General features: G+C 42.3%; 2 protein-coding genes and 3 long non-coding RNA genes across 9 annotated transcripts; 4 read left to right on the forward strand and 1 right to left on the reverse strand.

The window, feature by feature from the left end:
* Positions 1–1,433: 1,433 nt before the first annotated feature.
* On the reverse strand, positions 1,434–2,862 carry LOC132383551 (uncharacterized). The gene is made up of 2 exons (XR_009508710.1): positions 2,253–2,862; positions 1,434–1,779 (listed from the first exon to the last, which is right to left on the reverse strand). It is a non-coding gene; the product is annotated as an uncharacterized LOC132383551 (long non-coding RNA).
* A 127-nt stretch (positions 2,863–2,989) lies between these two features.
* gpn2 (GPN-loop GTPase 2) lies at positions 2,990–10,078 on the forward strand. Of its 4 annotated transcripts, none has more exons than XM_059954674.1 (6): positions 2,990–3,062; positions 4,179–4,635; positions 7,001–7,157; positions 7,947–8,107; positions 9,188–9,318; positions 9,722–10,078. In XM_059954674.1, exons 2-6 carry the CDS (start codon positions 4,219–4,221, stop codon positions 9,834–9,836), a joined length of 981 nt encoding a protein of 326 aa, XP_059810657.1. In that variant the 5' UTR covers positions 2,990–3,062; positions 4,179–4,218; the 3' UTR covers positions 9,837–10,078. The 4 variants fall into 4 exon arrangements, with proteins under 4 accessions (XP_059810657.1, XP_059810656.1, XP_059810655.1 ...); XM_059954673.1 differs by having other exon boundaries at positions 2,992–3,056; XM_059954672.1 differs by having other exon boundaries at positions 3,025–3,314.
* A 6,300-nt stretch (positions 10,079–16,378) lies between these two features.
* Positions 16,379–39,410, forward strand: dhdds (dehydrodolichyl diphosphate synthase). 2 transcript variants are annotated; one of them, XM_059954675.1, is made up of 9 exons: positions 16,379–17,202; positions 22,958–23,176; positions 26,017–26,133; positions 26,737–26,879; positions 27,842–27,958; positions 28,073–28,174; positions 28,831–28,945; positions 33,013–33,120; positions 35,821–39,410. In XM_059954675.1, exons 2-9 carry the CDS (start codon positions 23,114–23,116, stop codon positions 36,070–36,072), a joined length of 1,017 nt encoding a protein of 338 aa, XP_059810658.1. In that variant the 5' UTR covers positions 16,379–17,202; positions 22,958–23,113; the 3' UTR covers positions 36,073–39,410. The 2 variants fall into 2 exon arrangements, with proteins under 2 accessions (XP_059810658.1, XP_059810659.1); XM_059954676.1 differs by having other exon boundaries at positions 28,831–28,915.
* A 906-nt stretch (positions 39,411–40,316) lies between these two features.
* On the forward strand, positions 40,317–45,444 carry LOC132383553 (uncharacterized). Its single transcript, XR_009508711.1, has 6 exons — positions 40,317–40,448; positions 42,837–42,857; positions 42,944–42,970; positions 43,293–43,337; positions 44,198–44,302; positions 44,964–45,444. It is a non-coding gene; the product is annotated as an uncharacterized LOC132383553 (long non-coding RNA).
* Positions 45,445–47,021: 1,577 nt separating this feature from the next.
* LOC132383554 (uncharacterized) lies at positions 47,022–57,820 on the forward strand. Its single transcript, XR_009508712.1, has 3 exons — positions 47,022–47,542; positions 50,752–50,868; positions 56,112–57,820. It is a non-coding gene; the product is annotated as an uncharacterized LOC132383554 (long non-coding RNA).
* Positions 57,821–60,948: the final 3,128 nt, after the last annotated feature.

The following is a 60,948-nucleotide window of genomic DNA, read 5'->3' on the forward strand; positions in this document are numbered from 1 at the left end:
AACTTGCTAAAGTCTCTGTTCAGGTGTCCACTGTAAGAAAAATACTGAACAAGAATGGTGTTTGTGGAAGGACACCACAGAGGAAACCACTGCTCCCCAACAACAAAAACATTTTATGACTAATTAATGCAGAAAAACAAGTAAATGCAAAGGGTTCACAAACTTTTTCTTGCAACTACTTGCTCAAAAAAAAATTAAATAAATCACAAATTAAGATCTGCAATTCTGGTAAGTTTTGCAAGACTTAATACATTTCCAGGGTGGTGGGGTGGAGATGCAAATCTACCCAAGGAGGTTTAAGTTTCTCCTTCCCTCCGCTAGCCTGCAGCTCACCCGCGGACAAGGTGCTTAGCCCCTGAGCAGGGTCACGTGAAACCATGAGAGTAGCTGCTGCATATCACAAGCCCTGGATATACGACCACTGACACCAGGCAGACTATCTCTGAAGAGTATTGGTAATGGCTGGGGTCACCTGTCTTGTAAAGACACTGCCCAGAAGAAGGCAACGGCAAACCACTTCTGTAGAAAATACTGCCAAGAACAATTGTGGTCGTGGAAAGACCGTGACTGGCCACATTGTATGACACGACACATAACGAATGAGTCGTTACATTCCCACTCACCTTATTCTCAAAAAAAAACTAATCTTAAAATAAAACATGCACAAAATGCTGGTAGAAAGGGTCTCGGTCCAAAACGTCGACAGTGCTTCTCCTTATAGATGCTGCCTGGCCTGCTGTGTTCCACCAGCATTTTGTGTGTGTTGCTTGAATTTCCAGCATCTGCAGATTTCCTCGTGTTTAATCTTAAAATACATTAGTTTTCAAGCAAAATAAAAGAATACTCAGCTAGTAAAATATACATTATAAATTAAAACTGTATTCTAGAAGTTTACTAAAATTTGTTACCCAAGTTAAAATAATATGGTCAATTAAAAAATGATCAATACATTAAGCCCGTGAAAAGAAGAATAGTTAACTTCTCAGGGCAATAATCTTTAATCAGACTTCAGGTATTTAGTTTGTGCTGCCAGGAACCAGTCAACCTGGTAACCTCAGCCCAGAATTTGGAATAGAATATAGATTCTAAGAGTTAGCAATTGGGATACTTAACTGTAAACCATGTCTTACCGTCACTGTTGTAATGGAAGAACAACAGCCAATTTGCATAATCAGTGACACACAAAGAGTAATGTAACAATGACCAAACAAACTTTTAACCATAGTGGGCAAAAAAAGCCATGAGCAATACCAGAACCAGGGACTAAACAGCTCAGCACAGCCTTCCCTTTATGATTATGGCCAAACTGGAAGATCAACGAGGACGGTAGAAAAAGCACCACGTGCCTAAAAAGGTGAGGTACCTGCCTGGTGAAGATACAAACAGATTTCACACCTGTGCTGAACAGCAAAAATTGCACACAAGGACAGCTATGCAATTCAAAGTACATTTATTGTCAAACTCTGAGATTCGACTTCCCCACAGACAGCCACGACACAAAGAAAACCACAGAACCTGTTAAAAGAAAGACATCAAACCCCACCATGTGCAAAAAAAACCAAATCACAATATAGAACACAAAATCAAAAGAGTCCGGGCATATTCTGCTTGTGTTCCTCAGGCCACCCTGATTCAAAATCACCCAAAATAGCAACCGTCGGAAGCACATCATAACGTGAACTACAGTCTCCAATCCACAAACCGCAGCACCAGGACTTCAGCACTATCCTCCAACAGCATCGAGGGAGAGGGACGCCATTCGAATCCAGGGACCTTCCTCTAGGAGCAGTGAGTGAGAGAGAATATCACACACAGATACCTCAAGGTACCAGCCTGGTGAAGCTACAGCACAAATTTCACACTTGTACTGAACAGCAAAAATTGCACACAACAAAAGCTATTTGTTCCCCTCCTCAAAGGGTCATTATCAAAACTGCAGTCCTTTTGTAGTGATGGACATTACAATAAGATAATCAGTGTATTTCTCAGAAAGCCATTGATGAAGTCCCACTTTATCTCTGTATCAGAACATTATGGATTCAGTACTTGACAAACATTCAGAATCAGGTTTATCAAATGCTGCAAGCATATTGTAATTTCAGACCGATATTCTAGCAGATGTACAGCCCCGGCATTATTCAAGTTTAATTGTCAATCACCACATATGAATACAGCCAAACGAGACAAACACAATACACATAACATGTAGAGGATAGAAAGATACAGCCACTTGATAATGAGATCAAACTCACCAGCCATCCCGAGGAGGGGAGGGGGGGGCAGAACTAACTGCAGGCTGGATGCTGCACCACACTGCCCCCTGGTGCCGACGCCTCCCTCCCAGCAGCTGTGAACAGGCGACACCGCGGCTTGGGGCCTAATCCTCACACATACAAGATTATCAGAGATATAATTATGTAATATATTTATATATTCCCTGAGCCCATTGCTCTGCCGAACAAAGATGGGTGGGGGGACACTGTCCCCAGTGAAGTGCACAGGCTCCAATGATACCCATTATTTACCACCCTACCCTAAACGTCCTTGAGAATGGGGTCGGAACCACCACTTGGACCGCAGCTGTTTCTGGCTGCATCCTGAATTACTGTCTGAAAGGTCCAGCATCCTCGATGCGAACAAGGTAACTGCAAAATAAAGATTTTTAAAGCGGTATAATGTTGTACCATGGATAGAACTAATAACCACTTCTGAGAGAGGAAAAGAATTAACACTTCAGATTAGGAACATTTCATTTGACATGTGGAAGAGTTGGAATCGCCGGTAAAAAGATGCTGCAAGCATATTCTAACTTTTTCCAATGTTAGTTCTGTTTTTCTCTCTCTCTCTCTCCCTCACACACACATACATGATGTACTTATAAACGCTTTGGCCTTGCCTGCTGACCACTCCGGCCATCTCAGTGCAGGTACCACTGTCCCCGGTCAAAACGGCGCATGCTCGGGAGCGCGGCCCGCGCATGCTCAGTCGCGCCGGCACAGCCTGCGGCCTTGGTCCCGGCGGGGGAGAGGGAGCGGTAGACCGGTGGCTTCTGGCCGGTACGGGTGGGTCTGGAAAGCCTTTCGGTAGAAGAGGCTGTCTTTGGGGAAAAGCGGCCGTAAACCGGCTCGCCGGCGCTTTGATTGGTCTCCCGAAGTCCGAGGGACGGCAGCCGGTATCTGTCGGAGCGGCGGTGAGTCGGGACGCCCGCTCCCGGTGCCGAGCTGGGCGGCGAGTAACTCTTGGGAGTCCGTACAGTATCCAGTGATAACACTGCTCCTCAACGATAAAAACAAAATACAGAGCAGCCTCAGCACGTGAGAAACGGAGTGAACTTAACATCACTTTCACACTTCCTTCCCCGTTCTCCCTCTATTCCCCCGTACCGGATTCAGAGGTCTCGGCTGATCTGCCTTGAATATAAATTTAAATCGGTTTATTATTGCCACGTACTGAGATACAGTGGAAATATCGTTCTGTAGGTCATCACGTCGGTACTTTGAGAGGGGAAAAAAAACACGGAATAAAGTTTTGCCGCTTTAGAGAAAAGTGCTTTTGTATCTTCTGCCCGATAGGAGGGGGGAGAAGAGAGTGTCTGGCATGGGTGCTGGCCTTTGTTTATCTTTAAAACTTGGGGACCGTCAAAAGTCATGCTGAATTTCTTTAGCCTCCTGAGGGAGTAGAGGTCCTGCAGCCACGGCGGGCCATCTGAGGAAGGGAATTCCAAAGCTCATGACCCTCTTTCTGAATTGAGAAGTCTGCCTCTTAATATCCTCTTAAATGGCCAATTATTATTGATCTGAAAAGTTGACAGTTTCCCTGTGTCTCATCTGCTAAATACCTGGGAGTTTTGTTTTGCTTTAGTGTTATTCTAGATATTTGTGGAAGAAACATTTGGTCTTGGGGAAAGCTGTAATGCAGTTTTGGAATGCTAGGCATATATTGAGGGCATTTTTCTGTCGTGTCTCTGACAACTGTGTGCAAGACTTATACAGCTAGACCCTGCTTCCATTTACCTTTCAGTCAGTGTATTCCTGATTGTATCAACTGTGATATTGTACCTTCTGGTAAATTGTCACAATAAAATTTGAATGTGCTTTTTATTTCAACTACACAATTTATTGCACTGTCAGCAATGTACACTGGCTGGATAGCTTCTGAATAGCTTCTCCCTGTTCCAGGTCTGTAGAGCTGTAATGAATCCTTGGAGATCCAAGTAGGATGGCAGAAGAAACCAGGAATGCCATGGTGATGTTTGGCCAGGTGGTTATTGGGCCACCTGGTTCGGGGAAGACCACGTACTGTGCAGGGATGCAAGAGTTTCTTTCTAAGCTAGGTCGCAAAGTTGCAGTGGTGAACCTTGACCCCGCCAATGATCTCATTCCTTACCAGTGTTCTGTGGACATTGCGGAACTGGTGAAACTCGACGATGTTATGGATGGGCTTGGGTTGGGCCCCAATGGAGGACTTATTTACTGCATGGAATACTTGGAGGCAAACCTGGATTGGCTGCAGGACAAGTTGGAACAGTTCAAAGACTGTTATTTCCTATTTGACTGTCCTGGTCAGGTGGAACTGTATACGCACAACTGTTCCGTGAAAAACATCCTTGCGCAATTAACCAAATGGAATGTCAGGGTGAGTTAACATTGTATGCAACAGACAGGTAATGCTTCTGTAGAGGAAACACCCAAAGCTTCAGAAATGACCTTGAAATATCTGAAGTGTTGCTGTTTTCCTGTTCTCAGACACTGCCCATTACCACTTCTGCCTCTCAGCACAATGTCAATAGACAATAGATGCAGAAGTAGACCGTTCGGCCCCTCGAGTCCTTCCTTCCCAACCCAGAGGGCTGTTAGATTGCAGCTGGCCTCAAGCAACAGATGTTTAAAGGCCAGAGGCTTGGTTTGTGGTTCCTGGTTCAGTCAAACTTGTTGTATAGGACCCACTGTTTATAGTCAATTTCCTGGGTTCTTATGCAGTCATACCGCACAGAAGCAGGCCGAGAGTCCACCATGCCTATGGCCACTATCACCGACTGATCCATACTAATCACATTTACCAGCACCTAGTCTGTGATCTACTCTGCCTTGGTAATTTAACTGTTTATTGAGTTACTTCTGAGAAGTTGTGAAGCTACTTGCTTCCACCAGCTTTTTAGATAGCAGGCATCCTCTGGGTCGGGGGATCCCAACCTTCTTGTATGCCATGGACCAAGGCATCTGTGGACCCAAGGTTGGGAACACCTGCTCTGTAAATCTCTTACTTTAAACCTAAGCATTTTGGTCTTAGGTGCTTCTACAATGGGGGCAAGTTTCTTATTACCTGTCAGATGAATGCCACACATAGCTTGTGTAACCATCCCCCCCACTCAGCATCCTCCATTCCAAGGAAAACAAGTCCACTTCATAACTGAAACATAACATTCCAGAATCTCCTCTATTCCCTCTCCAGTGCAATCCTGTCTTTCCCGTAGGCTGGTTGACCAGAAATACACAATATTCTAGCTTGGCCTCTGAGGCCATCAACGATCTGAGTTCAATTCTGACGTCGTCTGTAAGGAGTCTGTATGTCCTCACTGTGGATTTCCTCCAGGTGCTCCGGTTTCTTCCCACAGTCCAAAGACACACCTAGGTAGGTTAATTGGTCATTGTGAATTGTCCCGTGATGAAGGCTAAGGTTAAATCGGACTCTGCTGGGCTCGTGGGCTGGAAGGGTCTATTCCGCACTGTATCTCAATAAATAAAGTTATACCAAGACTTCCCTCTATTTATATTCTGTGCTCTGATTGATGAAGGCAACCATCCTATTTGCCCCTTCATCAGTGAGGTTTCGAGGCTAGAGGAAAGGTTGGGGATAAATTTTACAGACTGTTTAACCTATTTCTGGGTAGTAATGGATTTTAGATAATTGCTCATTTTTCATTTTAATTGTGTTCCTACATTGGCCAAGGTCATTAATTTCCAATGTCTCCAAATACTACACATTCAGTATAAATTGGCTTACATGTGAGAGGATGTGTATTTGTGGTGAACTAATCCAAATATAAATGTATTACAATAAGTCCTGATTTGCAAAAGATAGCTGCATGGATCTGAGGGGAAAGCATAAATTACAGATGGCATTAAGACTATTGGCAGTGACAAAAGCTGCACTGACATTCACCAATCTATAACTCCTCCATGTAAGTCCAGATTATACATTGAAACATAGAAGCTGTCAGGACCCTGAATCTGGCCAGAAACCTGTTCCCTAGTCTTCCCAGCCCTGAACCCAGTTGTGTAATAACGATCATATTTCACTACTTAACAGTATTAGACATCAAATGCAATCCACCTCACCAGGCACCAAGAGACATACTCTCAGTAATACACAGCCAGTTTACAAGTAAGCTGGTAGTCAGTAAATAACAAGAAATTAGGTTATTTTTAAACTGTAGAGCAGATACATCATCAGAGATCGCCACCACCCAGATCATGCTGTCTTCTTGCTGCTGCTATCAGGTAGAAGGTACAAGAACTTCAGGACTTGCACCACCAGGTTCATGAACAGTTACTACCCCTCAACCATCAGGCTCTTGAACAAAAGGGGATAACTACACTCACTTGCCCATCCATTGAGATGTTCCCATAACCAATGATCTCACTTTAAGAACTCTATCACGTTATCTCAAGTTTTTGTTATTTAGTGCAATTTATTTGCACAGTTTATTGCTATCTGCACTCTGGTTGATCTTTTATTGATCCTGTTATAGTTACTATTTTATAGATTTGCTGAGTATGCCCACAGGAAAATGAATCTCATTGTACCTGGTGTCATATCTGTACTTTGATAACAACATTTACTTTGAAATTTGCCTTTAACTTTAAGATCCCACAAAACGGGAACAAGGATCAGCCTGGGGAAATGTGCTTTGAGGCCCAGAAGTTAGGAATGCACACTGAGCCCAGTAAGGAAATGGTGTATTAACCTTGTGTAAATATGCTGTGTTGTTGTCTTATAGTTAACAGCTGTTCACTTGGTGGATTCTCATTACTGCACTGATCCAGCAAAGTTTATCTCCGTTCTTTGCACATCCTTGTCCACGATGCTGCACGTGGAGCTGCCTCATGTTAACGTCCTCTCCAAAATGGATCTTATCGAAAAGTTTGGGAAACTAGGTAAGGTTATTTGGCCCCTGAGCCTGCGGTAGGAAGGACCTTGTCTCTGGAGTTAATATCAAACTGTAAAGTGCTCCTTGAGTTTAACTCTGGGTCCAGAGTTCAGCCTTTGATTTCTGAAATTGATTACTGACCATCAGGAATATATTGATTTCTGTTAATTCAATAATTATATATCAATGTGATTCATGACAAATGCATCGCTGTAACATCGAAACAACGAGCTGTTGGTCGCTGTTGCAGGAGCAATATCTCTCTCCCTCACTAGTGAGAGAGAGCCTGTCTGAGTTATCCAAGTGTTGGGATGGACATGGTCTCTGGGGGCAGGGGCTTTGCTGTTGTTTGCATGGCGGGCAGTGGGAGGTTGATGCTTTTGCTGCTGCCTGTGCAGGGGTTGGGGGGGCTGGTTTTGGGGTTCTAACATTTTCTGTTGACCATTCTTTGGGTTTTTTTCTGTTTCATTGATGTCTGTAAAGAGTAAGAATTTCAGTTTGTATCCTGTATACATTCCCTGATATTTGTGGATGTGAAGAGTAAGAATTTCAGGATGTATACTATATACATTCCCTGATATTCGTGGATGACTGTGAAGAGTAAGAATTTCAGGATGTATACTGTTTACATTCTCTGATACTTGAGGATGTGAAGAGTAAGAATTTCATGTTGTATACTGTATACATTCTCTGATATTAAATTGAACCAGTGAACTGTTGTAATAGAGAAGGTGACTTCACAGGAGTAAAAGGTTATCACATACGTGAACATTCACTTTGACTATGTGTTTTTAAGCATTTAACATGGAATATTACACTGAAGTATTGGATCTCTCTTACCTGCTGGATCACTTGGTCAAAGACCCTTTTTTCAAAAACTTTCGACAATTAAACAAGAAGCTTGTAGAAGTGATTCAAGATTACAGCCTGGTCTCCTTTATCCCTCTTAATGTGCAGGTGAGTGCCTGTCCACTAACAGATCGCCAGCAGCACCAAGGAGTTAATTATTATTTGAGGATATTGCAGATGATTGAAGAAACGGGTATTGGGATTATTGGGCACATATTAAGTACTAGGATTTATAGAGTGATGATGGGTATGTATTGTGCAAAAAAGCACATTTTATGATTGTGAGGGATTATGTCATAGGCTTGAGTGTATGTTCAAAGTAAATTTATTATCAATGTACATATATGTCTCCACATACAACCTTGAGATTCATTGTCTTGTGAGCATATTCAATAAATCCATAAAATAATCATAATAGAATCAATGAAACTTAGATGTTCAACCAATGTGCAAAAGACAGTAAATATTGAGAGCATGAGATATATCAAGGAATGTAAGTCTTTGAAAGTGAGTCCATAGGTTGAAGGGAATTGGTGTGAGTTCTGAGGTTCCTGTACCTGCTTCCTGGTGGCAGCAGTGAGAAGAGAGCATGACCTGGATGGTGGGGGCCTCAGTGATGCTTTCCTACAACAATGTTTCGTGTTTGTGCTTAATGGTCAGGTGCCTTTATCCGTGATGGACTGGGCATGTCCACTACTTTTTGTAGGATTTTCTGTTCCAGGGCATTGGGGTTTCCAGGCCAGGCTGTGATGCAGCCTGTTAATATATTCTTCACCATAAGTCTATAGAATTTTGTCAAAGTCTGTGAATGTATTAAGAAGTAAGGAATATGGAAAGTAAATATGGGGTGGGAATAGCTTGCAAAGAAAAATTAAAACTGAAAGATTGAGTATATCATATACACAGTTAATTTTTCAAGTTGATGACCATTGATCAGAATTCCCTGTACTGAAATATCGCCTTACTGTTAAATATTTTTCCTAATCTATAGTTTTATTTTGGATTTAATCCACAGGTTTGATATATGCAAATATATAGCTGTAATGAGAAGCACAGATATGGTAATGAGAAAGTATAATACTGAGCTGAGTGAATTTTTAGGTTTCAGTGTGAGGATATATCAAATGTTTCTTTAAGGCGATTAGCTGCACATTGATATTTGAAAGATTGACCTGATCTCTTCCATAGGATAAAGAAACAATGAAGCAAGTAATGAAAGCTGTTGATAAAGCAAATGGATATTGTTTTGGGAACTCCGAGCAAAGAACTTTGGAGGCTATGATGTCTGCAGCAGTGGGAGCAGACTTCTATTTCAACAAGTATCCTTTTCAAAGACAATTTACTTGGGACTGTTGTGTGTCAGACCAGCAGGGCAATCTGGTCTCTATCCTTTCCCTTTCCCCACTTCCACTTTCTGCTCCTTGCCTCTATATTGCTCCTGTGAGCATTATAATTAATACATTAAATTATTTAAAGTAAAATTATTATCAAAGTACATTTATGTCTCCATATACAATCCCGAGATTCATTTTCTCGCAGTCATTCACAGAAAATAGGAGAAACACAACAGAAGCAACAAACGACCACTCCCAACAGGATGGGAAAAACAACCAATATGCAAAAGACCACAAAATGTGTAAATACACAAAGAAAGGAAAATTAATTGATTAATTAATGTGTATTTGCTGAATTTCCAAAATCTTTTTCCTTAGCTATAAATAGATCCATGGATGCCCAAGAGAAATACACAAGATCCGTTGAAGAGGATATGGAGGAGGAGATGAGGCAGTTTAACACCCGAATGCAAAATTCCAGACAGTGTGATTCCACTCACTGATGGAAGCTACCCCTTTTGTGATGAGAGACTGGCCAAGAGGATAGCTCACAGCATGCTTGCTGCTTCCAGATGTGGGAGGAGTTGCTGTTTTCAGCTTTATTGCAATTGGGGCTTGGGATCACCTACTGATCATTTTTAACCAAGCAGACCAGGCAGCATGTTCTTTTTTAAGTTTTTTTTGTGAATTTGATCTGTTTATTGTCTCCTTTCACTGTATTTAATAAAGATATTTAGTTTCTGTACGTTCTGCTCCTCCAGATCATTAACATGACATCTTTTTAGAGATTCACTAGATCTACAGAATCATTCATGCCAGGTTTACTACTGTTGATTACATGGTTACTTTGCAGCCTCTAGCATCAATCTTTTAAAGGAATCTAGGTTCTTCTATACTGTATGAGATTCCATATTACTATATGCAATTTAATTTTATCCAGTGCACAATAGAATAGACCTTTCTGGCCCTTCATGTTGCACTGTCCAGCAATCATCTGATTTAATCCTGGCCTAATCATGGGACAATTCACAATGACCAGTTAACCTACCAACTGGTGTGTCTTTGGACTGAGGGAGGAAACCAGAGCACCCGGAGGAAACCCACGTGGTCACGCGAGAATGTAGAAATTCCTTAATGACAGCAGCAGGAATTGAACCCAGGGAGCTTGTACTGTAATCATTGAGCTGTACCACTATGCGACTATGCCACTGCTAATGACCAGCACACTTATAACTCTGTGGAGTCAATGGCAATGAAACCCAATTGAAGGAATCAGCGACATAATGTTTCTTTCATTTGTAGGAATTGGCAATCCTAAATGAGACAGGCTGGCTGAGTATTCTACATTTTATATTCCAAATGGCTTGGTTGGTATTGAAGCCATCTGCCTTGTAGAAACATAAATGTAGAAGGTTTTGACTTATTTCCAAGCACTGTGGAGACTCTGGCAACCACGATATTCCAAGGTGTTTAATGTGGTTGGTCCAGTGGTGGAATTCTAGTCACCTTGGTTCAGTCCTGACCTCTGTGTGGAGAAGCACATTTCCATCATAATTACGCGGTTTCCTCCAATATCCTAAATGTGTGTGGCTGGGTAGAAATAATTGGCCGTTGTAAATTGTCACTGTTGTGTGAGTGGTAGAATCTGGCAAGGGAGGGGGTATGATGGAGAACTGGTTATACAGAAAATTAGTAGAGTGAGATTGTTTGTGAATCGGCATGAACTTGATGGACCAAATGGCCTCCTATGTTGTAAGGAAATATGGAAGGTGAAGTGGCTGATAAACTCAAACTGGGTAATTTAAACCTTTAATCACACAGCAGACCTCCAAGAGGGAGAATCTCAGTCTCTTGATACAATGTTATAATTTAACACAAAGATAATAATAAACAATTAACTAGTTTCAATTGCTATAATCCCCTTCTTTAACACTTTAAATATAGTCAGGTAAATTTACAGAATTATATATTTATAATGGTAGTACATCACAACTAGCAGAACTGCTTTGAATATTCAGTATTGGTGTTTTGTTTGAAAAGCCTGTGAGTACAAATTCCAGACACCTAAAATACTTAGACCCTTTTACAGTGTTGAGGGATAGTTTCATGAATATACAACTATACAGAAAGTGAAATAACAAAACAGTCCTGCCTTGGACTGTCACAAACACAGGAGAGTCTGCAGATGCTGAAAATCCAAAGCAACATGCACAAAAATGCTGGAGGAACACAGCAGGTCAGGCAGCATCTACGGAAAAGAGTGAACAATTGACTCTTTGGGCCGAGGCCTTTCTTCAGGTCCTGATGAAGGATCTCGGCCCAAAGTGTTTACTCATTTCCACTGATACTGCCTGGCCTGCTGAGTTCCTCCAGCATTTTGTGTGTGCTGTCTTGAACAGTGCCCTAAGATAAACCTTTAATAATATACTCATAGCAGGAATGAACTTTTTATTTGTATAGCGATACAGTGAAGAGTGGGCCCCTCAAGCCACACTGACCCAGCAACCCCCGATTAACCCTAACCTAATAATGGGACAATTTACAAAGGCCACTTCACCCACCCGGTACGTCTTTGAACTATGGGAGGAAACCAGAGGACCCAGAAAAAACCCAGGCATTGCACTGGGCAGCTATCCAGGGACTCCTTACAGAACGGTGTCAGAATTGAACCACAAACTCCGGGAAGCCACAAGCTGTAATTGTCTTTACTGATGTAGTTTCAATGGGACAAAATGAGAATGTCCCACACCCAATGATTGCTTTCACTGGCCACAAAGTATCAGTTGGAAGTTAAATTTTTATTTACAATTTTTCTGAAAACTGGCTCTTAATTTATCCATGATTATGCTATCCATAATGTCATAACTCCAAACGATCCCTAACAAGGCAGATAACATAATCTGGAGCTGCTGATTGGATACCATACATGTGTATGGTAGAGTTCTGCTGTCACATAAACTGAAAATCTGACCTAGATGCTTAAAATTCTTTCCATACTTGACCTGTCTGCAGATATTTGCAGACGAGAGGGAAAAGATTTGTTTGTGCAGCATAGAGTTATATTTAATTGAGAAGGGAAAACACGTGCCAGTATTAGTTTTCAGATTAAGTACAGAGCCCAACTGCTATGGCACACTTGACTGTCCCAAATCTGAATGAAAGTAAGAAGCAAGCATGAGGCCATTCCTTAAGATCATGATTGATCTTCCGCCTCAACAATATCTTTCTGCCCTGTTTCCTTTCCCCTTGATTCCTATACTATTCAGAAATCTGTAATACACTTAGTAACTGAGATTCCTCGGCACTCAGGGTAGAGAATTTCGAAGATTCACTACCTTTTGTGTGGGAAAAATTCCCTTTGACTTCAGTCCTAAATAATGCATCACTTATTGTTTCTCTAACTCCTTGATTTAGCCTTCTCAGTCAGAAAAATGTTCTCTCTCTGAATTATTACTGAAAAACCCTTTGAAATGAGTTCTATACGGTTTAGAGGTCTAGTCTACCAATCTGTTTCCTGCTAATAGACTAGCCATCCTAGGAATTACTCTCAAAAGCAATAGATCCTTCATTTAAGCACACACAAAATGCTGGAGGAACTCAGTAGGCCAGGCGGCATCTATGGGAATGAATATATAGTTTAGTCTACATTTCAGGCCAAGAGCCTACAGCGCTGATGATCATTCATTGAGTCTGTGCTAATGAGAAAAAGTAGCACTTATTTAAGTTGCCTAACTTAAATCCAACACACATATCTGGATCTTGTGTTCTTTTGTGGTAGCATTTGGTACAATATCTGAGAAGTTACAGGACAGTCACTTGTGCCTTACTTCACATTGAGAATCATGTCCAGTATGACTGGAAAGCTGATGACCCTACCTCGTATATGACCTAAATCACAAGCAGAACTCTGTTGCTCCCAGGAGCTCACAGAGCGTTACCCTGGTACTTCAGGGGACAGCAGGCAAGAGAAAATGGCCTCTTACATTTTACAGCTATTTTTAAATAGTTTCTAACCCAAATTCCTGGATAGCAGATCAAAAAGTGGTAGGAGAGGAAAGAAGATAACCCATTTGGTCTACTTGTTATGTGCCGCACTGTGGGTGATCGTGGTGCTTCAATGATTTACAAGACGGGTGACCCCAGCCGTTATCAATACTCTTCAGAGATTGTCTGCCTGGTGTCAGTGCTCGCATAACCAGGACTTGTGATATGCACCACCTGCGCCCATGGCTTCACATGACCCTAATTTGGGGGCATTTTTGTAAAGTGTTTCAGTAAATCTGAGGAATAGTCTATGTAAGAAGTGTTCACTTTGGATTCCTTGTGGGTCAATAGTGAGTAGGTAATGAACGGTATTAGGATGTGATTGCTGGCAGTTGTGAATAGTAATTTCACTTGGGGCATTCTGAGAGAAGCTATATAACCAAAGGGTTAGATCATCATTGCTGATGGTGGAGAGTGATGATTAGGTCTGTTTGGGTATGGGGGAATTGAATACATCTTCACTAAACAAACTGGGATGCTGCATCCACATCTCAAAGTACATTTGTTATCAAAGTATATACAACCCTGAGATCTGACTCCATTGAGACAGCCACAAAACAAACCCAATAGAACTCATTTTTAAAAAGACCAACAACGCACAGGGAAAAAAGGAACCAAATCATGCAAACAAAAAAAAAGTAAGCAAATCAGAACTGAAGTTCACAAACGTCCACACCCACAAAGTCATTCATCATTAAAGCTGATCCAGGAGCCCATTTGCTGCAGACCAGAACCTCCGTTCAGCCTGTCCCTCACCTCCAGCCCCAACACCCTGACCTTTACAATCCGTCCCAGTGCTTAAATCGTTGAAGCCTTGGGTTGTTCCTCACTCTTGGACATGGGCCCTGCTGCCCCGATATGCTTCAGGCCCAGGTCCTGCCACCTCCATTTGACCCATACCCAACCCCTCCAATTCAGCCCAGGCATAAATCAGTCAAACCTTGGATCTCATCTCACTCTCAACTCTGTATTACCTCCATTCACCTTGATTCTGCCGCATTGAATCGCTTCCAAGACTGCTCCAGCAACAGTCAAACATTGGTTCATTCAGTTAAGAAGTCCAAAAGCACAGTAAGATTGATCTAAACACCATAAATTACCATAATAAACAGTTCAATCCTTTATTCTGTAGCATAACAGGTGATATGAGCAGGGGTTCTCAGGTAAGCCAATGTAGGAACTACAAACTTCAATAGATGCAGCAGAAGCTGCCTAGCAGGTAGGTGGCTTGTGAGGTGGTGCTTTCCTCTCCCTGATCTTCTGCCTGTCCTAATGTATGCACTCAGGAATCTCTAAGCCTTCCCAAATACTCCTGCTCCATTTTAGTGTTCTTAGACCCTAGGACTCTCAAGAATCCATTGGGTTGTTACATTTTTTTCAAGGAGGCTTTGACAAGGTCCTTGAAAATTTTTCTGTCTATCAATTACACTGCATGACAGTTTGGAAAGAAAGTACTGATTAAGTGGGTAACAGATAGATATATATATAAAAAAAAACATTTAGATGAGGGGTGCCAAAATAGGGAGAAAGTGATGGAAGAAGTTGAGAAAGAGGATATGGTCAGAATGTCTTCCTGTGTGTCTGTGTAGATGCATACATGAGAATGTTCTTTATTGATTACAGCTCAGCATTTTACATCATCCCCTTGAAACTAATCAGTAAACTCCAAGACCTGGGCCTCAGTACCCCCTTGTGCAATTGGATCCTGGATTTCCTCATTTGTAGACCCCAGTCAGTTCAGATTGGCAAAAACATCTCCTCCACAATCTTCATCAGCACCGGAGCACTGCAGGCACGTGTACTTAGACCCCATATTCTACTCGCTTTACACCTATCACTGTGTGGCTAAGTACAGCACCAACATCATATACAAGTTTGCTGATGATACCACTGTTGTGGGCTGTATCAAAGGTGGTGATGAATTAGCATACAGGAGGGAGATTGAAAGTTTGGCTGAGTGGTGTAAAATAACAACAACCTCTCACTCAATGTTAGAAAGACTAAGGAACTGACTATAGACTTCAGGAGAGGGAAACCAGAGGTCCATGAGCCAGTAATCATCAGAGGATCAGAGGTGTAGAGGTGTCACTAACTCAGAGGACCCATCATATAAATATAATAGCTAAGAAAGTGTGGTGAACTATGTGCCTGTCGGGACACGCCCCTGCTGACTGCTCCTGTGGCTCCTCCCACAGGCCCCTGTATAAAGGAGACCTGCGGCCTGAAGATCGGCCTCAGTCTCCAAGACCTTGTATGATAGACACTCACTCCTGGTTCCTTCTTCCAATCAATAAAAGCCGATATCTCGCCTACGTCTCAGTGTGAGTTATTGATGGTGCATCAGAAAGTATGGCAGTGCCTCGACTTCCTCAGGAGTCTGCAGAGATTCTGCATGTCATCAAAAACCTTGGCAAACTTTTATAGATGTGTGGTGGAAAGTGTGATGACTGGCTGCATTATGGCCTGGTATGGGAACATCAATGCCCTTGAGCGGAAAATCTGACAAAAGGTTGTGGATTCAGCCCAGCACATCACAGGTAAAACCCTTCGAACCATTGAGCTCATCAACATGAAATGTTGCTGTAGAAAAGCAGCACCCATCATCAAAGATCCTCACCACCCAGCTCTTTCCTTGCTGCTTGTCATCAGGTAGACGGTACAAGAGCCTCAGGACTTTGCACCACCAGGTTTAAGAACAGTTACTACCCCTCAACTGTCAGGCTCTTGAATAAAAGGGGATAACTACACTCATTTAAGGACTCCTTTACCTTGCTATTTCATGCTTGTTACTATTGCTATTTATATCAGCATTTGCATTTTCTTGTTCATTGATCCTGTTTACAGTTACAGTTCTATAGTTTTGCAAAGTAAGTTCACAGAAGAATCTCAGTATTATGTGGTGACATGTATGTATTCTGATAATAAATTTTACTTTGATTTTTTTAAACTTTTAATTAAATCTGTGTAACAGAGCCTTATCTCCAGTCGTCTTCTGTTTGGACCTAATTTTGAGGTAGCTGGCGTGTAGAAGTCATTCCATACTAACAGATTCTATGCATGGTCATCTTCTGTTCCTCAGAAGGGGAATGGAAGTAAATTCTTCGGTCCTGAGGGACATCCTATGAATTCTTAATACCATCTTATGCTTACAATGCCTAATATTGTTTTGATGAACGTTTTGTCCCATCTTCTAAAGAACTTTTCTCCCCCAAAGTTGTACTTCTTGTAAAATGGGACGGGTGCCATCTGAATACCTGCTCCTTACTGATTTTCAACCAATTTCTCAAGGTTGTGAAGGGTCAGAACTGATTTTACATGGCTGCTGCCAGGCCTGTTGAGTTCCTCCAGCATTTTGTCAGTTGCCTGGATTTCCAGCATCTGCCTACTTCCTCTTGTTTGTCTCAAGGTTGTTTTATAGCTTCCACGGAAAATTAAAAGTTCAAATTGTGCGATAAATGGTTCGTTGCTGAAGAGATTTAACCTCCCGACATCTGATTATTCAAATATTGTAAACGGTAGACCGCGAGGCAAAATAGTCTGACGCAAACGCGTCGACTGACGTAATCACGCTCGTCGCTATCGGGACGTGGGCACCGGCGAGTCCACGTCGTGTTCGGGGAAACGGCTGGACTCGGGGACGGGAGGCCGGACAGCACCGGAGTGTGAGGGAAGAGAAGCTCGTGTGGAGACAGGAAGCAGCAGGGTGGACCTCCGGCGGCCTCGGATCTCAGTGGCGAGTGCCTCTTGCTGCTCAGCAGCTCGACGGCCTGAGGGGGCTGGTAGACGTTGCAATTCCCCATTGGATTCCGCAGCAGTCAATCAAAAGTAAGGTCAATACTCGATTGGTTCCTAGCTTGGGATGTGGGCGGGATGAGGAAGGTTTAAAGCCGTGGTAGGTTACGTGCTTCCTGGATTATGCTCTTCTCATTTTTTAATTTCCTTCGATAATTCTCAGCTTTGAATGTGTGATATCTTGGAATCCACAAGGTAGTTATCATTGACACCTTGTTCAAGATCACCAGGTTGCAGAAATTCCAAAGTAATTTTTATACCTGTGTCCGATACAAGGGAGACTTTTCTTCGACTCATTCTTCATTCTCTTCTAATTATGAGTATCATGTCAGATATAATTTATATAATTATGCTCCCCTTTTAACTTTATTGACTCCAACTCTTCATTCCAGTGGCACGTCTGCTCCCGAGTTCTGAAAATGGATGAAACAAGTTCTCAGCATCTATCCTATCAACAATCCCTTTCAGAATCGTGTAGATTTCAATGAGATTACCTCTCACCCTTCCAAATTTCAGTGCACGTCAACCATTCATACTCCATATATCCTGGTTGGGCAGTATCCCTCATCTCTGAGAACCTGAGAAAGCTAAGAGGAAACAGATAGAGATTCTTACTATTTCCAGAAAAAGAAAAGACCTGCAGATATATGGTGCCTTTCAAGATGTCATAAAGATCTTCACCGACAATGAAGCACTATTGAAGTGTAATTAGCATTTTAATGTAGGAACTATGACACCCAAATTATTTGTATATTTATTCATTTATTGAGATACAGCAAGGAACCGGCCCTTGGAACAACTCCTCTGAGTTAACCCGAGCCTAATCAAGGGACAATTTACAATGAGCAATTAACCTACCAATTGGTACATCTTTGGACTGTGGGAGGAAAGCAGAGCACCTGGAGGAAACCCAGGCGAAACCTGGGGGGAACATACAAACTACTTACAGGCAGTGTCAGGAATCAGAGCCAGGACACTGGTACAGTAAAGTGTTGTGCTAACCACCATGCTACTATGCTGGGCACAAAGTCCATAACATTAGCAAAATGATAATGACCAGATAATCAACAAGTTTTTTACAATGTTGTCTGAGTATTAGGCAGGTATAGAAATAATACTTTTATGGAAAATATCAAAAATGCAGACTTCAGGGACCATATTGCTAACTTAGGCTGGACAAGTTTGGGTTGATTTAGAAACATAGAAAAACCTACAGCACAATACTGGCCCTTTGGCCCACAATGCTGTGCCGAACATGTAATTACTTTGGAAATTACCTTGGGTTACCCACAACCCTCTATTTTTCTAAGCTCCAATTTCTTTGGAGTGACGAAGACTGAAGGGGGATCTGATAGAGGTTTATAAGATTTATGAGTACCATAAGTTTTTATCTGCAATTTGAGAAGGATAAGGGCAGCTCGGAGGTGTCAGTGTTGCAGATGAACAGGGGAAACTATGGAGCCATGAGGGAGGAGCTGGCCAAAGTTGACTGGATGGATAGCCTAGCAGAAAAGACAGTGGAGCAGCAATGGCAGGTATTCTTGGGAATAATGCACAAGGTGCAAAATCAGTTCATCCCCCAGAGAAGGAAGGATTCAAAGGGGCGAAAGGGGCCACAGTGCTTGACAAAGGAAGTCAGAGATTGCATAGCATTAAAAAAAAGGAAGTATGACAGAGCTAAGGTGAGTGGGAGGACAGATGATTGGGAAGTTTTTAAGGAACAACAGAACTTAACTAAAAAGGCAATACGGGGAGAAAAAATGAGGTACGAACGCAGGCTAGCCAGGAATATAAAGGAAGATAGCAAAAGCTTTTTTAGGTATGTGAAGAGAAAGAAAATAGTTAAGAACAATGTTGGGCCCTTGAAGAAGGAATTGGGTGAAATTGTTATAGGAAACAGAGAAATGGCAGAAGAATTTAATGAGTACTTTAGATCTGTTTTCACTAAGGAAGACACAAGCAATCTCCCAGATGTATGGATGGGTCAAGGACATAGGGTAACAGAGGAAATGAAACAGATTGACATTAGGAAGGAAACGGTGATGAGTAGACTGATGGGACTGAAGGCTGACAAATCCCCAGGTCCAGATGGTCTGCATCGTAGGGTACTAAAGGAGGTGGCCCTGGAAATTGCGGATGCATTGGTAATCATTTTCCAATGTTCCTTAGATTCAGGATCAGTTCCTGAGGATTGGAGAATGGCTAATGTTATCCCACTTTTTAGGAAAGGAGGGAGGGAGAAAACAGAGAACTATCGACCTGTCAGCCTGACATCGGTGGTGGAGAAGATGCTAGAGTCCATTATTAAGGATGAAATAGTGGCATATCTAGATAGCAGTGATAGGATTGGGCCGAGCCAGCATGGATTTACCAAGGGTAAATCATGCTTGACTAATCTGTTGGAGTTTTTTGAGGATGTAACTAGGAAGTTAGACGGGGGAGATCCAGTGGATGTAGCGTACCTCGATTTTCAGAAGACATTTGATAAGGTCCCACATAGGAGATTGGTGGGTAAAATCAAAGCTCAGGGCATCGGGGGGAAGATATTGACATGGATAGAAAACTGGTTGGCAGATAGAAAGCAAAGGGTAGCGGTGAATGGGTGTTTCTCGGAATGGTAGGTGGTGACCAGTGGGGTGCCACAGGGTTCGGTATTGGGACCACAGCTGTTTACAATTTACGTCAATGATTTAGATGAAGGCATTGAGAATAACATCAGTAAATTTGCTGATGATACTAAGCTGGGTGGCAGTCTGACATGTGATGAGGATATTAGGAGAATTCAGGGTGACTTGGATAGGCTGGGTGAGTGGGCAGATACTTGGCAGATGAAGTTTAATATGAATAAGTGTGAGGTTATCCACTTTGGGAGTAAGAACAGGAAGGCAGATTATTATTGAATGGTGTAGAGTTAGGTAAGGGAGAAATACAAAGAGATCTAGGAGTCCTTGTTCATCAGTCACTGAAGGTGAATGAGCAAGTGCAGCAGGCAGTGAAGAAGGCTAATAGAATGTTGACCTTCATTACAAAGAGAATTGAGTACAAGAGCAAGGAAATCCTCTTGCATTTGTACAGAGCCCTGGTGAGATTCAGCGTAGATTCACGAGGTTAATTCCTGGGATGTCTGGACTGTCTTACGCAGAGAGGTTAAAGAGACTGGGCTTGTACATGCTGGAATTAAGGAGATTGAGAGGGGATCTGATTGAAACATATAAGATTATTAAGGGATTGGACAAGATAGAGGCAGGAAATATGTTCCAGATGCTGGGAGAGTCCAGTACCAGAGGGCATGGTTTGAGAATAAGGGGTAGGTCATTTAGGACAGAGTTAAGGAAAAACTACTTCTCCCAGAGAGTTGTAGGGGTCTGGAATGCACTGCCTCGGAAGACAGTGGAGGCCAGTTCTCTGGATGCTTTCAAGGAGGAGCTAGATAGGTATCTTATGGATAGGGGAATCAAGGGATATGGGGACAAGGCAGGAACCGGATATTGATAGTAGATGATCAGCCATGATCTCAAAATGGCGGTGCAGGCTCGAAGGGCTGAATGGTCTACTTCTGCACCTATTGTCTATTGTCATAGATAGAGTAGGCAGGGAGTATCTGTTTCCCAGGGCTGAAATGTCTGTTTCCTTCGTGTTGATTGAGAGGCCTCTGCGATTACTTTCTGCTGCCACTGCAGTAAGTAGTTCTTGAAGTTTTGTTTCTGATTCAGCTGTTAGTATATCTGCTATTATTTATATTATGGCCTCCAATTGTGAGTCCTTTGATGTCTTTGATACTTCTCAAGATATTTTCATTATTCAGGTTGAATAAGTTTGGTGAAAAGACACAACCTTGCCTGACTCCTCTCATGATATTCAGATACTTAATCACTTCTCCTTCTATTCTGATGGATGCTGTCTGGTCCCAGTATAAATTTCTTAAGAAATGTGTATCTTTCCCATCTATATCAAGAGCCTGAAGCATTTCCAGGAGATCTTGGTATCTGACAGTGTCAAAAGTTTTTGTATAGTCGATGAAACATAGGTAGATGTCTTTTGTATCTGGATGGCTCATTCACAGATCATCCGTAGCATGAAAATTGCATTTCTGGTTCCAGTATTTTCCACAAAGCTGCATTGTTCTTTCAACACACTCAAAATGCTGGTGGAACGCAGCAGGCCAGGCAGAATCTATAGGAAGAAGCACTGTCGACGTTTCGGATCGAGACCCTTCATCAGGACTAACTGTAAGAAGAGATAGTAAGAGATTTGAGAGGTGGAGGGAGAAATCCTAAATGATAGGAAAAGACGGGGGGGGGGGATGAAGCTAAGAGCTGAAGAGTTGATTGGCAAAAGGGATTCAAGCTAGAGAAGGGGCAGTATCATAGGACGGAAGGCTTTGGAAGAAAGAAAGGAGGAGGGGAGCACCAGAGGAAGATGGAGAACAGGCAAGGAGTTATTGTGAGAGGGAAAAAGAGAGAGAAAATATATTATAAATAAATAAATTGGGATGGGGCAAGAAGGGGAGGAGGGGCATTAACGGAATTAGAGAAATCAATGTTCATGCCATCAGGTTGGAGGCTACCCAGCCGGTATATAAGATGTTGTTCCTCCAACCTGAGTGTGGCTTCATCTCGACAGTAAAGGAGGACAGTAAAGCAAGATAAAACCACACTCAGGTTGGAGAAACAACACCTTATATTCCGACTGAGTAGCCTCCAACCTAATAGCATGAACATTCTGTTAATGCCCCTCCTCCCCTTCTTACCGCATCCCTATTTATTTATAATATGTATATTTTTTCTCTGTCTCTTTTCCTCTCACAATAACTCCTTGCCTGTTCTCCATCTTCCTCTGGTGCTCCCCTCCTCCTTTCTTTCTTCCAAGGCCTTCCGTCCTATGATACTGCCCCTTCTCTAGCCTTGTATCCCTTTTGCCAATCAACTTTCCAGCTCTTAGCTTCATCCCTCCCCCTCCTGTCTTCTCCTATCATTTTGGATTTCCCCCTCCCCCATCAAATCTCTTACTATCTCTTCTTTCAGTTAGTCCTGACAAAGGGTCTCGAACCGAAACGTCAACTGTGCTTCTTCCTATAGATGCTGCCTGGCCTGCTGCATTCCATCAGCATTTTGTGTGTGTTGCTTGAACTTCCAGCATCTGCAGATTTCCTCGTGTTTGTGCATTGTGTTTTACTGATTTCTGGTTTTATACAGCGTCTTACTCTCATCATAATTACTCTGAGAATAACTTTTGCCAGGTGGCTCACCAGGCTTCTTGTACGATGTAACTCACCTTCTGCTGCTCCCTCTTTCCTTGGAAGTGTGATGAACACTAATAACACAATTTACCAATTTATTGTGCTTTTCCTGCCCTTTGGAAGAACTGCCAATTTAAATTTTCAGAGTAAGTGTGTGAATTAATCCTTCCTAAACACATTTCAAATTATACTTTGAAAGTTCTTCAGAAACCTGTTTCTCAGTAATTCCAGGCATGGGGAGCGCGGCGCAGAAATGTCCCCACTTTACATTGAGCTCAGGATATTGCTCTATAGAAGAAGGAAACAGCTTCTTATTGCTCATTGCTCAATTTTAAAACTTTAAGCACATACGTTGAAACTTAATCTTCTCTGCCCTCATTGCTTATGACATTATGGCAGAATTCTGCTCTCATGCCTGGCCTCCTCCTTAAAGTGCAATACCTAGAATTGTATTTAACTTGTAGAGAATAATGCAAATCGTTGTGGAGAAAGAGGGAACCGAATTGATTAACGTTTTAGTAATCATGATACCTCTTGTCTTCCCTTTAGGGAAAAATTGACTCCTCTTCTGCCTGAAGGAAGCAGCATTGGGAAGGGGTGGACCATCTGATGCTCTGTGGTGTATCGTAATTAAATCACCCCCCCCCCCCAATATTACAGAATACCACTGGTCCTGTGTCTGCAGTGAAAACCATTCAACACAGAATGGCTTGGATCCAGGAAGCAGAGCTGAACTTTGTAGAAAGGTTGTGTGCATCCGTTTTAAAGGTAAATGTATCAATTTCTTTTCAATGGGATGGACAGACAAGGGATTCCACTCAGCTGAAAAATTAATCATTCGGTTTTTAAATGACTTCATTGTTGTACCTTCAGTTGCCCTGTCAGTTCTCTGCTTGAGTAGCTGGAATTGATGGTTGCCGAGGCATAGCTGCTCTGAGCGTTGGAGGAGTGCGTACATCAGGATAGCTCACAGGAAGCATATCATCTGCATCACTTACTGCATTGTCGATATAGATTTACTGCATCCATAATTGAGAATAAATATGATCTATGGAAATGTAATAGTAATTCAAGAGACAAAACCAGAAAATGATGAAAGAACAGCCTGTCAAACGGTGTCCATACCCATGGAGAGAGAAACCAATTAATTTAAGATCTTGGAGCATTCACTACTGAATCCTGCAAGCTCAACATGCCCAGATGAAAGATGAGGTGTTGTTGCACAAACCTTACATTGGGCTTCTTTGTAACAATGCAGAATGTCACAGTCAATGAGGTTTCAAACCTCCGATCAGTTCTCAGAGCTTTAAGGAGACAGGAACAAAATTAGGCCATTTGGCCCATCGAGTCTGCTCCACCATTTTTTCATGGCTGATTGATTTCCCATTTCTCTCTCAGCCTCATTCTCCTGCCTTTACCCCATCACCTTTGATGTCCTGACTAATCACGAACCTATTAACCTCCCCCTTAAGTACATACAATGACTTGGCCTTCTCAGCCACCTGTGGCAGTGAATTCCACAGAGGCACCACCCTCTGCTGAAGAAATTTCTCCTCAACTCCATTCTAAATGAATGTTCCTCTGTTCTGAGGCTGTTCTCTCTGGTCCTAGATTCCCCTGCCATAGGAAACATCCTCTCCACATTCACATTATCTAGGCCTTTCAACGTTGGATAGGTTTCAATGAGATTTCCCCTCCCCTCATTCTTCTAAATTCCAGTGAGTACAGGCCCAGAGCTATCAGTTGTTCTCGTACAGTAAGCCTTTCATTTTTGGAATCATTCTTGTGAACCTCCTCTGACCCCTCTCCAATGTCAGCACATCCTTTCTAAAATAAGGGGCCCAAAGCTGTTGTCAATACTCCAATTAAGGCCTCACCTGTGCCTTGTAAAGTGTCAGCATTACCTCCTTCCTTTTATATTTTCTTCCCATATAGAAAACAACCTACACCTTTATTCCTTCTACCAAAGTGCATGACCACACTGTTCCATTTGCTACTTGATGCCCAGTCTTCTAATCTGTCTAAGTCCTTCTTCAGTCTGCCTGCCTCCCCAACACTACTTGCCCCTCCATTCACCTTCATATCATCCACAAACTTGACCACAAAGCTGAGATTCAAATCATTGACATACAACATAAAAAGAAGCAGTTCTGATACTGACTCCTGTGGAACACCACTGGTCACCAGCAGCCAATCAGAAAACTTTATTCCCACTCTTTACCTCCTGCCAATCAGCAAATGCGCCATCTGTGCTAATATTTTTCCTGTAATACCATGGACTCTTGTTAAGCAGCCTCATACGTAGCACCTTGTCAAAGGCCTTCTGAAAATCCAAGTACACAGCATCCACCGATTCTCCTTTAACCATCCTTCTTGTTATTTCCTCAAAGAATTCTAACGTTTGTCAGGCAAGATTTTTCCCTTAAGGAAACCATGCTGACTTTGGCCTATTTTATCATGTGCCTTCAAGTATTTTGAAACCACATCTTTAACAATTGACTCCAACATCTTCCCAACCACTGAAATCAGGCTAATTAGCCTATAATTTCCTTTCTTCTACCTCTTTCCCATATTGAAGAGTGGAGTGACATTTGCATTTTTCCAGCCCAGAATCTATTGATTCTTGAAAGATGTCTGCTAATACCTCCACATTCTCTTTAGCTCCCTCTTCCAGAATCCTGGGATGTAGTCCATCTGGTCCAATTAACTAGTCTCCCTTCAGACATTTCAGTTTCCCGAGCTCCTTCTCCCTAGTAAGAGCAATTGACTCTTGAACCTCCAGCATACTGCTAGTGTCTTCTACAGTGAAGACTGATGTAACATTCTTATTCAGTTCACCCGCAAATTCCTTGTCCCCCATTACTACCTCTCCTGCGTCATTTTTCCAGCAGTCCAATATTTACTCTCGCTTCTGTTTAACTCTATATATCTGGGAAAAAAAACTTTTGGTATCCTCTTTGATACTGTTGGCTAGCTTACCTTTGTATTTCATCTTTTCCTACTTATGGCTTTTCTAGCTGCCTTCTGTTAGTTTGTAAGGGTTTCCCAAACTTCTGACTTACCACTTACTTTATATGCCCTCACCTTTTGTTTTATGTTGGCTTTGACTTTCCTTGTCAGCCATGGTCATGTTATCCTGCCTTTAGAATACTTTTTCTTCTTTGGGATGTATCTATCCTGCACCCTTCAAATTGTTCCTAGAAGCGATAGCCATCACTGCTCTGCCATCATCCTTGCTAGTATCCTCTTCCATTCAACTTTGGCTGGCTCCTCTCTCATGCCTCTAATTCCATGCATGCTGTCTGTCTTGCTGAGTATTTCTAGAATTTTCAAATTTTATTTCAGATTTCCAACATCCACAATATCTAGCTTCAGCTCTTTATAATTTTTCTCAGGATGTGGGAGATTAGTTTCTGTTTGCAGGTCAAACTCAAATCCTGCACTTCACAATGATTATTCCCTGTATACTGGGCAAATGCTCCAATTAAGTGTTACGAAGGATTCACTGAATGGTTTCTCACTGCAAGGCACCATACCCTTTATTAAAAGTATCTGAAAACATAGTGATTTCTGAAAGCAAACATACTTTTTTTTTTCCTGTACTGCAGGTTGGTCCCATGCCTAAGCATGTGGCCTTCATCATGGATGGGAACAGACGTTATGCACAGAAGTGTCGAGTAGAACGAGAACAGGGCCACTCTCAGGGATTTGAGAAACTAGCTGAGGTAAAAATTACATCCCATGTGGCGTTCACTTATCAAATACTCTTTTTTGTCATTAAGAATGGCTTATTTTAATCATTGGGATTCTGATTTTCAAAAACTTAAACTTATGATTTTTAATTTTTTTGTGGGAACAGCAAGTTTCCTTTGGAATACTGTCTAGGCAGATGAAATGCTACTTAAAATACTAATGCTTTCTTTTGCAAAGTACAGAATAGCAAGAACTCAGTAATTTCAAAAGAACTTCAACTTCATAACTGATAAGCATCATGTTCTTTGATTAATTACTCTATTAATTATTGACTGTCTTGTTGTATATCTTATAATACATACTATTTATTTCAAATTACTATAATTTGCACATTCAGATGGAGACATAACATAAAGATTTTTTACTCCTGTATGTGAAGGATGTAAAAAAATAAAGTCAATTCAATTCAATTTAGATCCGACAGATTGAACAAAGACTTTGAATGATAGACATGTGACATCTAAAAGCAATATCTTGAGTAAGAATTGTAGAAAAAATTAGGTGTTTTTTCCTTTGACCGGCATTGATGACTGTGAGGTGTTACACTAAAATAGCAGGTCGGTGTTCTTTTCTAGACTCTTCGATGGTGTTTGAACCTGAATATACGAGAAGTGACTGTTTACGCTTTCAGTATAGAGAACTTCAAGCGTTCTAAAGAGGAAGTGGATGGGCTAATGGAACTTGCACGCCAGAAGTTCACAAGACTCCTTGAGGAACAGTAGGTTTCTAGGAAATTACCACATTGAATAACTATACAAAGTCTGAAAACAGATTGCTATTGTGGCACCTATCACGTCAGCATTTTAACTGCTTTTTTTCAACAGTATTTTAGCAGCGATCCTGTTTCATAAAGGCCCATACACTCAGTCCTGTTTGTCTTCTAATGTTGACTGATGACTCCACATTGAGGCACCCAGTAACAAAAGTCCTGGTGACTCATTCTCTACCGCCATCTCCGGGTCTGGCAGATACTAAAACTTGTAGACATCTGCTACCAAGCTCGAGGACTGCTTCTATCCCATTGTTATAACACTATTGAACAGTCCCCTAGTACTCATGACTTCACAATCGATGTCGTTCTAGCCTTGCACCTTGTTGTCCACCTGCACTGCACTTTCTCTGGAACTGTAACACAATATTCTGCATTCTGTTAATAATGCTTCCCTTTGTACTACTTCAGTGCACTGTTGCAATGAAATTATCTGTGTGGATGCCATGGAGAGCAAAAATTTTCACTTTAACTCTATATACATGACAATAGTAAACTAATTTACCAGTGGAACGTAACTCCTGGTTATGAGGGAGGACTCTTGCTTGCAGTCTGATCCTACTTGGGGTTAGAGCAGGGGTTTCCACCTGGGGTCCATGGCATAAAAAAGGTTGTGAACCGCCTGGGACGGAAAAATAATCAGTGAGGGTTCTTGATGATTGTAATCATTATTGAACCGCCTATTGACTTTTCATTTTCAATTTTGATTAGTTAGCAGATACTGTCATTTTATTTTTACTGTTTAGCTGCTAAACATTTTACTGTTATTTTTAATATTTAGAAGCTGACATAGAAAATCATAGGCAGTAATAAAGTCTGCTTAATCTTATTGAATCCTCTTTACTCTTAAATATACGAGAGTGAATATTCCTGCGATATTTATTAACAATGAATTAATTGTTGTTCACTAGGGAGAATTTGAAGAAATATGGTGTCCATATCAGAGTTTTAGGGAACCTGACCCTTTTGCCTGTTGATATTCAAGAGCTGATTGCACAGGCTGTGCTAGCAACACAGAGTTATAACAAGTAAGAATATCTGCTGTGCATTGTGAGTGTGTGTGTCTGTCTGTCTCTTTCCAGTGACAGTGATTTCCAGCAGGAATGGATGTGATCCTCATTAACTGTCCGGCTCTGTTTCAGATGTTTCCTGAATGTGTGCTTTGCCTACACCTCTCGGCATGAGATCACCAGTGCAGTCCGTGAAATGGCGTTGGGAGTCGAGGAAGGATTATTGAGGCCCAGGTAATACTCCTGCATGATGTGTACGCAGAGGCAGAGAGAGGTTAATTTCTTCCCCGCTTCTGTGGGAAATGGGGTCTACAGTTGAACTAGTGAAGGTTGGGATGAAGAATTGTGGAATGTTTTATTTTAGTTCATTTTTATTGAGATAGGGCGGAATAGGCCCTTCTGGACCTTTGAGCCAAGCCACCCAGTGACCCCCCCTCCCCCCGATTTAATCCCAGTGTGATCATGAGACAATTTGCAACGACCATTTAATCTACCAGCCGGTATGCCTTCTGATTGCGGGGGGAAACCCATGCGGTCACAGGGACTCCTTACAGGCGGCAGCAGGAATTGAACCCTCGTCACCTGTACTGTAAAGCAATGTGCTAACCACGCTGCTACGTGAGCTGTTGCTGTTTAGAATCCGTGGAAGGTGGTGAAGATGAAAATGAACCAGGAGTATTTTTGTGGGAGAGGAAGCTGGTCGATGTTGATCATGGTGGATAAGAAATAGTGTTGCTGGGAAAGTGGTGGTTGGGATAAGCGTTGTAGATGGAGAGTTTGGTTAATTTCGAGTTTGTGGTTGGGTGTCAGTGATGGTGCGCTTCAAAGTTATGGCAGTGGTGTTTGCCGTCCTATTTTAAGGCTTTAATCTCAGCTCTTTTGTGTTTCAGTGATCTCTGTGAGGCTCTGCTGGGCAAGTGTTTGTACTCCAGCAGTTCCCCAGACCCAGACCTGTTGATCCGGACATCTGGAGAGGTTCGTCTCAGTGACTTTCTGTTGTGGCAGGTAAAGTTCTGATGTGGCAATGTTGTTTTATTCATTCATTATAAAATTTAGTTTTACCATTTCACAAACTTCTGTTAAACAGTGCATTCTGTTTGCAGGAATCATTCTTTTTGACACCATATCCAGCTTTTATGCAATTGGTACTCAGGAATCAAAGGAATGAATGTTCTTCTATATGTTTGTGAAACATGCAAAAATTAATTTATTTTAGGTTAAACTCCAATTACCTGCAACAGAATGCGTTGCGATTAGAAACTGTTACCGCACAATAATTATTTGACTTTTTATTATTTTAAACATAATTGTGGAATCAGTTTGATTGTGAATGCTGAAAGAAAAATTGAACAGGGAAATTCGTCAATTAGCTCTTCAAACAAAAGCAGAAAAGCCTGGAAAAGCTCAGCATCCCTAGGAGGTGAAAAAGTTTGGAGATCCTTCATCTCACAATGCAATCTAACCTGCTGAGTTTTCCCAATATTTTCAGTGTTTGTTTTTTTTAGATTTATACTCTGCAGTTTTTTGAAATTTTCAATTAACCACCTCAATATTATAGTGAAATCATTCCATCTATGACCTAACTAAGCTTGGGTTAATTAAAAATGTATATCCTTCTCAGTTTTAAAATTAAATATTGAGCTGATTTCAAATGCCATTTACAGAAGAGGGTTCCATAATTTTACCACACGTTAGAAGTACAGGTTAAAACTTTCTAGTCTGGCATCCTTGGGACCTGACTGGTGTGGACCAGAGAAATTATAGGAAAGATGTCAACAAAATAGAGAGAGTACAGAGGAGGTTTACTAGAATGTTACCTGGGTTTCAGCACCTAAGTTACAGAGAAAGGTTGAACAAGTTAGGTCTTTATTCTCTGGAGCGTAGAAGGTTGAGGGGGGGACTTGATATAGGTATTTAAAATTATGAGGGGGATAGATAGAGTTGATATGGATAGGCTTTTTCCATTGAGAGTAGGGGAGATTCAAACAAGAGGACATGAGTTGAGAGTTAAGGGGCAAAAGTTTAGGGGTAACACGAGGGGGAACTTCTTTACTCAGAGAGTGGTAGCTGTGTGGAACGAGCTTCCAGTAGAAGTGGTAGAGGCAGGTTCAATTTTGTCATTTAAAAAAAATTGAATAGGTATATGGATAGGAAAGGAATGGAGGGTTATGCTGAGTGCAGGTAGGTGGGACTAGGTGAGAGTCAGCATTTGGCACGGACTAGAAGGGCCAAGATGGCCTGTTTCCATGCTGTAATTGTTATATGGTTTATATAGTTATAAATAGCTCCTGATCATCTTCTAAGCAGGAGAACTGTTTTTAAGTGTAGCACACTCCCTGGTTTGTGTAAGAGTTCTGAGGACTCGCTATAGCCCAAAGTTTCCTTAAGTCAGAAATGCTTTGGCTGCAATAGCAAAAATGACACTAGTGGGTTAATGCTCTACATTTTAGTACCCAGTCAGAAATGAGAGAAGCAATTCCTGATCCTGCCACATAACTCATTAATAATTTGGAGAATAAATGTGAAAACAGTGCAGGCACCACTATTCCCTTCACTCAGTTGGAATAACTCCTGCGATCTCAATTTTGCTCAGCTAATTTATGACAAAAACACAATAGTTCATGAGCTGGAAATCTGGAACAAAAACTGAAAATGTTGTAAATACTCAACAAGTCAGGAAGCACCTGTAGATGAAAAAAATGCTAATGTTTCAGGTTAAATCCCATTCATTTAAAATGAACCTGCTTCCTAATTAGTTCAATTAATCTTCATTTGCACAAGTTGCACTTTTAGCTATTAATCTCATATGAGAGTCTTCTGCTTACTCTAATGAACAGTATCTGTGGTCTGTGCTATCTATGCTACATCAACGACTATATTGGTGCTGCTTCCTGCACCCATGCTGAGCTCATCAATTCCACCAACTTTGCTTCCAACTTCCGCCCTGCCTTCAGTTCACTTGGTCCATTTCTGACACCTTTCTTGATCTCTTTCTGTCCCCATCTCTGGAGATAGTCTATCTATTAATATCATTTATGAACACTCTGACTCTCACTGCTATCTGGACTGTATGTTTTCCTAGCCTGTCACATGTAAAAATGCCATTCCATTCCCTCAGTTCCACTGTCTCTGCCACATCTGCTCTCAGGGTGAGGCTTTTCATTCCAGAACAACTGAGATGTCCTTCTAAGAAAGGGGCTTCCCTTCCTCCACCATCAATGCTGCCCTCACTCACATTTTGCGCATATCTGCTCTCACCCCATTCTCCCACCGCCACACCAGGGATATGGTTCCTCTTGTCCTCACCTACCACCCCACCAGCCTCCCCATCCAGCACATAATTCTCCGTAACTTCTGCCATCTCTAAGGGGATCCCTCCAGCAAGCACATCTTTCCCTCTGACCCACTCCACTTTCCACAGGGATCGCTCCCTATACGACTCCCTTGTCCACTCGTCCCTCCCCACTGATCTCCCTCCTGGTACTTATCCTTGCAAACGGAATGAGTGCCACACCTGCCCCTACACCTCCTCCCTTGCTTCCATTCAGGACAACAAGCAGTCTTCCAGGTGAGGCGACACTTCACCCGTGAGTCTGTTTGGCTCATCTACTGTATCTGGTGCTCCCAGTGTGGCCTCCAGTAGTGTGAGACCCAACGTAGTTTGTAGACCACTTAATCAAGCTCTTTCACTCCATCCGCCACAAAAAGTGGGATTTCCCAGTGGCTACCAGTTTCAATTATATTTCCCATCCTCATTCCGACAAGTCAGTCCATGTCCTCCTCTGTTGTTGCAATGAGGCCACACTCAGGTTGGAGGAGCAACACCTTACATTCTATCTGGGTCACCTCCAACCTGATGGCATGAACATTAATTTCTTAAGCTTCCGGTAATTGTCCCCTTCCCAACATTCCCCATTCCCATTTCCCACTCTCACCTTATCCTCACCTACCCATCACCTACCTCTGGTGCACCTCACCCTTCCCTTCCTTCCATGGCCCTCTATCCTTTCCTATTAGATTCCGCCTTCTCCAGTCTTTATCTTTTTCACCAATGAACTTACCAGCTCTTTACTTCACCCCCTTCCCCTCTCCCAGTTTCACCCATCACCTTGTACCACTTCTTTCCATCCCCTCACCTTCTTAGTCTGAATCATTCTACCTGAAGAAGAGTCTCAGCCTGAAATGTCGACTGCTTAGTCTTTGCCAGAGATGCTGCCTGGCCTGCTGAGTTCCTCCAGCACGTTGTGTGTATCGATGATCTCATCCCTGTCTGCGCTTCTCCAAAAAAGCCTGGCATTAACTTTCCTTCTTCACAAGTTCAAATTTATTGTCACCTTACTGTACATACATACAACCAAATGAAACAATGTTCCACTGGACTACGGTGCACCCGCACAACTTATATCACACACAGCACATAAACTAAAATATTATACTATAAATAAGTTTATAAAATATAATTCAAAATGCATGTAGTAAAGTGCAACTCAGGTAAACAGTTCACTGGCTTAGTGATGAGACTTTGGTATTGATTAGTCTCATAGCCCTGAGGGAAGAAGTTGTTACCCAGTCTGCCGGTCCTATACTCCTGATGGTAGTAGGTCAAAGAGCTTGTGGGATGGGTAGTAGGGATCCTCAACAATGCTTTGGGCCCTTCGTCTGTAACACTCCCAGTAAATAGAGGACACTGTCCCCCACCTCCTTATAGGAACGTCTCTATTCTGCAACTAAAGCATCTCTACCATAAAGGCCACCATTGTTTCATTATTGTTGTTCACCTACTAATCTTGGAGTCCAATTTATTCAGGACTCACTGCATTGAAATTGTCCCTTGATTTTTTTTTACACCTTTCAGTGGTCAAAAGAAAGCTCTTGAAATATTAATAGTGACTCTTTGAAAGATCAACCCAGTTGTACCATTCAGATGATTTTTCCTTCAGCTATGCTCAGACTCTTCCAAAGGCCACTGCCGAATGTTTGTCTGCCACCCTTTCGGGCTTTCCATTTTTATTTGTATTGTTTAAGTTATTATCTCCAAGTATTAGTTAAGTAGTGATTGTTTGCCTTTATAGACTTCTCATTCATGTTTGGTGTTCCAACCTGTGTTGTGGCCTGAATATACGTTCTGGAATCTATGTCAGGCCATCCTGCAGTACCAAGTCAACTACCCTGCCCTTCAGGTGAGTACTCTTTGCTCCATGGAATAAATTTATAGGACATTTTCAGGAAGGGTTGGGGCTGCGGCAGTGAAGAGTCACGGGGTGCGTGACTTGAGAAAGAGGATCTCTGGAAATTATGCAACACAAACAAAATGTTGGAGGAACTCAGCAGGCCAGACAGCATCTGTGGAAAAGAGTACAGTCCACATTTTGGGCTGAGGCCCTTCATCAGGACTGGAGATAAAAAGATGAGGAGTCAGAGTAAGAAGGTGGGGGAGGGGTGAAGAAGAGGTGGAGTGGTAGGTCATGGGTGAAACCAGGAGTGGGGGGGGGAAGAGTGGTGAAGTTGATTGGTGAAAGAGATAAAGGGTTGGAGAAGGGGGAATCTGATAGGAGAGGACAGAAGGCCGTGGAAGAAAGGGAAGGGGGAGGAGCACCAGAGGAAGGTGACGGGCAGGTAAGGCAACAAGGTAAGAGATGGAAATGGGAATGGTAACTGGTGAAGTGGGGGGGGGCATTACCAAAAGTTTGAGAAATCAATGTTCATGCCATCAGGTTGGAGGCTACCCAGATGGAATATAAGGCATTGCTTCCCCAACCTGAGTGTGGCCTCATCATCGCAACTGACATGACAGAATGCGAATGGGAAGTAGAATTAAAATGGGCAGCCACTGGGAGATTCTGCTTTTTCTGGTTTACAGAGATTAGGTGCTCAGCAAAGTGCTCTCCCAGTCTATGTCGGGTCTCACCGATATACAGGAGGCCACACTGAGAGCACCAGATGCAGTATATGACCCCAACAGACTCACAGGAGAAGTGTTGCCTTACCTGGAAGGACTGTTTTAGGGCCCTGAATGGTAGTGAAGGAGGAGCTGCAGGAGCAGGTTTAGCACTTTTTCCTCTTGCAAGGATAAGTGCCAGGAGGGTGATCAGTGGGGAGGGATAAGTGGACAAGGGAGTCACATAGGGAGAGATCCCTGTGGAAAGCAGGAAGTGGGGGGTGAAAGATGTGCTTGGTGGTGGGACCTCATTGGAGATGGTGGAATTTACGGAGAATTATGTGCTGGATGCAGAGGCTGGTGGAGTGGTAGTGGTATTCAAGAGGAATACCTGGTGGGGTGAGGGCAGACGTGCATGAAATGCAAGAGATGCAGTTGAGGGCAGTGTCGATGGTGGAAGAAGGGAAGCCCCTTTCTTTGAAGAAGGAAGACACCTCCTTTGTTCTAGAATGAAAAGTCTCATCCTGAGAGCAGATGTGGCGGGGATGAACGAAATGAGGGTAACTGTGGGAAGAGGTAGCTGTGAGAGTCAGTGGGTTTATAAAAGATATCCATAGATAAACTGTCTTCAGAGATAGAGACAGATTGAGACAGCGGAGGGAGATGTCAGAAATGGACCAGGTAAATTTGAGGGCTAGGTGGAAGTTGGAGGCAAAGTTGATGAAGTCAGTGAGCTCAGCATGGGTGCAGGAAGCAGCATCTACGAAGTTGTCCATGTAGTGTAGGAAAAGTTGGGGAGTGATACCAGTGTAGGCTTGGAACATAAACTCTTCCACGTAGTTGACTAAAAGGCGTAGCTGGGACCCATGCGAGTGCCCATGGCTACACCTTTTGTTTGAAGAAAGTTGGAGGAGCAGAAGGAGAAATTATTGACATGAGAAGATCGCAACTCTGGAAATTATGCAGTGAGATTTGGTACCTCAGTCCTTCAAGAAGCACTGAAACCAACCAAAGACTGCTTCCTCGGTTGGGTGTGGGATCTTACCAACTTTTAATTAAATGGTGGGGGTCCCGTGTGATGGATCCTGCAACAACTCTCCATGTAGATGTGCTTAATGGTGGGGAGGTCGTACCTATTACTTTTTGTAGGATTTTCCATTCAAGGGCATTGCTACTTCTATACCAGGCTGTGAAGCAGCCATCAATATACTCTCCATCACTTATCTATAGAAGTTTGTCAGAATTTTAGATGCCATGCCAGATCTTTGCAAACTCCTAAGGAAGAAGAGACGCTACCATGCTTTCTTTACAATTGCATTTATGTGCTGGGCAAAGGACAGATCCTCTGAAATGATTACACCGAGTAATTTAAAGTTGCTGACCCTCTCCACCTCTGATGAGGCCTGGCTCATAGACCTCTGGTTTTCTCCTCCTGAAGTTAATAATCAGCTCCTTGGTCTTGCTGACAGTGAGTGAGAGGTTGTTGTTGTGGCACCATTCAGACAGATTTCAATCTCCCTCCTATCACCACCTTAGACAGTGGTGTTGTTAGCAAACGTGAATATGGCATTGAAACTGTGCTCAGCCACACAGTCATAGGTGTAAAGCTGGTAGAGCAGGGGACCAAGCACACAGTTTTGTGGCACACTTGTGCTGATGGAAATTGTGGAGGGGATGCTGTTGCCAATCCAAACTGACTGGGGTCTGCAAGTGAGGAAATAGAGGATCCAATTGCATAAGGAGGTATTGAGGTGAAGGTCTTGAAGCACGGATCTTGAAACCTTCATCAGTAATTCAGTTATCTGAAGAGGATGAATAGTGACAGTCTTTCTCTTGGATGGAACTGTTGGACCTATGTAAAATGCATGAATTCCTTGCCTGTTGTTTTTGGGGTTTACAGTTGTTACTTAGACCTAACTGCCCACCAAATGGATACTATAAGTTAACAAACACAGACCAAATATTTTTTGCATGTGAAATAAATTATCTTTTTATTTTGTAGAAAGCAAAACTGTTGCAGGAAGCAGCATGTCAGCAGCAGCAGTTGGATGTGGATCATACCTGTGTGCTGGAGGAAACACGTTCCTGCACGACAGGGGAGATGGCAGGCATAGAGTGCAAACAGGAACAAATCCTAAAGTACGCCAGAGAACGAGAGGAAAGAGTCTCCAACTTTCTGCTGGAGCTGGAGAACAAAAGGAAGAAATTCCTCCAAGACCTTGTGAGGGGCTCCACACCATTTCTACGTGCTTAGGCCTCTCTAGCTCCCCTGATAAGACAACAGAACGAATACCCAAGATGTGAGTGAGTGAAAAGCCTCCGTCATGTATCTGTGGTGGTACTGATGTTCTTGAACCAGATAGCTCCAGTATCCACTAAGCATCGATTGCTGCTTAGGATCTTCTCCCTCTCCATTCCTGACTGGTGGGCTTCTCACACTGACTTCTGGGTGAATAAAATGTGGCTGCCTCCACGAAGAAAAAGCGAAGTCTTAGTAGGCCCCAGTGGCACTACAGACTATTTATGTTTAACTCCTGTAGCTACATGGTGTTGTAAATAAGATGCTCTGCTAATATGAAGGTTGCGTAATTGTTAATTTTCTATTGTCTTGTGCCAGCCTGGTGCTTGTGCCTGTTATGCCACTGGCGTTTAGGGCACTAATGAAGGTCTTCCTTCTCTCTCTGTCCTAGGCCACTCAAATGTAAAAGGATGCTTCATAGCTGTTTCTGTAACCGTTTTTTACTAGTCAGGCTTGATAGCTCTGAGCTGAACCCCCAAACTCTTCATCTGGCCTCTTTCCTTTGACCTGTTTGGCATGGGTGACCCGACCAAGACCCAAAGCATAAAGTCCTGGCTCCAGCCAACAAAGCATTCCGGGTCATTGAGGCACGTGTCTCCAAATCACGACAAGGTTATGGTCCTCTTAAAGATAAAATGTTGTGGTGTTCTCGCCCCGTGAGTGGCTGTCTGACTCTCCTCCCTGGCAATCAGCACTAGTCGTTAACTATAGCAACACATCCCAGCTAGGTGATCTACCCTCTATCCTTCCCTTACAAATGATTTGGGATCCTCTGGCAGTAGCACTGTAACCAATCTCTTTCTCCAATGGTGAAACTTGTTCCCCAGCACCACCATCACCAAGGGTCCCCACACTGTTCTGAAATCTGAAAAGAAAACTGCAATTGCCTTAGCAGTTATGGATATTGATTATGATGTTTGAATTTCTTACTTACAAGATCAATTGCCATTCACAGTAGAGGTGTTAAAAGTCCATTGAAACTTTGAGCGGACAGCCGATGATATTTTGAACTTAGTGAAGACAATAAGATTAGTAGCAGAATTAACCCCATCGAGTCTGCTCCATTTTGTCATGGCTGATCCTCTCAGACCCAATCTCTTGTCTTCTCCCCATATCCCTTTATACCCTGACTAATCATGAATCTATCAACTGCTGCCTTACATATACCCAATGACCTGGCCTCCACAGCTGCCTGTGGCAACAGATTCCACAGAATTCTTTGGCTGAAAAAAATCTCCTCATCTCAATGCTAAAAGGATGCCTCTCTATTCTGAGGCAGTGTCCTCTGATCTTAGATTCCCCTGCCATAGGAAACATCTCCACATCCATTCTATTGAACCTTTCAACGTTCTATAGGTTTCAATGAGGTCACCCCTTGCTCTTCTGAATTCCAGTGAGTAGAGCCAGGAGCCATCAAACGCTCCTCATGTGACAAGCCTTTCAATTCCGGAATCATTTTCATGAAAAAAAGACAATAGAGCCTCAGTTATTGGGTATGTTTGACATCCTTCTTTTATCTCATCTGTCTCCAGCACCCACTTTTGTGTAAGGAGATGCTGTTTTAGGAAGACTTTTCTTGAAAAGTCTCAGTACAGAGGCTCATTCGTTTAGTTTGGACTGAGTGTACACTGCTACAGTCTGTCTTGTCTGCTGCTTCTGGCCGTCTCACTTGACTACAGCTTCCCCAGGCATCTTCCACAATAGGAGACTCAGTCATTGGGGGGGGGGGGGGGGTGGTCAGACAGGAGATTCTGTGGCTGTAAAAGAGACTCTGGAATGGCACGTTGCCTCCCTGATCCCAGGGTTCAAGATGTCACAGATCAGCTACAGAACATTCTCAGGTAGGCAGAAGTCACTATGCACGTTGGCACAAATGACATGGATAGCGAAAAGGGTAAGGTCCTGCAGAGTGAAAATTGGGAACTTGGGAAGAAGTTAAAAAGCATGACCTCACAGATAGTAGTTGCAGATTACTTCCAGTGTCACATGTTAGGGTAAGAATAGGTTATGGCAAATGAATGTGTGGCTGAAAATTGGTGTAGGAGACATTCATATTTTTAAACCGTTGGGATCTCTTGTTGCAGAGGTGATCTGTACAAGAGAAACTAGATGGGAACGAAAATCCTGTCAGGCAGATTTGCTCTCACTACTAGGTGGGTTTAAACTAGATTGATAAGGGCTGGAATCCCAAGCAATGGGGAATCAAATGAGAGGTTGGAAGGAGATGCAAGTCAACGATAGCAAGTTGAATAGGTATGAGAGGCAGGACAATGGCCAGGAGTGAGAAAAGTCTATTGGATTAAAATACATTTATTGCAGTGCAAGAGATCTGACCAGTAAGATGGAGTAGGATAGCTACGTGATATTGGGGCATTACAGAAACATGAATAAAGGAGGGACAGGATTAGCAGCTTAATGTTCTAGGCTACAGGTGCTTTAGGTGGGATTGCATTTTTGATTTGATTCACAGCAATCTTTTTATTAGTGGAGCTGAGAAATAAGAAGTGGGAGTGTACGATATGTCCTCAAATAGACAACAGGAATTAAATGGACTAATATGCAGAGATTGTGTAGTTGTAAGAATAGTAGGGTAATCATAGTAGGGAATGTTAAATTTCCTAACATGGACTGGCAATGCCATACTGTTAGGGCTTAAATGGGATGAAATTTAAGTGCATTCAGGAAACTTCCCTTGGGCAGTATATAGAGGTACAATATAGAGGTGAAAAGCAGGTACAATAAGGCCCCCTTGTTAGACATACTGATTTAAGAAACTTTCCTTGGTGTAACAAATTCAAAATCTCTTGCACTAAGGACATCCCAGTCTATACTAGGGAAGTTGAAGTTGCGATTTTGTTTTTACACCTTTCCCTAATTTGCCTGCATGTAATTTTCCAGTGTCCCAGTTGCTATTGGAGAGTCTGGGGTATAATCCCATCTGAGTGATTGCACCTTTCTTTATTTCACCTTCCTTAAATTTTGAATCATTTGTTTTTTTTTCCAATATTCTCAACAATCTTTGGACATTCCACTCATTTGCAGTTATGTTTCTTTTATAAAGCTTGATATCTGTAATTGCAAATGGGTCTTACCCCCTTGATTTTTTTTTTCTCTTTAGAAATTCTGTGGATACGAGAATGCTGGGCAATACCTTATTGGTACCAGTGCAATTAACTGCTTATCTAACTCCAATACTTCAGTACATTTAGAACCCTGGTATATCAGTGAATGTGTGGGAAAATGCCCAATTTTACCCTGCCTATTTATAAAAATAAATACAAAGAATTATTGCACAGTCAGCTTACTCTTGAAGTAAAGTGATGAATGGTGTCAATGACAGTGGCAATTATTTAAGAACCTAATCACTAATGTCCTGGTTGTAACTTGGGTGCAGACTTCATTATTCAAAGAAGGAGAGTGACTGCTTCTGGCATCAAGGAACACTGGTGAATTAGCATGGAGCAGAAACATCAGTGGTTGGAGTCGTACATCACACAAATTAAAAAATGTAGCCTGCTGCAGTGTCTTAGGACACTTGTGTAATGTCCAGCCCTCTCCAGCTACTTCATCGTAAATCAAACTTCCCCAGTAAATGAAGCAATCTACTCTTGCATGCAACAAGACTGAGGCAATCTTTGAACATGATTGGACAGTAAGCACAATTAAGATGCAGCAAGAGAGAAAGTAAGCAGCTGTGGTTGTACTCTCAATGTCCGATGTCAAAGCTTCCTCCCATCGTGACTGACGACAAGTTTTAACCGGACAAGTGGGGCTGCGTGAGCAGATCAACTTGTGATTCTGGCAACAAGTCCTTCCCTGATTCCATGTCCACCTTGACATCCTCCAATCCATCCAGCCCCCCATATGCCCACCCTCCACCCTCCCCCCTCCCCACAACGGTGGACCTCTGCCAGCACCCCAATGGCTAAGCTCTCCAAAGGCGGGTTCAATTCCCCCTTCCCACTCCTCATTGACCCCCCCCCCACCCACCCACCCACCCACCCAACCTCACTCCTCGCCCCCAGGTTTATTGCTTCTCTCCTGCTGATTCACCCTTTTTGTCCTTATACCCGCCGGTTTATCCCCTCCCCCCAGAGCCAGTCGCCATTTAACCCTCCTCCACCGACCCCCCCCCCCCCAGTCTGGCCGCCGATTCCCCCCACCTCCCGCGCCCACGTGACCGCGCCGGCCAATGGCGTTCGAGTTGGAGGTTCTGGTTGGAACCGGTTCCCGCCTTGTGGCCAGTCGGTGAGAGCGAGCGCTGTTTGGCAGACGGACGTCCATTTGCCCCGCCGAGCCTTCGACCAGCAGCCAAGATGCCCCGCAAGTCGGTGAGTGCGCGGTCGGTCACCTGCCTCCCGAGCCGGGCCGTTTTCCCTCTGTGTGGGATGGAGGGGGGGGGTTTGCGCGGGATGCCTGGCCATTCTGCCCCCCCCCCACGGTGCAGGCAAGGTGGGCCTAGGTCGGCGCCTCCGCTGTTAACCTGCGTCTGCCGGAGCGCGTTTTTAATAAAATAATCCCCCCCCCATTCCCAGATGCGCGCACCGTTCCCCAGCCCGCATTCCTGATAACGGCGGCAGGGCCCCGCCCCCCCGGCGGCTCGGCTCGGCTCGGCTCGGCTCGGCTCCGGGGCCTCGGGGAACGGAGACAAGGGCAGCGCGGGAACATCGGGCAGGGCCCCCGCTACCGTTCGCGTCTCCAGGCGCCCGCTTGTTTTTGTTTCCCCCCCCGGACACGGGGAGTTGCAAACGGAGGATCCCGAGACTGGAAGGGTCTGTAGGAAGTTGGAGGTTTCTAGGTGGCACAGTATGGCGGAGTGGCATCTTCCCGCCTCCGTCTTCATCCTCACGTTTCCTATCCCGTCCACAGGGCCATCAGCCTGATTTTAATTTAAATCCCAGCAGTTCTACCTTTTACATTTTCACCGCATTAGCGAAATTTGGGATTCCTCTTACTGGAAATTTACGCTCGGCCATCAGTGATTATGTTCCTTGAACATAAACTGTCAGTGGTTTCTGTTTGAATCGTTAACCTGGCTCTCCTCCCTAGTTCACTGGCGGTTGAGTAAATTTACTAAAAATGAACCTGCCACGATATTTTGATTAACCTACATTATTCTGAAATATAAATCAATTTGTGCAGTTTTGGGAATAAATTAAGTATTTATTCAGAAGTTTTAAAATACAGTTTTCAGTCCTTGATTACCTTTTTCGACCGATACCTTATTATTTTGACTGAGATGTCTAATTTTAATGGGACAATTTTTATTCGTTGTACTCCGATTTATTAGTTTCAAACTTGTAACAAAGTAGATTCAAATTTGCCTAATTTGTTTGCCCCGTTCTGTGTATAACAGCGTTGTTGTTTGATATGACCAAAGGCTATGGTACTGTTATCAGTGTTGCTGTATCTCCAAAAACCATGAGGCTTTTGATGCTATTAGTCTCATTAGTTTTTTTCCATTTCCGGAACTTTTTCAAGCCTTTATGTTCCAAGGATTGCTCGGAAATGCATATGAAGCATTAAAAAATCTTGGGAACCCCTGATCTGAGGGATTCTGAAAGTTCCTGGGTTGGTATAATTAATGCAGATAAAGAAATGATAACTTACTCCTAGCTGATTACGTGGAAAGGACTAACTGATTTTCCGTTTTAAATTGAACATGACACGGGTAATCTCATGTCACCTGTTTGGTAGCTGCATCTAATTGTATTATTGAAAGACTTTTTTAATACGTGATGTATAATATTTCAAACAAAGTCTCCCTTTAGGTGTAAGATTTTTCAAAAGCATTGACGTTTTTAAAACAATATATGGCAGTATTCCAGATTAAACCGTTTTAAACAGTGTCAATAATTAGAATTTTTTGCAGTTGAAAGAATTTCTCCTATGTCAACTCTTGTGTGAAAGGGAGGAGACTTTGCTATGTCCTCTGCTTGATAGAAATTTACTGAAGGCTTAACTTGAATTTTGTTTTCACAGAAATGCAAATTGGACTTTGGCACAATTGTAATTGGTGCACATGGGGTGGTTTGAATTTTAATTTGCATAGAATAGAAACTGCCTTCTCTCTGTAAACTTGCTGTTTTCAGAAAGTGAAACTCAGCTCATTATTTGTAACTTGAAATGACAGGAAGTGAGTAACCATTTTGTAGCAGTTCATTGAACCAATACTGGTAATGATTTTCTACACACTCCTTTGTACTTGGCTAATCTAACATAATCAAGTCAGCAATTCAAAAGAGTGGGATGGATTGGTTTTTATTACAATTGTGGATAGTGTAAAATATAGAGCTCAGAAGTGCTGTAACTTATCTTAGCTATTTCCTTTCAATTTTTGTTCGTATTTTACCTCCTCAGTGTTTCAACCGTTCACAACCTGGGGTCCACAGACCACATTATTTGCATAAATAATATTGGTCCATGGCATAAAACAGGTTGGGAGCACCTGGTAGATTAATGTTTACTAAATGATACTTTGATTTAAAGTATCATTCAATCACTACCTCTTCCAGTAGTACTTTTTAAAAAAAGCGCATCTGGCAGTTTATCCCAGTCTGCTTCTATATAATTAACATAATCTTTTATGAACTGCTTAACTCAATGTGGTGTTTGCCTGCTTTTCCATTTCCTCAATAAAGTAATATTTTTCTGTTTTTTGCTGTAGTAATATGTGTGTATCATTTTGCAATAAAATACAATTCTCTTTCTTGTTCTAGAATGACACTCAAGGGCCTGAAGTAAGTATTATTTTTGTTATAGGTTTCACATATCTATGTTATCTACGTTTGAATACTGATTTCCTTCCTTTAAACTTGTTTTGCAGGAACCGAGGAGATCATTGCGAAAACGGGTAGGTACTTATGATACCTATAGCAGATCAGCTTGTTGAAGTTTCCATCTCCAGCATGATGCTATCTTGTAAATTTAAGTAAAGTTTTACTGGAGGATTGACTGCGTTTCAACATGTCTCAAGTTCACTGCAGCTAGTATACCCTCCTAGGATATTTAAAATAAAGATTTTATCATTTTAAAAAAAATGGAGTCCTAACACGTATAGATAATTAACATGTTACTTTGTTTAACTCATGAAAATACTGATTGGTCTCCTAGTTCTTGTACTAACGCAGAGATTGGAGGATGTTTCTCACTTTTTTTCCACTGATTCACAACAGTCAATTGTCGTGACAGCTCCTCCGACCAAGAAGGCACCAGCGAAGGTAAGTTTTTCAGGTTACTGTCAATAAATGTTCATTTTCAACCAGCTCTATTCTGTTTAGTCAAGCAACTGTCTCATTTTTGATGCATTTAGATCAAAAATGTTCTTGTATCAATCTTTTCCTCTTTAGTTGACCAATTCAAGTGGTATAGTTCAGGAGAGGAGGTCATGGTTCCTGATTCTGATTTCTAATCTAATGAATCCCATGGAAGATTGTGAGATGAGAATAAATCTTTGGCAAGGCCTCTTTTTTAAAAAAAAAAGTCTTTAAGGCAGGGGTTTCCAACCTGGGGTCCATGGTATAAAAAATGATTGGGAACCCCCCCCCCCCCCCCCCGATGTAAGGGCTAGAAGTTGAGTTATGTTTGTAAGAATTATACAATCAGAAAAGTTCACAATACAGGACAAATAAGCTCTTTCAGCATACTGCATTCACTCAGATCATGATGCTCACTAATATAATTAGTGCAGTCCCTGCATTGGGGCCATATTGCTCTATGTCTCTGCTATCCACGTTCCTGTCAAACGCCTTTTAAATGTTGTATCTGTCATAATCTCTTGTGGCATTTAATTCCAGATAGTCAGTCCCCTCGGGGTGGGGAGGGTGGGCAGGGGACCTAACCTCTCAGATCCCTAACTCACAATAGTTTCTGACACCCTCTGTACATCCATTGGTTGTTGTTCATTTGTCTTTATGTTGAGGAATGTGCAGCCTATCAACGTCATTTGTACAATTTCTTAATGAGGTCAGGGACAGGAAGAGATTGTTCAGTTCCTCAAGTCTGTCATGATATAGTCATTTCCACAGCTTAGTTTCAAGCTATTCATCTAGGTGTTTTCAATAATATTTCTGTTCTGCAGAAATCTGCTGGGAAAGCTAAGAAACCAAAGGTTGTCAAAGGCAAAGCAAGTGACTCGAACCAGGAACCCAGCACTGCTCCTGCCCAAAATGGAGAAAACAAAGAGGTAACATCATACAGCCTCTGGTATATCCTTGTACTGTTGACCCAATTAGAATTCCTGTCTTTGGTCCACTTTTAGCTGTATTGATCAGTAAACAGTTTCCTTATAGGCATAGTAGTACATCAAGGTTAATTTTAATTTGAGGGTTTGGGAGAGCTTGAATTGTGCAGTTATGATCCGTAATAATGGTGGCAGACTCCAGTAATTTAATCTTGTTACATTCTGTGAAATTTCCTGTGACGTATTGATTAAAAGAAGTGAAATATCTAAACTGTGGATTTGGAATTAGAAATTAACTCCTAACGAGGTTGGGGACAGGAAGAGATTGTTCAGTTCCTCAGGTCTGTCATGATATAGTCGGTTCCACAGCTTAGTTTCTAACTGTTAATCTAGGTGTGTACACCCCAAGAATATGCTGGAATTGAAGATTTAAGCTAGATTGTAATGATGGCATTGACTATATTAGAATGACTTGCTAGTGCAATCAGTCTTGTAAGAGTGAGAGCACTCTGAAGGAGTGGTGGCTATATTGGATGGTCCTGGTGGTCAGTAGTTTCCCCTGCAATAATCTCACTTTGTGTTCTCACTACAGATCATCAAGGAACACTGATTTCAAATAAAATCTCCACAATTGGAACTAATCTAATTTATTTATTTATTGCAGGCTTGAGAAGCAAAGTTGACGGTATCAACAGCGTCTGGAAGGCTTATCAATTTCCTGCAACGTGTGCAGTTGAAAGGAATATTTTTATCAGTTTTTATAAAGGCAACTTTTTTTTTACTTTTGAGTGAGCAAATGTGGGTGCTTGCATTGTTTTATTTTGGAGATTTTGTATACAAATTGCATGTTGAATGGCTTGATATTAAACTCCTTTTTGCTCCCACACAAACCCCTCAATTTTGACCATTTTCTATCTCTTCCATCAGATGAAGTTACGTTTGCAATGTCTATTCATGTTATTGGCAGTTCCTGACCCGTGTGAAATCATTATTTTCAGATTTGGCCATTTAAAATTTAAAAACATTTTTTTTAATAATTACTGTTTGAAAATGGAAATAGAATCTCTTTTGGCTCAAATGGAATTTTTAATTCCACGGAGTTTTAAATTTGCTACTTAAATAAAGTTGGATATTGTTTTGCTTGTCATGTGTCTATTATATCTAAATGGCATGGCTTCCATTAATGGTGGCTATTTTTGGTTCCTTGGTCTATTCAGAATTTCAGTCAGATGATCAATGTAATCTAATCCACAATTCAGGGATGTACTTGTATCTGCTTTTCCTCAGCTAGAGCTAAATATGTTTATAATTGTAGCTCTTTCTGTATGTACCTGACAAACACTATGACATCTCTGCTCAAACATCCTGTGCACATCCCATGTGAGGGATATAGTAACAACTGTGAGAAATACTGTTCAGGAGGATTTCCCAACCTGGGATCCACATGCCCCTTGTTTAATGGTACTGTTCCATGGCATAAAAAGAGTAGGGAACCCCTGGTGTACAGCAACAACTTTTAGCTAGTACCCGGAAGTTCTTGTTTCAGTGAGGAAGAAATGCTTCACAATAAAGCCTTAGGTTCTTTATACTTCCACCTGAAGGAGCAGGTGTGCCTTTGTTTAATGACGCTTCCAATACATGGAATTTTCTTTTTTTTGGGGCTCCAGTTGCTGTTTGGGATACCAAACCATAGCTTTTGAGTAGAAGTTACCTAAAGCTCCACAGAGCCTGAAGGTGAGCCACAATACTTGCTTGCAGGGCATGGGTGTGTTACAGATCTCTGTAACCTTTATTTATACGTTCTAGTTCTTGTCCTAGTTTCTGGATTTGAAGAACTGCAGCTCAGCCTAAGGTGACCTGCTTGGAGTAACATGGCAGTGGGCAGTAGAGCTTCCCTTCCTCCACACACAATCCCACAATTGGAATTGTTTAACCCAGCAAGAACCAACTAACAGCCATTGGTCAAGTATGTGTGAGAAGCATAGGAAGTTGTGCTTCTTCTGTAACTTATTGGGATGGGAATGGGAATATATTTAAAGTAGAGTTATGGTGATGGGTCTAGGCCTGAAATGTTGCTTATTCCCCTGTTGATTGATTTGCTCCAGCATTTTGTGTGTAATACACTGCATGCTCAAGGAATTTACTTCTGCAGAATCTCTGTGTTTAATATTTTCTGTTTTGGGTGGCTACTCTTAACCCGATTATGATTGGTTTATAATTGGTACATTGTTCCTTAGAGCCTGTTTTACTAGTGTTAGGATTTTGGTATTTGCTAAGTTGAAAGCTAGACATTTTGGTATGAAAATCATCAGGGGAACCAGTTAAATAATATCAGCACTAAATTTAAAACATCCACAATCTTAATGGAGACATTATTAATCACTTTTTAAGATTGGTATGAGACCTGGTGGTCATTTGTGAATCAGATCAGGCGGTGGGGAACGTTTTGGTAATTTTTCCACGTCTACAGCTCCAAGGGTTGGCATCATTGCAGTAATCTGGACAGTGACCAATATGAAGGAACACTTGTTTTTACTTTAATAAACTCAGCATTAATTATACATGAGCTAAACGCTAAAATGAGAAACAGACGCGATGGCGGGCAGGCGACTATTCGGAATCAACAAGTTTAGGTTGCCGTGACTGGGGTAAAATGCTTCAAGTTATGGAAAGCCGACAGAAACACCGAGATCGTCCGACCATCTACACTACTCTCATTCTGTTTCCCCACATTTCAACACATGTTCGGGGCAATTTACAGTTATCATCTCGTATATTTATGCAATGTGGGAGGAAACCCACGTGGCGACGGAAAACTTGGAGGTGAGAATCGATTCGTGTTGTGAGAGAGTGGCGTTATAAGCCGCATTCCTATGCCGTCGAAATGACCAAAGAAGGTAGAATTGAAGATTAATGCCTGGATTTGACGTTCAAATCAGGACGAATAGCTATGAACACCAACCCGGGTTCAATTCCCGTATTGAACCACGGGTTGTCTCAAGACGGGAATGGGGAGCCGATGTCAGATTACAGTCCCCCCAAACAGCAACCGCCCCAGGTATTAGGTTGGACCGATTCAGAAGCAGATTTGGAGCCGCTCCCAGTAGGCTGGATTTGAAGGCGTTTCCCGTGGTTGTAGTTTGAGAGCGGGGCGGAAACGGTTTGAAATTGCCTCTTGTGTCCGCAGTAATGTAGTTCGGTTCGAGTCCCGGTTGTTCAAGTTGTCGTTTACCACCCCACGCGGTAAGTTCTCTCTTTTTGCCGTGTTTTGTATAGATTTACTTGCCTAAACTGTTAAGTACGAGCAGCACCAAGCCGCCCTTAGGTTGAGCTGCAGTTGTTTTTAAATCCACGCAAATACAGAAGACTAGGACAATAGAAAAAACCGGGGCAGAATGAAGTTTAACAGGAATGAATAACATTTCTGAACGGCACTTGAAGCTAAAACTCAAAACGGACATTCAGCCTGAAACGAACACCCATCTGGCTTGCGTAATGTAATATGCCCACAATGATTTCTACCCTGACCCACGTTATAAAAAAGCATACTATCCGGTAGGAGGACCCTTTCGATCCATCCAATCAATCCACGAGGGCATTCCTGTTAATCCCGTTGAAGAAAGAATCCTCTTTCTTCAAATTATCAAAAAACAAGTGCTTGCCCAGCTAACTTCTCAAAGCTCTGGCTGCCAGTTTCCACATCCCTTGCAATCAATAAATACGCTAACATAGCCACTAATCTGTGTAAGTATATTTTTCTTCTCAATTATATTCCTGGAACTTTGAATTTTGGGAATTGTTCTTTCTCCGTAACTGATTTATGCACCTTTGCACATCTCACAACTCTGGTTCAAGTAAGCTTACGGTAACCTCTGCTAGTCTAGTCCTACTGTTGTTAAAGTCAGAGCAACAGGAATTTGTGACACAAGGGTCTCAATGTTAAACTGGAAACTGGACATGGCCAAGTGAAAAAAATAAACACTGGGGATTCTGCATATGTTGAAAATCTGGAACACCACACAAAATGCTGGCGGAACTCTGCAAGTCAGGCAGCATCTATGGAAAAACCCAAAGGTCTCGGCAGGAAACGTCGACCGATAGATGCTGTCTAACCTGCCGAGTTCCTCCAGCATTTTGTGTGCATTGCCATGAAGGTAGTTACAGAAAAAGTTTAAATGCCAACAGTCTGACTGTGACGGACAGTTTCCTCAATTGGATAATATAAAAACTATTTGAGATCTCCCTCTTTATTTCTTCCATGATAAGACAGCTGGTTGTACTTCACATGATGATTTGTTTGCAGTGGTCTATCCCGTTTAGGTGGAAGCAACCATCACCATTGATTAGCCAAGTAATCTCGGGTTCCATGGAAATCTGATTATGAACTTCCTCCACCTTCCCCTGGGGTGATGTCTTGGGACTGATGCCAGGTCCTCACTTTCTGCCTGATTTGCAATTTGCACCTGGTACTAAAATCTTGCTTTTGAAGAATGCAGTGTTAAATCACAGGACCAGCAGCCCAGAATGGTTCTCATTATTTTCAGAATTCTCTAGTATGTAAGTGGAAAAGATCCTTTGACTATGTGGCCTCTTGCTGTTCTCATGAGTATGGGGTTGCTTCACAAGCATTCCCAGGTGCTCTTCTTGCAGTTAGGAAGGGATCCAATGAACAGAGAGGGAGTGAGTCAATTAATGACAATGCATTACATCACACAGAGTTGGTAAATAAAAATGCCGTCCAGTTTGTGTTCAGTGAATGCCCATTATTGATTGGTCCTCAGGATGAGTTTGAAGAGTAACAAGCAGCATTAAACTCATCTCAATGACGAATGTCCAGCATCATTCACATTTCAAATTCGGGCATATGCATCCAAAGTATATGACCCTCAGGAACAGACCCTTTTGGAGAGGAGACCTGTGTGGGAGCAAACCACAGTCTCACATACGGGCTACAGATTACATAAGAAATAGGAACAGGAGTAAGCCATCCAGCCCATTGAGCCTGCCCCGTCATTCAATAAGATCATGGCTGATCTGTCTGTAAACTCAGCTCCATCTACCTGCTTTTTCCCCATAACCCTTAATTCCCCTACTATGTAAAAACCTATCTAACTGTATCTTAAATATATTTAGTGAAGAAGCTTCAACTGCTTTCCTGGGCAGAGAATTCCACAGATGCCCCACACTCTGGGGAAAAATAGTTTTTCCTCATCTCCGTCCTAAATCTTCTCCCCTGAATCTTGAGGCAATGTCTCCTGGTTCTAGTCTCATCTACCAATGGAAACAACTTGGATTCAACCACTTCCATCACAGGCACAACCTTCCCACCATTGAGGTGCTTCAAGAAGATGGTATCCATCATTAAACCCTCCTTGCCATCTAAGATATGCCCTCTTTGTTTTTGCACCCATTGCGGAGGAGGTATAGGAGTCCGAAGACTCTCACTCAGCTTTTCCTCTGCCATCAGATGTCTGAACAGTCTATGAACACTACTGTTAGTCAACTTCTGTAATTTATGGTAATTGCTGCAAAGCAACTAATTTCACGATGGTTGTCAGTTGGTGATAGTAGACCTGTTCCGTTTTGCTGGTGCCAGTGTGTGGGAAGAAGGAAGGTTACCAAAGAAGTTGATAACTCAGTAGGAACAGAAAGTGAATCAGGGTCACTTTGGCAGAGCTTCCCAGACGTTGTTTTCTGTCCCCGTTTTGCAGTTAGTTCAGATGTGAGGAAGAATTTTTTGCCCACTGAATGGTGACTTCCATGGCTCTCAATACACACAGCCATCAAGGGATTATTTTAATCTTCTTTATGGCTTTCCGATATAATCTGCCCATTGCTCCAATTATACTTTCCTGCTATCGAGGGGAATGGGACTGCAGAGATGAGTCTTAATAACTGAGAGATGCTTCCAACTCAAAACTATGTAAGGTAGATACTTTAATGATCCCAAAGTAAATTACAGTGTCACAGTAGCTTTACAAGTTCACAGATATACAAATGTTAGGACGAGGAGTAAGGAAAATTTTTTTAAAAAGTTGCCTCCAGAAAGAGGGTTAGGTCAGTGTGGGTATATCCAGTGAGAAGAAAACCAAACAATAGGCCGTCTAAAAGTTTCCAGTGTCCGGTGGACGTAATGGAGTCATGTTATCTGATTAAGCTTGAAGAAGGACCCTTGGGTCCTGCCAGTACTGAGAGCAGGGAGAGAACTGATGTGTTTGTGTCTGCTCCTCGGTGAAGCGACTGCCTCGATCCTGAATGCACAACACTGATGTTTTTTGACAGATGGTTCAATAGTCTAGTGACATCACTAAATGCAAAAAGCTCAGTATAAAAGGCCGTGTGGAACCAGACATCCGGCAGACAAGAGGTTGGGTTAAATTCACTTCAACAAGACAGGGCTGTGGTGATTTAACTAAGATTGTTTGGTCAATAATGTGAAGTTTTCTTCTCAGGGGGGACAATTGGAATTGCATGCAGCCCTCATCTGAATCAAATACTTTTCTTTCTCTATGCTGGACATGATCATTCGGCTGAGCAGATTAACTCCTAGTTACTTCCGACTATTACAGGTAAGTAGACATTAAGTGCATTTGGGAATGTGCAGTGGAGAAAACAAGGCAGCGTTCAGTAAAATTAGAGCAGCTACAAAGACATTAACGGAGTAAACTCCATTGTTATTTATACTGTCATGTTCAATGCAGTTGCAGAAGGGGTCTATAAGGATAATGTCACAGATATAATATACATATATGCGTTTCAAAAGTCATTGAAGATGCTACCATCCTTCAGACTCATGATTAAGTTTAGAACATATAAAGTTGGGCGAGTAACAGAGTAAATGTTTTACCAGTCTGGGCAACTAACTTAGCATCTCTCTGTGAACAGCTTTGTGTCCAGCCTGCTACTTATTCTGCTCTAGGATTGGTGGTGGAATCATTGATATTCCTAAATCACATAAATTATTTTAGTTTCTGAAGTTTGAAATGTAATTCTGGAACTTGCAGATGTTACCAAATTGGGGTATAGTTAATGCTGAAGAAAACAGCATGTTTAAGGTTGGAATTAATAAATTTGCACCTTTGGCATGAAGATTTAAAGAGTATGAGGTGCATTTAATTTTAAGAACAAAGGCAGCATATATATTTCATGGAAAATAAATAGAGTAAAAGAATGAAGGAATATGCAACTCACTGAACTATGAAATTCACGTTACTGAATAATGTATCACTCACAGCACCTGGAACACTTCTAAACAGGTTGAAATAAGCACCAAAGTTATGTTAAAGACATGTATTATGTTGGTCAAATCTTACAGTACATTGATTTGGTGTCTGTGTGTCTAGAGAAACTGAGAAAATTGCAAGAAAATGCAGAATGTTGGTTAAATCTTACAGTGCATTGTTCTGGTGTCCATGTCTTTAGAAACTGGAAAAAGTGCAAAAAAGATGATACTAGAATTGAGAGATTATAATGACTGTAACATTCAAGTGTCTGGGGCTGCCTTTGGAGAAGGAAAAGCTAAAATGTAGTTAACTTGAGGATTTTTTTTGGAGGATACAATACAGAAAAGATGTTTCCATTCCCTGGAGCAACCATACCGAAGGACATTGAATTTATGGCAGTCACTAAAGAGTCTAGTAGGAATCCAGAAGAGCTTTCTTTAGTGAATACGGTCAGAACATAGAAGTTGCCACCATGGGAGATGTTGAGGAGATAGGCATAAAAATATTTTAAGACAAATGCTTGAGGGAGAAAAGAACAGCAGAATAAACTGCTAGTAAAAGTAGGAAGGGAGGAGGTCTTTATGGACCTGAAAACCATTTAGACCAGTAAGGTTAAAATGATCTATCACTGATTGATAAGCAGTTAGAGACACAAAGTGATCTAATGATCATTATTCACAGATTCTCTTAACAGGTGACATCTCTTGGGGATAAACATTTAATTTTCTTTTCCTTTCCATCTTTGAAATTATGATTGGGTGGAACCTCCTGAGATGAAGATGCATTCCTGATGAAGCTGTGCTGTAATTTTAGGACAGAACCATACCTCAACCTTCACACAGGAACATCTAGAGTGAGCCAGCTATCCTCTGTTTGAAGTGGCACAGCTAGGGGGCACAGCTTTAAGGTGCTTGGAAGTAGGTACAGAGGGGATGTCAGGGGTAAGTTTTTCACACAGGGAGTGGTGGGTGTGTGGAATGCACTGCCAGCGAAGGTGGTAGAGGTGGATACAATAGAGTCTTTTAGGAGACTCTTAGTAAAATGGAAGGCTATGCGGTAGGTAATTCTAGGCAGTTTTGAGCGTAGGTTACGTGGCCGAATGTTGTGGGCCGAAGGGCCTGTAATGTGCTGTAGATTTTCTATCTTTCTGTGCTTACATGCATTCCCTCCTTTTGGGGGAACTGGGACCAACCTTGGCATCTTTATTGTGATCCCCGTCCCAATCTGCCGATTCACCCCCAGACCAGGAGTAGAGTCCACTTTGCTCTCAACAAGTTTACCAAAAAAGTGCTCCCCATTTTCCCAGATAATAATCTTTCCTTGTCTTTTTTAAGGAACTGGAGCCTTTTGACACATTTCCTTTCCAGCTTACAACGACCAGCACTCACAGATCCCAGACGAAGAATGAATTCTTGAATGACACCCTGTTGGGTGTCTGTCTCCCATGGTATGGACCCTCTTTTCCCTCCCCTCCCCAGTGCTGGTTCCAGTGGGGGGGGGGGAGGGAGAGGAAATAAAAACCATTTGTTAGTAGATCAGACATGGGGCGGCACTAGCAGATGGAGGAGCAACACCATTTTATAGGGTGTGGGGGAGAGGAAAGGCATTAATGTGTAGGGAACCCTGACGGCAGGAGCGAAGAGAATTTCATTTTTGAGATTCTTTGACCCAGCCTGGAATGACAGCTGGTTATTTTTGTATACTCAATTCACTGATCCCTACTCCGAATGAATTAGAATCAGCAGCTGTTATGTAAGCGACAGAATTAAATATTAAAAGCAACATCCCAAAGGCAGAGTCTGCATCAGTGATGTTGGTTCACATGTTTTTTAAATACTTTTGATGCTATGCTCAGTTTTTGAGATTTCTGATAAGTTTTTACACTACTTACCTTAATTTAACTAATTAATATTTGTACATTTACTGTAATTCAGTTCTTTTTCTCTATTATCCCGCATTGCATTGAACTGCTGCTGCAGAGTTAACAAATGTCACATCGTATGCCAGTGATATTAAACCTGATTCTGAAAGCCCTAGAGTCCAGAATCTAATTGTTTCGGTAGGGTAGTGGGCAGAGTTTTACTATTACAGCATCAGCGATATTTCTGCTGCTGCCGCCTGTAAGAAGTTTGTACGTTCTTCCCGTGACCACATGGATTTTCTCCGGGTGCTCTGGTTTCCTCCTACAGTCCAAAGGCGTACCGGTCAATAAATAAATTGTTCACGTGGGTGTAATTGGGTGGTGCGAGCACATCGACAGGAAGCGCCTGTTACCATGTGTATCGCTAAGTACAATCTAATCTCACCGTGAGGCAGTGAGCTGGTCTTTGCCACAATCCCCGTTCATCCCCAGCCCATGAGAAACCCCTTCATGGGGTCAGATGCCCTAAAACACCTAATAAAATGAAAAATGACTGAAGCGAAGGCACTGGTGCGGTGAAAGGAAAAGCCGCAATGAAACCTTGGTAATACGAAATGTAGGCTCTGTCAGGAGCAGCACAAGGTGTATTTATCTTCCTGTAGTCTCTTCAAGAGAGACAAGGGTGTGTATGTGTTTCCACTTGGCCCTCTTCCTAATTATTCTAGGAATAATTATTCCCATTATTCTAGGAATCTGTGTTCAGCCAATTCACAGCTTGCAAAAATATGTGAGCTAATTGCTCTACCAACCAAGCAGATCCAGTGGCCTAGTTACAAAAATCAACTTAACTAATTGGTATAAACATAAGATATTCTTCAGGTCTCTTCCAGTAATTGTCCCCCTCTTCACAACTCCCCATTCCCCCTCTGCCTATTACTTTCCCCTGCTGCTTCTCCTCCTTCCCTTTGTTCCATGGTCTTCTGCCCTCTCCTGTCAGTTTTCCCTTTCTCCAGCACGTTATCTCTTTCAATAATCGACTTCCCAGCTCACCTCCCCCTCTCCTGATCTCGCCCATCAACTACTACTTTGTACATCTTCCTCTCCTCCCTCCACCTTGCTCTGACTTCTCATCTCTCTTATTCTTCCCAGTCCTGATGAAGAGTCTCAGCTCAAAACGTCAACTGTTTACTCTTTTCCGTAGAAACCGCCTGGCCTGCTGAGCTCCTCAGCATTTTGTGTGTTGCGTGGATTTCCAGCATCTGCAGATTTTCTCTTGTTTGAGTTACTACAGATGATGGAAATTCACAGTAATGCACATAGAAGGTTGGAGGAGCTCAGCAGGTGAAGAGTCTTGGCCTGAAACGTTGACTAGTTATTCCCCTCCAATAGATGCTGCCCGACCTGCTGAGTTCCTCCAACATCTTGTGTGTGTTAACTAACCAGTCCCCTCACAGATGCCTCAGAACCATTAATAATGCAATGATGGGTGTTAGCAATAGCAGAACCAATCCCATTACTGAGAGAGTTCTATAGGCATGAGGGAGGCATGTGTACATTGGGAAAGTACAGAATGTAATTATTTAAAATGCAGACTATATACAGAAGTTGGAACAGACTTCAAATAAAAGGCAAATTGCCAAAAACAAGAAATAAAACAGATAAAATAACAGAAGTGAATGGGGGAAAAAGAAATAAGATTGGAAACATTGGTAATCAGTGAAAAGGAAAATTAACAGGGAAGTCAAAAAGGATGAACAAATTATTTTTATACTTGAAGAGGCAGTAATGACAGACTTGGGCAGCATCAATGGGGAGAGAAACAAGGCTGATATTTTTGAGTAAAGGATGTTTTCCTTTGGGATCTTTCCTCAGTAACACAAGGAGGACAACAGCCTGTCACAGTTATCATTAAGATGGTATGTGAGGCATTTGCATTTGTTGGCTGGGACATGGAATGTGGAAGGAGAGAAATCAAGGTAACACTTCATAAATCACTGATCAGGCTGCAGCTCACCCACTGTGTCTGATCACAATACTACAGGAAGAAGATGATAGCACTAGGGAATGCAGGTGATACTTACAACAATGTTACTAGGGTGACGCAATTTAGTTAAGATTTGACTTTGGGACAAAAGAGGCTTTGGTGAGATTTAATAAGATCATGAGTGACCCAGACAGGGTGAAAAGGTAAGACCTATTTCACTCACAGAGTAATGCAACAAACTAAGTGACAGAGATTGAAGATGACTGAGAGAAAGACCAGAGTGTGAGGAAGGTGACTTCCAGCCACAGTGGTAAGGGTCTGGAGTGATGCAAAATTCTTCATCATATTCAAAGGGTATTCTGATGATTGATGAACATTTGAACCAAGGGTTCCCAACCTGGGTTTATGGTAGGACTTCAGCATTAAGAAAAAATAGTTGGGGAACCCCTGATTTGAAGAGACATTATTTAGAAGTATATGAATCAAGGATTGAAAAGTGAAATTAGCCCAGTTAGCCCTGCTTTGGCCAATGAGAATGAAGTTGGTCAAATGGATTGTGTTGTGTTCAATATTGAGGGATGGTGCAGAGCACACCAAGAAGTCAGCATGCAGGATATTAAACTGAAATTTACTATAATGCTGCTTGTGCAATATGTGAACTCCTCTCATGGCGGGGTTGGCTAACTGAGGGGGGCAGAGAAATAATGCTACTAAAAAACACTGGTGTTTTTTTTATTTGCACAGATGCAGCTTGCGGGTGAAGCTGTGATTCACAGTACCGACGGAGTCATCAACCTTTCTGCACTGCTGCTTGCTGTACTGGGCATTGGCGTGTCCTCCTATAGTGTCAGGAGAATGACTGAGAAAGGGGAAACCCCGTCAAGCTGCTGAAACCAGGGCCAACTAAAAGGCAGGGATATCAGAGAACAGGCAGCCACAAAATGGACAGGAATCAATGTAACATGGCCCCCTCGTGGCATTCCGTTCAAGCTGGAAGAACCTAAAAGCTGAGAAAATGAATGATGTTGGAGTGGCTAATTCAAACCCTTCCTGAATGCAATCAGTGAGAATCTTTTATGTGGACTTAAAATGTAACTGCAACTAAATAACTTAAAGTTATTGCATTAACAGCAAGGTACATACTCAAGGAGAGTTTAGCGTCAGTTGTATCAAGGCTTTTCTGACCTGTGTGTCCTAACAATTGTAATTTGAAGGCATATCAAAGTTCAAAGTAAATTCATTGTCAAAATACATATATGTCACCACATACAACCCTGAGATTTATTTTCTTGCTGGCATACTCAATAAATCTATAATAGAATAATAATCATAATAAAATCAATGAAAGGCTGCACCAAATTGAGCATTCAGCCAGTGTGGAAAAGACAAAAGTCTGCAAGTTCAAAAGGAAAGAAATAATAATAATAATAATAATTAATAAATAAGCAATAAATAGTAAGAACATGAGGCGAAGAGTCCTTGAAAGTGAGTCCATAGGTTGTGGGAACATTTCAATGGTGGAGCAAGTGAAGTTAACCCCTTTGGTTCAAGAGCCTGATAGTTGGGGGTAATAACTGATCTGGAACCTGGTGGTTTGAATCCTGAGGCCCCTGTACCACCTTCCTTTTTGCAAAAGCAAGAAGAGACCCTGTCCCGGGTGGTGGAGGTCCCTGATGATGGGTGCTGCTCTCCTGCAGTAGTGTTTCATTCAGGCATTCTCAATGATGGGAAAAGCTTTACCCGTGATGGACTGGCTGTATGCACTACTGTTTGTAGGGTTTTCCATTCAAGGCCGTTGGTGTTCCCATACCAGGCTGTGATGCAGCCAGTCAATATACTCTCCACCACACGTCTATAGAAGTTTGTCAAAGTATTAGATGTCATGCTGAATTTTTGCAAACACAGTAGAGGTGCTGCCGTGCTTTCTTATCAGTGGTGTACCTCACCAGGTTGTTGGGTTCAGAGCTTAGTTAGTGGACCTGAGCACTTAACAAAGACTCTCCTCTGCACACTGTATCCTGGATATGTATATTTGTAATACAGTGTTTGGAAATCGTTCTGAACTTAGACAAGGACATGGAGAATGGATCTAGTATTTGGTAATGTATAATTAGAGTGTTTTTCCTATCACTGGTTTGTCATACTAGGGGACTGGTGGTCACAGGCAGTGAAGAAATTAATATTAGCCCATTTCTCTGGGTTAATCTCAGTTGAAAAGCAGCTCTGAGCTGTGAGACAAAGACTGCACTCTACCAGCAGACTCAAACGTGGTCTTCCTTGCGCCCTCACAGCAGAATAAAAGTGGCATCATTGTAGAATTGAATTTGGGTCAATGATTTGAACAACAGTGTAAAGTGAAGCTAATTTAGTCACTTTGCTCTCACTTGCTTTGACTCTCAACACCAAAAGCATCCAAGCTTGAAATATAAAAATGAACAAAATAAAAAAATCAGACTTAGTGCCAGGAAATTACATTAAAAAAAATAAGGCCTCATTAAACTCAGTGTGTCTGTGGGAACAGGAGTACCTGTGTACACACTCTTCATCGTCACTTCATCATTGTTCATGCGTTTGATTTGAGCCCAATGTCTACTAGAGCTTGTGGGCAGCTGTCTGGACAGCTTCCAGTGACACGAAAATGTGAGTTACATAAGGGCTGATGTTGCAACATTTTCCTTTATGTAAGTGCAGCCCCCTGGCATGAAGCTGCCCTACATACGCATCAGGGAGCATTTTGTTTCCAACCATCCTGAACAGATGTGACAGTCCGAATGTGCCCAAGGGAGAAACCGTGTTAGATGCACTCCAGTCACGAACTGCAGCCTAGGCTTGCTCAGTCAGGACTTGTGTGCAATCCTACACACTGCCTCTTTTGAGAACTCCATTGGGTAACCGACAAAGCAAGTCCAAAGTACATATGTGTCAGCATATACAACCCTGAGATTCATTTTTTTGTTGGCATTCACAGTAAATACAAGAAACACAGTACAGGTAGAACCCATGAATGACACACCCAATAGGACGGACAACCAACATGCAAAACAAAATTCAACAAGCTGTAAATTCAAAAAGAAAGGAGAAAAATGAATAAGTAGGCAATAAATATCGAGAACATGATATGATGGGGTCCTTGAAAGTGAGTCCATAGGTTGTGGGAACATTTCAGTGGTGGGGCAAGTGAAGTTATTCCCACTGGTTCAAGAGCCTGATGGTTGAGGGATAGTAACCGTTCCTGAACTGGGTGGGTCCTGAGGCTCCTGTACCTTTTTCCTGACGACAGCAGTGTGATGAGAGCATGGCCTGGGTGGTGGAGGTCCCTGATGATGGACACCGCTTTCCTGCACAGTTAGGGTAGGAGTACTTTATGCTCTTTCTGAACTACTAAAATGGAAACACTCCAAACCTAATTTCTATCTGTGGAAATCCTGTTCTGTTGTGATTATTGTACAATGCTGTATTGTTGGTCTGATGTCTGAAAAGTGCCTCAACCTAGTGACCATCCAGGCCACGTGAAATACAGAAGTTGCTCAAATGCAGCTGTGGACTGAGCACAGACACCACACTCAGACTGGACGGTCACTGTGGAGCACCAGTGCTCAGTCTGCAGGAGGGATGCTGCGCTTCCTTTCCAGGTCAGGTGGAGCGTCCGGGCCCCGACTGTTTACTCCTCTCTGCTAGTGCTGCCTGACCTGCTGAGTTCCTCCTACATTTTGTGGGTGTTGCCTGCCAAGTTAATTCTCGGTCCCGTTTTCATTCTGATTGGTCTGTGGCTTCCTAGACTGCTGTAGTGAGATTGCTTCCAGATCTAGGTGCTTTTCAGTCTTCATTTTCCATTTCCGTGTAAGCTGCCTTCCATCCTTCCATATCTTGCTTACATCCCTTTCTTCCCTGCTCCTTTAAAATGTCTTGCTAACTGTTGGTAACCATGCTCTTTATTGCCTGATCTGCCATAGTCTTCTGTCTTAATCCAAATTCTGTCTGTACTTCAAAGCCTCTTCCACCACTTATGTGGCAGAATAGTTAAATAGTTTCTCTATCTGCAGATGCTGCTTGACTGGTTGAGTTTTTCGATCATTTCTGTTTTTTCTTTCTTTGAGATTCTGGATGAGTGCACAATCAGATTTGAGACTCCCATCTTATCTATGAATCAGTTCTCAGTACCTCTCCTGCATTAACACTATTAGCTTGCAGCTCTGTGAAATTCAGTATTGAACAAGTCTTTTAAGCTTGGTTAAATTAGGATGTCCACATCATTTGTTTATTATGTGCAGTGCCTTATGATGTGGGTGATCATGGTCTTTCCATGACCATGATTGTTCTTGGCAGATTTTTCTACTGAAGTGGTTTGCTATGCCGCCTTCTGGGCCGTGTCTTTACAAGATGGGTGACCCCAGCCATTATCAATACTCTTCAGAGATTGTCTGCCTGGTGTAAGTGGTCGCATAACCAGGACTTGTGATCTGCACCAGCTGCTCCCATGGCTTAATGAGACCCTAATCAAAGGGGGGTATGCAGGTGCTACACCTTGCCCAAGGGTAACCTGCAGGCTAGTAGAGGGAAGGAGCGCCTAACATGCCTTTGGTAGAGATGTATCTCCACCCTCCCACCCAAGGATGAACACAGATTTGATGAGCTTTCAATATATCCCTGGTACTTTGGGAGCCACCAATGTCTATCAAAGCTATTTATGTTATCTTGCTTTTCTAGGATGTCAATATTCTTTGGATAAATAACTCCTAATTAATCTTCATTTTAAATACAGCAGGGAAAATGTCTACATGTTCTTAATATGATATTAATGAGTTAGTTAATCTTGTGGTTATACTGTTGGACTTCCAATCCATTTGCAATCCCACCAATGCAAAGTGGGAAAATAGAGTCCACTTTATACTCAGATACTGAAAGGGAAATATTGGCAGTAAGGAGATTAATGATAACTTTCTGAGTTGAAGAGAAAGATTGGGGATCTCAGAATTAGCTGAGCTACACCTGCTCTCCAGTGTGACTCTAGAACTATCTTATTCCACAGCTCTCTGGTCTGCTGTCTGCCCAGGCTGTGGGGAATGGGTGTAGGGGTTAGCATTGTACAGGCTAGGCTGAGCTTTTCCTTGAGTTGTGCCTGTGAGACAAGACAAGAAATCAAAAGGGTGGAAACAGTGCAGTTTTCAAGGCTTGCTTTCGATAATCATAGAGGCTTATGCTGTGAAAATGGCCATTTGGCCCATCCTGTATCCTAGCTATAAAGTGGTCCACATTTCCTGTTTCTTGATCTGTAGCTTTGTAGGGATTGCTCTTTCAGTTATCCTCTGAATATGATGAAAGTTTATCACCCTCTCAAATTCCAATTGTCCTATCAGCTATGTTCAACCCATGCCTCTAATGATCGTCTCCTCTGATAAACAGCTTTTTCTTCCTGGTTCCATCTGTATTAACCTTTGATCCAGCCACCTCTATTACTTATCTTTCTTTTTTTTTCACTTTTTTCCTGAATCAAAGTTCAAAGTTGCCTTTGAATGGAAAATCCTACAAAGGTGGTGAATTTGCACCAGTACATTACAAGGAAAGTCCTCCCAACTATTGA

This window comes from Hypanus sabinus, chromosome 30 (assembly GCF_030144855.1).
Source record: "Hypanus sabinus isolate sHypSab1 chromosome 30, sHypSab1.hap1, whole genome shotgun sequence".
Classification (NCBI taxonomy): Eukaryota; Metazoa; Chordata; class Chondrichthyes; order Myliobatiformes; family Dasyatidae; genus Hypanus; species Hypanus sabinus.

Excerpts from the sequence above, each read along its gene's own strand:
- gpn2 (XM_059954674.1), top strand. The coding sequence starts at position 4,219 with ATGGCAGAAGAAACCAGGAATGCCATGGTGATGTTTGGCCAGGTGGTT. Across the intron at positions 4,636-7,000 it reads TAACCAAATGGAATGTCAGG|TTAACAGCTGTTCACTTGGT; the intron begins GTGAGTTAACAT and ends GTTGTCTTATAG. Across the intron at positions 7,158-7,946 it reads CGAAAAGTTTGGGAAACTAG|CATTTAACATGGAATATTAC; the intron begins GTAAGGTTATTT and ends TGTGTTTTTAAG.
- dhdds (XM_059954675.1), top strand. The coding sequence starts at position 23,114 with ATGGCTTGGATCCAGGAAGCAGAGCTGAACTTTGTAGAAAGGTTGTGT. Across the intron at positions 23,177-26,016 it reads TGTGTGCATCCGTTTTAAAG|GTTGGTCCCATGCCTAAGCA; the intron begins GTAAATGTATCA and ends CCTGTACTGCAG. Across the intron at positions 33,121-35,820 it reads TCAACTACCCTGCCCTTCAG|AAAGCAAAACTGTTGCAGGA; the intron begins GTGAGTACTCTT and ends TTTATTTTGTAG.